Source organism: Heterodontus francisci, unplaced genomic scaffold, assembly GCF_036365525.1.
Source record: "Heterodontus francisci isolate sHetFra1 unplaced genomic scaffold, sHetFra1.hap1 HAP1_SCAFFOLD_97, whole genome shotgun sequence".
NCBI lineage: Eukaryota > Metazoa > Chordata > Chondrichthyes > Heterodontiformes > Heterodontidae > Heterodontus > Heterodontus francisci.
Window position 1 is genome coordinate 2796101 of NW_027140606.1, and position 72089 is coordinate 2868189.

The following is a 72089-nucleotide window of genomic DNA, read 5'->3' on the forward strand; positions in this document are numbered from 1 at the left end:
TTCTGAAGCCATCTTCCAATGTCATCTACATGTAAGCAGGATTTTAAAGGATAAGATGTAGTTTTTAAAAGTCACTTCAATCTTGCTCAAGAGTCTTTACAAAGAAGCCAAGTAAATCTTGATAAAAAGTCATATACATTTCGAGATCTTTTAAAAGCACTTCAATCTTTTTAATAAAAAGTCTGATGTAAATTTAAGAACTCTGATGAGGCCATGCTAAAAACTTACATCCAATTAAGAAATAAAATACAACATTTAAAATGTCCGAACTCCTTTCTGAAAGTTGACCCCTGCTGCTGCCGGTGTCTTCCTGGAATAGTGGAGCTGTTGTGTCAACAGAAAAGTCCTTGCCGAGCAGCCCTGAGCCTGTTCGTACCGGCTTTACTCCAACCCAGGTAAAAATCAGGGTACATTGTGGGCAATGAGCCCAAATTGCTGAACTGCAGGTCCCTGTCACTTTAAAGAGTGGGCTGGTGTGATTATGATCAGAGGCTCCTTCGAAGCACATTTCTCACCACGACAACTTCCAGATGCTGTTGTTAGTGTGTGCATGTACCGGCAGTTGCAGTGCTGTTCAGACCCTCAATAGCAGTGAAAGTCTCAGAGTTCACCGCTATTGGGGCTGTAAAATCCAGGCCAATATCTCACAGTCCTGTTAGATTTGCTCTCCCTCTGTACAAAATCAAACTCTACACATTGTCTTTCACTCACTCCTGTTTCCAGCCCTGATGGTGCAGAAATCCCCTCTCAAAGGTACACAATCCAGTTGATTTCTGATCAAATACCTCCTTCCTCATTCAATAGAGGAAACAGAGACATGAACAGGAGTCAGGTGCAAGAAAGTTTCACCAACAGAGCAAAGAAAGGCACCAACAAAAGTCACACCTACTTTCCAAATCATTTCACTGGAATATTCTTTCACTTGTTTTGTCGGATGACTGCAATAAATATGAAAATGAGCACCATGAGGTTTGTGTTCACTAGTCACTTGTTCTCCTGTGTTTGTCTGTCAGGATTGTAATTCAATTTGTATTGGATATTGAAGAGAATCTCTTTTCAAGATGATTGCACATCGTACTGTGTTTAAAGCAACCAACTTGAAAAATGGCAGAAAATGAATGTTTCAATACCTGTGTGACCAGATTCTTCCAATGCTTTTCAACAGCTAGATTGATGATGCTTGTAATCTGTATCCTATGGAGAATGGGAGAGGAGAATAAAAACATGGTGCATGAACAGGACAGACTGTGTAAAATGGGAGCACAGAAATACTGCCACCTCATTGAAAGTTAATGAGATTTATTCGAAGTCAGATACCTGTCCACAATGAACAAGTGAATACATTAATTGTCCACTTTCAATCCAAATGGGACTGAGGTTCCAACAGAGAAGTTTTCTGGAAAATACCTGCTGCAGTTTTAAAATTGATGAACTGGAACATCTTATACTAACTTTCAAATAACTGGAGTGATTGTATAGTTCTCATAGTGGAGAGAAGGAGTTGTTTATAAATAGAAGCAGAAAGACACATTTGTGGATTGGTGAATGAGCTTTAACTTTCTGAAATGTATTTGCCCATTGGTTGCAGGTCTCTGGAAATTCTTTTTTACATTTCAATTGTAGCAGCAGCAGTTAGCAGCAAAATGTCTGATTAATCAGAGTAGTGGGTCTGGGAAACACTTAAACAGCCGAGACCCAGTAAAACCGAACTCCAAGTAATAGTTTAAATAAGGCACTGAACTGACAGAGCGGTAAAGGCCTGCTCAGGTCAGGAAAAAAAACCCGACCCGAACCCAACAGAACCACATTGGACCCGAGCCCGACCCGGCCCGAGTATCTCCATTTATTCCCACGCCCAAACTAACCCGAGCCTTACCCGACCACCAGAATGTTCACTTTACCTACCTCCCTATTCCGAATCTGCAGGAAGCTGCAGCATGAGCGCAATGACATCATCGAGATGCTCCCTTGCTCACTGAGCAGACTCAGAGTTTCCCTCCTTGATGACCCGGACTCCCAGCTTAGGTTAGCTTTTCAACTTTTGACACTTATTAAACTCAACTTCCCAGCAGAGTTAAATGTAATACTCGAACCTGGCCCGACCTGACCCGAGCCCAAAAGCCAGACCCGGAAGAGCGATCCGACACGACCCGAACCCGACACAGGTCGTCGGGTCCCGTCGGGTTCAGGTCGGGTGGCAGGCCTTTGCAGAGCGGAGGTCAGATGAGGATTGAATTAATTTCAATCACTGAGTCTAAACAAGAAGTAAATCTGCCAGGGATGGAAGACTTTGCTTTCCCTGCGAGCTTGTGGCGCAACGGTAGCGCGTCTGACTCCTGATCAGAAGGTTGTGTGTTCAAATCACAGCAGGCTCAGTTATGTTTTACAGCAGCTCAAGTTCCTGGATTTTATTTCAGAAGAGAGTTCGTTCTCTTGGAATGTTCGTGCATAGTAGAATTTCAAGATCAACTTTAATAGATTAAAGTCCTGATTTCTGGTTCCGTTCCATTTCCATGCTCAGTTCTTATTTCACACTGTTTTATATCAGAACAATGTTTCAGGGATGTGATGTGTCCATTGTTTGTCCAATCGCTGTGTCACCCAGTGTGAGAAATAAAACACAAACCGCACAGCATGCGGCTCAAACCCATACCTCGCTCTGTCTATAGGCCGCTTAGTTCAGTTGGTCAGGAGGCAGTGTTGATAACAACAAGGCTGTGGATTTGATCCCCATGTGCGCTGTCACATGGTCAGTCATTAATTTGACACATTTTTGTAACACTTAAAATCCAGCTTTCAGATGCAAACAAGTTTACATAAAATGTCAAATGGAATTTATTTTGAATAACATCCATTGCATCTTTGTCACTGGTCTGGAGTAACACAGAATTCTTTCCAATTATCTTCCATTTGCTGATAAACATTGAACTCGTGGCCTGTTCTCGTTAATGGTCAAGAGCAGCAAAAACAGACAGAGCGAGTCTGACCGCCCAGAGATGTGGAAAAGGCTTCAGTATGGGACATATGCAGTAAATCAAATGTTCACCCGGCCCCGAAAGATTCAAAAACTGGGGAAAAGGACACAAGGAGATAGAGAATAAGCTAAAGCTGACAATGTAAATATTTCCCATCCTTGATATCTCTCTATTCCAATCCAACCTTCAGAGTTCGGTAAATAATTTCAGTGTAAATTGTGCAGCTCAGGAGTCAAAACCAAAGGGCGATGCAGAATAAAGGAGAACTGCCAAAACCCCAGATTGAACCAGGGATCTTCAGTCTAACACACTCCCAACTGAGCTATTTCAGTCTCACAAGCTGGGAAGAAAAGTGGCAAGTAACATTCGCACCACACAAGTGCCAGGCAATGACCATCTCCAACAAGAGAGAATCTAACTATCTCCCCTTGACATTCAATAGCATTACAATCACTGAATCCCTCACCATCAACATCATGGAGGTTACCATGGGTAGCCATACAAATAACGTGACTACAAGAGCAGGTCAGAGACTTGGAATCCTGAGGTGAGTAATTACAGTGCAGCTGTTGGCTCCACCCCAGGGGCTGTATTTGTTCTGTAAACCATGAAGCAGCTTCCTCTCAAATCCCAGGTTTATCAATAAATCCTCTTACAAAAGCCCCAAAGTGTGATATATTCCTCTCACTCATCCATGACTCCTGTCTCCCCAAAGCCTGTCCACCATCTGCAATTCACAAGTCAAGAGTGTGATGGAATACTCTCCACTTGCCTGGATGGGTGCAATTCCAACTCAAGAATTTCAACACCGTCCAGGACAAAGCAGCCCACTTGATTGGCACCCCATCTGCAAACATTCACTCCCTCCACCATCGGCACACAGTGGCAGCAGTGTGTACCGTCTACAAGATGCACTGCAACAATGCACCAAGACTCCTTAGACAGCACCTTCCAAACCCAGCGACGTTTACCACCGAGAAGGGCAAGGGCAGCAAATGCAGGGGATACCACCACCTGCAAGCTCCCCTCCAAGCCACACATCATCCTGACTTGGAACTATATCGCCGTTCCTTCACTGTCGCTGGGTCAAAATCCTGGAACTCCCTTCCTCACAGCACTGTGGGTGTACCTACCCCACATGGACTGCAGCGGTTCAAGAAAGCAGCTCACCACCACCTTCTCATGGGCAGTACATGCTGGCCTAGCCAGCGATGCCCACATCGCATGAATGAATGAATAAAAAAGTGAAGTATCCCTTGTGTCATTGTTTAGGTAGAAAATATAACCCTGGTGGAATTGTCCCTCCCAATCACACCTCACTTCATGGAACATAGAAAATCGAGAAAATTTATGGCACAGAATGAGACCATTTAGCAATCGTGTCTGTGCCAGCTGAAAAAGAGCGATCCAGCCCAATCCCACTTTCCAGGTCTTGGGAATGGGATCTGAACAGATCTCAGAGCTCACATTATGTGAATGTTCTGTTGAAGTATTGGTGAGCTGATATACCAGGGGAGATTCACACTGTTAGACACAGTGTGAAATACATTCAAGTACTTATAAAACATTACAACATGTGAGTAATAATCCCCATTGATTTCTCAGCACTGATGGATTGTGAAGTGGGAGACAGCCAGAAGTCCCAGTGATCCACACTGACCCTGAGCCGAGAATGAAATGAGAAAAAGTTCAATCTTCAGCAGTGAGATGCTGCAGAGAGGTAAGAGTCATTGAATCAAGGAGGGACTTACTCATACTGCTGTTGAATCTCATTTCAAACACTCATTGAACACTCTGCCGAGGAATTCAGAGCTGGATAACGCCTGTAAAATCAGCCTAAAAAGGAAATAGAAAACACCCACCGTGGGCTCAAACTCAAAAACTTGAGATTCAGAGTTTCATGCTTTCATCGACTGAGCTCACCAGGCCTGAGACAGTGTCCCCGTCCAGTCTGTTATTGGACGGTGCAGCTGTTGGCTCCACCCCAGGGGCTGAATTTGTTCTGTAAACCATGAACCAGCTTCCTCTCAAATCCCAGGTCCATCAATAAATCCTCTTCCAAAAGCCCCAAAGTGTGATATATTCCTCTTACTCATCCAGAATAAAAGTTACATCTTTTGCTCTTTTTACCTTCCAAACATTGACTTCTATTTTACTCAGCATTTATTTCTCTCTCCTTTTTATGTTGTGCATTTCCTAATAAACATTTCATTTCAATTATGTATGAGGGATGAAATGAACAGAAGAGATTTTCTGCAATGGTACCGGAGTGTGGGACAGAGCGAGTGGTTCGGATCTGGAATACACTGCCTGAGAGTGTGCTGGAGGCAGATTCAATCGTGGCTTTCAAAAGGGAACCGGATAAACACCTGAATAGAGAAAATTTGCAGGGTTGCAATGAAAGGGCAGAGGAGTGGAATTAGCTGATCTGCTCTTGCAAAGAGCTGTCATGGACATGATGGACTGAGTGGTCTCCTTCTGTACTGTAACCATTTGATTCCTTGATTCTAACTCTGTCAAAGTTGTTCTGAACTTGCTCTGCTCCAAGGAGCACAACCCCAGCTTTTCCAGTGTCTGCACATAACTGAAGTTATGAGGAACCATGGGGAACCCACTGTAAACCTTCCTCCAGACAGAAATACAACTGTTCACCACCACACTGTGACCCAGCTGTTCACATGATTTGGATGTGGGGACCAAATGTAGTATTTCCAAGTTTGCAGATGACACAAAACTAGGTGGGAATTTGTGTTGTGAGGAAGATGCAAAGCGGCTTCAGGGGAATTTGGATAGACTTAGTGAGTGGACAAGAAAGTGGCACATGAAATATAATGTGTAAAAATGTGAGGTTATCCACTTTGGTAGGAGAAACAGATGTGCAGATTATTTGTTAAATGGTAAGAGTGTGAATGTACAAAGGGGCCTGGGTGTCCTTGTCAATAAGTGACTGAAAGCTAACATGCAGGTGCAGCAAGCAATTAGGAAGGCTAATGATATGTTAGCCTCCATCACAAGAGGATTTGAGTACAGGAGTAGTGAAGTCTTGCTTCAATTGTATATAACCTTGGTTGGTCTGCAGTTTGGAATACTGTGTGAAGTTTTGTTCCCCTTACCTTAGGAAGGATATCATTGCCATCGAGGGAATGCAACGAAGGTTCACCAGACTTGTTCCCGGGATGGCGGGACTGTCAAATGAAGAGAGATTGGGGAAACTTGGCCTGTATTCTCTCGAGTTTTGAAGAATGAGAGGTGATCTCATTGAAACTTACAAAATATTGAAAGGGATAGACAGGTAGATGAAGCTCAGATGTTTCCCCCGGTTGAGGAGTCTAGAAAGAGGGGACACAATTTCAACGTCAGGGGAAAACCACTTTGGACAGCGATGAGGAGAAATTTCTTTACTCAGAGGGTTGTGAATCTTTGGAATTCTCTACCCCAGAGAGCTGTGGAAGCTCAGTCATTGAGTATGTTGAAAGCAGAGATTGACAGATTTCTAAATACAAATGACATAGGGCATATGGAGATAGTGTGGGAAAAAGACATTGAAGTGGATTATCAGTCATCATCATATTGAATGGCAGGGTGGGCTCGACGGGCTGAATGGCCTACTCCTGCTCCTATGTTCCTATCAGTCTGCAAACTTCATATGCATGCTGTCATTGTCCCTTTTATTCCATGGGCTTCAGTTTTACTGGCAGTCTAGTATGTGACATCATCAAGAAGGTTTTCAATAAGTTAAATAAGGAGAAATTGTTTCCAGTGGCAAAAGGGTCAGTAACCAGAGGATGTATTTTTCAGGTGATTGAGAAAAGAACCAGAGGCGAAATGAGGAATGATTTTTTACACAGTGATGTGTTGTGATCTGGAATGCACTGTCTGATCAGGACTTGAAAGCAGATTCAGTAGTAACTTTGAAAAGCAATTGGGATAAATACTGGAAGGAAAAATGTACAGATTACAGGAGATAGCACTGACACAATGGATCAAATGGCCTCCTTCTTTGGGTATCATTCTTTGGTTTTATGAACATAATGTTGATACAATTCGCTGAGTTGGAAGGGAAGTGAACCCAGATTCCGGGTATTCTAAATACCAGACCCAAACCAAATGAACAAGCCCGTTGTTTAATCTCTGTTTTTCACACCAGCTTCTCCTCGCTCTTTCTGTGTTTCCTGCCTGGTCTGTTCCTCTGACCTTCATTCCTGACACTCTATTGAGAATGGCCAACTCACTGCGCCTCTCACTCACACCGTCACTCCACCCCTTCACCCACTTCCAAACCTCTCTGTTCAACAGTACCTCACATCTGCTCCTCTGCTCCATTAATATAACAGGAAAACATTTTCAAACAGACATTTCCAGACAGTGGACGTTCCAGTAAGACAGGGAAAAGATCAGATTCATTCACTTTAAACACAGAGAGTGCAGCTCTCCCTGTTCAGTCGAAGGAGCAGATGTAGTTTCTCTCCCATTAGTCTTAGAGACATGGGCCAGAATTTTAAGGGACCGTTGGAGACGGGAATGGAGGCCGGGGAGGGGGAGGGGGGGTGTATAAAATAGGGATGGAAGACGTTGGACCGGATTTTTCTGTCGGCGGCTGACGTGGAGGGCAGACTTCGCACATCCACACGGCAAGAAGGCATTTAAAGTATTTATGAGTCCAATTGTCAGCAATTTTATTCACTGGGTCCAATTGAACTAATAGTGCACGGGAACCACGGGGCTTCAGAGCCTCGCCTGGTTGAAGGAGGCAACTGGGAGGTGGGAGCTGAGTGTTGGCTTCACTGGGAAGCTATCGGGTGAGGCAGCGTCACTTGGCAGCAATGGTGGAGGGGGAAAGGGCATCGGGAAACACTGTCAGGAGTGGGGGCCAACGTGCCAGCTCTGCAGGGTTAGCCACACCAGGGTGTCATTGTGGCAGTGCCACTTCATTGAGGGTGACAAGTGAGGTAAATGTGGCTGGGTGTTGTTTACTGTGAAGGCCTTGCACTCAGGGAAGGGCAACCTGTCATGGGACTCATTCGAGGCTCTCATTGGATTCGAGGCTCCCATTGAGGAGGAGGAGGAGGAGGAGTAGAAGGAATGGACGGAGGCGCAGGCACCAGCAGGGGCACCACAGCAGCTTGGGGGCCCACAGGAAGGCCAGCCTCGAACAGGAGGCTGGAGAAGGAGGCAGAGGAACACGTCAGCCGAGTTTCAACTACCTGCAGATGTCCGAGTGACAGTGTCTCCGCAGACTGCGCCTCTCCACGGAGGTCGTCACTGATCTCTCTGCCATGATGTAGCTGTGCCCCATGCGACTTGGTGGGCACCTGATGCCAGTGTCACTGAAGGTCACCGTGCCACTGAACTTCTTCACCACCAGATCATTGCGGGGAACAACTGGAGATATGTGTGGAATCTCATTGTCTGCAGTGAATCAGTGCATCAAGGAGGTCACCAATGTCCTGTTCAGGAGGGCCGGTGACTATCTGCACATTAATCCAAACAGTCAAGCTGAGAGAGCTATCGGATTCGGGGCCATCGCTGGATTCCACCAGGTGGAGGGTGTCATTGACTGCAGCCATGTGACCATCAAGGCTCCTGCAGACCAGCCAGCAGCCTTCAACAGGAAGGGCTTCCACTTGCTTAGTGTGCAATTGGTCTGCGACCACTGCAAATGGATCCCATAGGTGTGTGCACAAATCCTGGGAAGCAGCCACAACGCCTGAATGCCAACGCACTCCCAGGTGCCAGAACCTTTCCGCGGCCCCATCCGCTTTCAGAGATGGATCCTTGGAGACAAGGGCTTCCCACTGAGGACATGATTACTGACGTCTGTGAGGAACCCACGCACGGATGCAGAGGAGAGGTACAACACCTGCTGCGGGTCAACCCGAGCGACCATCAAGGAGGCCATTGGTCTCCTGAAGATGAGATTCAGGTGCCTAGATCGATCCAGTGGAGCCCTTAAGTATGTCCCGGCGAGGGGCTCGCATATCGTGGTGGTTTGCTGTGCACAGCACAATCTGGCATTACAGAGGGGTGAGGTGTTGACTGGTGAGGATATTGTGGAGTGTGATGTCTCCTCTGATGATGAGGATGTGGAGGAGGATGCTGCCCAAGCAGTGCCAGATGAAGAACCTCAGGCACAGCAGGAAAAGGGCCATGAGAAACACACAAGGGAGACATGAGACACCCTTATACATTCAAGTTTCCTTTGAGCCTTACCACCTTCTGGAACCACAGCAATAAAGTCTTAGCTTGAAGCAGCCCTGTTGTCGCCTCCTTCCTTCTGCACTGCAGCGTCCAGGTACACATCGCACAGTGACAAGGCCGAAGCTTTGTGAACTCAGGGCTTGGTCAGTCACTTCCAGCCCCTTGGGAGGAAGGGTTTAAATGAAGTCCCAAAAGGCATCAACAATAGGAAGGAGACATAGTGAGAGGACATCATTTCTTTCTTCCGTGTGACAGCAAACACAACCCTATTCATCTGGAATGTACATTCACCCGTGAACCCAAGTGAATCTAGGTGCTCTTCTTAAATCTTTTCCGGGTGCTCCGACGTGGTGCTCCCCCTACTCTGGCAGCTGAGATGGAGACAGGCTGCTGACCTTGCTGCCCCATGGCTTGGGATGACATTGGTGGTGGTCCTCTTGCTGCCTGAGGCCTGGAGGGACCCGGCACACTGAGGGCCTCCTGCACAGGTACAGGGACCCCACTCTGTCATCGAGGGTGATGGAGGCAGGCACTGGCATCACTGGTGTCACTGGCAGAGGGGCTTTAGAGCTACTGTCCACACCAGGAGCACCCAGAGAGGAGACCCCAGATGTAGCAGCCAGCTGCTCCTCCCCAGTTGTAAGACACACTTGTACCTCCCTGCTGACCTGAGAGGGACGTGGACCTGGTGGAGAGTTCAGGTGCCTCGTCCCCCCTCTCGCCTTGTCACCACTGGATGGAGCTCATGGACAAAGTGATGGAGTGCAAGTCTGCGCACATCTCCGGCAGCCACTGATTGGTCGGCTGGATCTGGCTCTCCATCAGAGTCACCAATCTCTCAAGGAAGGAAGCCAGACACACCCCCATAGGAGACAGTACAGCATGCAAGGCCTGGATGGACTCCTCCATCATCCGAGCTTGGTTACACATAACCTCCGGCAACTCTGCCAGATGTTGCCTGACCTCTTGCTACAGCTGCAGCATTTCCCATGTTGCCGGTGACACCAGAGGCACGTCATCAGCCTGGGACTCAGCATGGGCCTGGCTCCCACAGACTCCCAACTGCCAGTGGCCTCGGCTGTCACAGCCTCCGTCAGCTGCCCGGGCCTGTCTGTGACGTGCTCACCAGCTTGTGTGCCCAAATCTAACAGCGAGTGGATACCCACCGAGTGAGGGTTTCTGTGCTGGTGGAGGGTGCAGGGGAATGATGTGACGGTGCACCCTCTGAGGCTCCCACCTCCTCCTCAGGTGTCCAGCTGTCCCCCAGTCTCTCCATCTCTTCACGCTTGTCGTTCATCCCAGCCTGTATGAGCAAACAGGGACATTGAAGTGTTAGGGTCTGCCCATCATGACATTCCAACCACCTCTACTGTGCAGCTCCATTGATGCAGTGGTAAACAGATGTGCAGTGTGGTTCCTTTGCAGCGGATGCTCCCTTGTGCCCCAGGAGATGTTCAGTCACTCTCTTGGGTAGGTGTCCCTGTCTCTCCATCAGCTATGGAGCAGCTGCCTTGCTGCCCGGCCTGTTCCATGGCCTCCTCCTCCATTGGGATGAGGACGCGGAGATAAGGCACTCCACCGCCAGTCTTGACACGCTCTTTCCGATTGTGGGCTGTCTTCTCCTGCAGCCACTATGATGAACAAAGTTAGTCTCCCAGCGGGGACAAGCCCAACATCTCTGATGGTGATAGTCCAGCAGTCCATGATGGGGACACGCGTATTCCTCTTGCATGTGGCCCCCTCTCGAGGGACTGTGTGAGTTTATACAATGACTGACGTGCAACCCCCACCGAGATGCAGCCAAGCCTCAGGCGGCATGTCCTGCTGCCCTTCCCCAATGCACATGACTGGGTGGTCACTCCCTTTCCACCAAACACTCCCTCTCACTCTGCCACACGCAATGTCCAAAGTGTCCAAAGTGTTTGGAGTTCTCACCTGAGCAGCCTGGATCAGGTCATTGACCCGCTTCCTGCACTGGATCCATGTCCTGCGGGTGAACCCACAGCTGCTGACTTCACCTACTATCTCCAGCCATCTTTACTTGGTCAGGTGGGCAGGTCTTCACCTCACATCCCTGGGAAAGAGGATCTTCCACCTTTCTCTTGCCACCTGGAGGCGAACCTGCAGGAAGGCATCGCTAAACTGTGGGACCATGGTCACTGCAGGCTCGAATTCAGCTCCTTACCTATCAGGCTGCAGATGCAGCAGAACGGATCCTGGGGCATCAGAGGCAGCAGAACGGATCCTGGGGCAGCAGAATGGGTCCTGGGGCAGCAGAACGGATCCTGGGGCAGCAGAGGCAGCAGAACGGATCCTGGGGCAGCAGAATGGGTCCTGGGACAGCAGAACGGATCCTGGGGCAGCAGAGGCAGCAGAACGGATCCTGGGGCAGCAGAATGTGCCCTGGGACAGCAGAACGCGTCCTGGGGCAGGAGAGGCAGCAGAACGGGTCCTGGGGCAGCAGAACGGGTCCTGGGGCAGCAGAGGCAGCAGAACGGGTCCTGGGACCGCAGAGGGCTCTCAGGAAGACACTCCTTTAAACCAGGCAGCAGTGAATGCAGGCCTGGCAGCCCTTTTAATATGGTGCCAGCACCTGCCGTTGTGTCAGATGCCGGTGCCATCGGTGCCTCGTTCCCTGCCTCTGGTCCTTGTTTACATGGGCCCCACGCCTCCCCTTCATTAATTGGTCAGCTGCTCCTTGATCGGGGTCGGCCGGCCACATTTTACTTGTGTGGTGATGACACCCGCTTCCGGTGTCTCTGCCGAGAGCCGCAGCGTTAGTTTAAACTTCAGCCCATGGGGTCAAGAGTGGAAAATCTCCCCTCTGATTCTCTCTACTTAAACTGATGTAGACACCAAATTAGAACTGATGAAACCAGGGATTGTATCCTGGTTCTTCAATCTAGTGTTCTCCCAACTGAGCTATTCCATCCTCACTGTGAACTCATCTTCATTGGAGACAAATATAACTCCAGGTGGAATTTTCCCACCCGTTCATTCCTCACTTCAGGGGAATGGGACCCGACCAGATCGCGGAACTCAGATTATGTTAATGTTCTGCTCTTGATATCTTCATATTATCTTGCGTTTGAGCCACTTTTAATCAGGTTCACGGACAAATTCTTCCATCATCCCTTCTCCCACATTCTCTCTCTCATTCATTCATTCTTTATTCCTCACAGTCCAGAAAGAGTTAGGAATCAGAGCTCACTCCCAAACCCTCTGCACACAGACCTCTGTCTGTTACCCTGTTTGATCCAAGAGACCAGTCAATAATTTACACTCTTTAGAAACACAGAAAGCTGCCTCAGAGTGTTGGACAGAGTTAAATACACTGAAGTCTTCTGAAAAAAGTTCATCTTACGGGTTGTTACTGAGCCCACAGAGCAGGACGGGCCCAGGCTCCAGCCCCAGCCCCAGCCTGTGCTGTGTTAGCTGATTCCACCTGGTGTGATACTGAGCCACATGGAGCAGGAAAGTGCCTGGTTGTATTCATGGCCTGTGTTGAGTTAACTGATCCCACTCAGTGTGGTAGGAGCCACACAGAACAGAATGGGCCCAGGCTCCTTCCTCAGCCTGAGGAATGATAGTTCTTCTCACACGTTGTTGTACAGAGCCCCACACAGAACAGGAAAATCTCAGGCTCCATCCCCGGCCTGTGGTATTTTACTTCATCGCACCTGGTATGGTATGGAGTCCCCAGAGCAGGAAAGATCCAGCTTCCATCTCCGGCCTGTGCTGAATTAGCTGATCTGACCTGGTTGGCACTGAACCGCAATCAGGGAAGGATGGGCCGAGGCTCCATGGCCTGTGGTGTGTTAGTTATTCTCATTTGGTGAGGTACTGAGCACCATATAGAGCAGGAAGGGCCTGTGCTCAGTGAGCTGATCTCACCTTGTGTTGTCCTGAGACCCACTCACAAAGCAGGACGGGCCTAGGCCTCATCCCCGGCCTGTGCTCAATTAGCAGATCTCAGCCAAAAGATTTTGATAAGGTTCCACACAAGAGGCTTCTCTATCGGATTAAAGTCCCTGGTATCAGTGGTAATATATTGATCTGGATTGGGAACTGCCTGGCAGGACGTAGGCAGAAAGTTGTTCCAGATGGATCTGGATCTGTTTGGAGACCAGTTACCAGTGGTATCTCGCAGGGATCGGTGTTGGGACTGTTGCTCTTTACTATTTTTATTAATGATCTGGATGTAGGTGTAGGGGGCACCATCTGTAAATTTACAGATGATTTGAAGATCTGTGCGAGTGTTCAGACTGTAGACGATACTCGACTGTTTCAGGCTGATCTTAATGTGTTGGGAGATTGGGTTCATGACTGGTAAATGATGTTTAATTTGGGTAAGTGCAGTGTTATTCATGTGGACAGGGCGAATGCTCAACATTCATACACCCTTCAGGGAAAAACATTAAAGTAAGTGGAAAAAAGAAAATAATTTTGAGCAGAGATCTGGATGTTCTAGTGCACAGATCTCTAAAGGTACAGCAGTAATGCTGTGAAGTGATAGTTGGAGCAAATAGGGGGTTGGGCTGCATTCAGAGGACAATTGAGTATAAAATGAGGCATATTCTTTCATGGGATGTGAGCTACACTGGCAAGGCCAGAATTTGTTACCCATCCCTAATTGTCCTTGACAAGGTGGTGGTGAGCTGCCTTCTTGAATTGCTGCACTCCATGTGGTGTAGGTACACCCACAGTGCTGTTAGGAAGGGAGATCCAGGATTTTGACCCAGCATCAGTGAAGGAACAGCGATATATTTGCAGATCAGATGGTGTGTGACTTGGAGGGGAGCTTGCACATGGTGGTGTTTCCATGCATCTGCAGCCCTTGTCCTTCAAGGTGGTGGAGGTCTTCGGTTTGGAAGGAGCTGTCTGCGGAGCCTTCGTGAGTTGCAGCAGTGCATCTGGTAGATGGTACACACGATTGCCACTGTGCGTCAGTGGTGAAGGGAGTGAATGTTCAAGGTGGTGAATGGGGTGACAAGCAAGACGGCTGCTTTGTCCTGAACAGTGTCGAGTTTCTACTGTATTCTTGGTGCTGCATTTATCCTGGTTTGTGCCTTGTAGATGGTTAACAAGTTTTGGAGAGTCAAAAATCACAATATTATTACAGTGCAGAAGGAGGCCATTCGTTCCATTGTGTCAGCATAGAATCATAGAACATAGAAAGTTTACAGCACAGGCAGGCCAAAAAACGAGCCACCCAGCTGAATCCCATTGTCCAGCATTTGGACCGTAGCCCTGCAGGTTCAGGTACTTGAGGTGCACATCCAGACTCCTTTTAAATGAGTTGAGGGTTTCTGCCTCAGCTACCCTTGCAGGCAGTGAGTTCCAGACTCCCACAGCCCTTTGGGTGAAAAAACCTTTCCTCATCTCCCCTCTAATTGTTCAACACATCACTTTAAATCTATGCCCCCTAGTCACTGACCTCCCTACTAAGGTAAATAGACCCTTCCCATCCATTCTAACCAGACCCCTCACAATTTTGTACATTTCAATCAAATCTCCCCTCAGCCTCTTCTATTCCAAGGAGAACAACCCAAGTCTATCCAATCTTTCCTCATAGCTGCATTTTTCCAGTCCTGGCAACATCCTCGTAAATCTCCTCTGTAACCTCTCCAGTGCAATTACATCCTTTCTGGAATGAGGTGACCAGAACTGCACACAGAACTCAAGTTGTGGCCTAACTAATGATTTATACAGTTCCAGCATAACCTCCCTGCTCTTATATTCCATACATCGGCTAATAAAGAAAAGGGTTCCATAAGCCTTCTGATCCAACTTATCAACCTGTCCTGCTACTTTCAGGGATCTGTGGACATTCGCTTCAATGTCCCTCACTTCATCGACACCTCTCAGCATTCACCCATTAATTGTGTATTCCTTTGCTGTGTTTGACCTCACCAAAGGCATCACCTCACACTTCTCCAAGTTGAATTCCATTTGCCACTTTTCTGCCCACCTGACCAGTCCATTTCTCCAGCTCTCCTAATGAGCAGTTGACCTAGTGCCTTGAGCTGAGTTACTCATCACAGAATTCCCACTATCTGATTTACCCTTGTCGCCAGAGTATGTATATGAATGGTCCAGTTGTCAATGGTAACCCCCAGGATGTTGATGGTGGGGGGATTCAGCGATGGTAATGCTGTTGATCGTCAAAGGGAGATGGTTACATTCTCTCTTGTTGGAGATGGTCATTGCCTGGTACTTATGTGGTGTGAATGTTACTTGCCACTTAGCAGCCCAAGTCTGAATGTTGTCCAGGTCTTGCTGCTTCTGGACACGGACTCCTTCGGTATCTGAGATGTCCCGAATTTGTCCTTTTATGAAACCTTGGTCAGGACTCACTTGGAATATTGCATCCAGTCTTGGTCTCCTCACATGATGGGTGATATTGAGGCTTTGGAAAGGGTACAGAGGAGAGACATTCGACGAATTCCCTGTATAAGACATCTTGGTTATCAAGTTAGACTAAAAGAGTTGGGACCCTACACCTTAGAGAAACCTAGACTGAGGGGTGATCCGATTGAGGTTCATAAATAATGAAGGGTCCAATTTAGCATGGGAGAGGAGTCAGAACTTTCTCTTGTGAAAGGCCAGATGGCACCCGGATCACATTAAATTTCATTTTCAGTGGTGGGTCAATGTGCCAGGATGGCCGAGTGGTTAAGGCGTTGTATTTATGATCCAATAGACATGTGCCTGCGGGGGTTCAAACCCCCCACTACTGGTATCTGTGCTTACAAAAGGTTGCTTATTTTTTCCCTTACTTTTGCCTTGCACCATCATCTCTTCTGTCATTTGATCACTCTTGCCTTCCAACTGATCACAGCTTCCTCTGATTTGATCTGCCCCAGCACCGTTCACTGGCTCTGCGCTTGCTTATAAACTGGTAAATCTTTAACTTAATCTCCTCTGGACCCTGACAATGACCTTCTCATCCTTCCTGGATTGTGGTTTCTCACAGGATCCGCTGCCTCTCCGACTCCCCTCCAGGTAACTGAAGGCCCTGAGCCTTGGTCTCGCTTTATACGCCAGCTGGTAGTTGATTCTTTGCAGGTCTGCCACCGCTCAGGAGAAGCTCAAGACCCAGATCAAGCAAAGTATCAAGAGGAATGTGAGCAAAGGCTCCCTGGTGCAGAGCAAGGGACTGGGAGCCTCCGGCTCCTTCAAAATCAGCAAGAAGGAAAACCCAGGGAAAAGTGGGAAAGAAGGTGAAGAAACCAGTAGACAATAAATCTTCAGTGAAGAAACCAGCAGACAAGAAATCTTTAGTGAAGAAACCAGCAGACAAGAAAGTGACAACAAAGAAAGTCACAGCCAAGAAAACGAGCAGCAAGGCGGCGGCAACGCCAAATAAAGCGGTGAAGAAAGCAACGCTTCAGAAAAAGTCTCCTGCGAAGAAGGTCAAAAAAGGCAAGAGTGCGGCGGGCGGAAAGGCGCTGAAGAAAGTGCAGACATGGAAGAGCAAGGTCAAGCCGAAAGCAGCGAAGGCTCAGAAAGCAGGGTCTGGAAAGAAGTGAAAGAGCGCGGGAAACTTGTAAACATCTGAACACAAAGGCTCTTCTCAGAGACACCCACATCTCTCAGGAAAGAGCTGATCCCCTGATCAAATGATCCCTGTTCCGGCCCCGCCTGCAGATTCCACATGGAAATGATTTGCAGTAAATCCAGGATCCCTGGTGACTCGCTGACATCCCCTCCACCCAGCCCTTTCCCCACTCTCTGTAATAAAACAGAGGGATATCCGGCCCTCACTCTAACTGGGGATGTGTTCGGTGCAGTCTCAGTTCACAAATTCAGGGGGAGAGTTTGTAAGACAGTAACACTGGTGGAGAAAACCCACCTCACAACTCAAACCCCAACACATGAGTTTCTCCAGTGTAGCTGGAGTCGGGTGACAACAGGAGCTGGGATAGGCTGTGATTGGGAATGTTAGGAATGGATTTGTTCATGGAGAAATGTACCTGGAATCTCAGAATATTCTCGTTCCTTATTTCCCCAGATGACACATTCTGCAGTGAGAGTGAAAAGTCTCTTCACTGCTTCACATTTACTCATTGTTTGGTTCTGGATGAATAATGAGTCAGAGAGTAATGACAGGATCTGAAACTTCTTTTTTTTATTTTCCAAAATATACTTTATTCATAAAAATCTGTAAATATTACATTGCCAAACAGTTTCCAAACAGCACCAAAAAAGACAAACATTGCAAGGGAGATCAGTTTCCTTCAATACTGTCATGAGTTTCTTCCCAACCCTTCCGTTTCACAATTGTCATGTCAATTACAGTTTTACATTTACAGCAACTGAGAATATTAACGATACAGTTCGAGGAGTTTCCCATAGGTCCAGCCCCTCAGTCCAGCTTGGTGGGGGAACCTTACACTGTGGTCTTTCCCCATTGAGCCTTTGCTGCGGCTGCCCCAAGCTTTAGTGCTTCCCTCAGCACGTAGTCCTGGACCTTGGAATGTGCCAGTCTGCAACATTCGGTGGTGGACAACTCTTTGCGCTGGAAGACCAGCAAGTTTCGGGCAGACCAAAGGGCGTCTTTCACCGAATTGATAGTCCTCCAGCAGCAGTTGATGTCTGTCTCGGTGTGCGTCCCTGGGAACAGCCCGCAGAGCACAGACTCCTGTGTTACAGAGCTGCTTGGGATGAACCTTGACAAAAACCACTGCATCTATTTCCGCACCTGCTTTGCAATGGCACATTCCAGGAGGAGGTGGGCGACCGTCTCTTCCCCACCACAGCCAACGCGGGGGCACTGGGCGGATGGGGCGAGACTTCTTGTGTGCATGAAGGATCTGACGGGGAGGGCCCTTCTCACCACCAGCCGAGCTACGTCTTGGTGCTTGTTTGAAAGTTCTGGTGATGAGGCATTCCGCCAAATGACTTTGACGGTCTGCTCGGGAAACCATCTGACAGGATCCACCGTTTCCTTTCCCGCAGGGCCTTGAGGACATTCCGTGCAGACCACTGCCTGATGGACCAGTGGTCAAAGGTGTTTTCCCGCAGAAACTACTCCACGAAGGATCGGTGGGACGGCACCGCCCAACTGCATGGATCGTTCCGCGGCAATGTGACCAGGCCCATCCTTCGCAACACCGGGGACAGATAGAACCTCAGCACGTAGTGACACTTGGAGTTTGCGTACTGGGGATCTACACACAGCTTGATGCAGCCGCACACGAAGGTGGTCATCAGGATGAGGGCCACGTTGGGTACATTTTTCCCGCCCTTGTCCAGAGATTTGAACATCGTGTCCCTCCGGACCCGGTCCATTTTAGATCCCCAGACGAAGCGGAAAATGGCTTGGGTGACTGCCACGGCGCAGGAGTGGGGTATGGGCCAGACTTGCGCCACGTAGAGCAACAACGAGAGCGCCTCGCACCTGATGACCAGGTTCTTACCCACAATGGAGAGAGATCGCTGCCCCCACATGCCCAACATTTGTCGTACCTTGGCTACTCACTCCTCCCATGTTTTGCTGCACGCCCCGGCCCTTCCAAACCATATCCCCAGCACCTTCAGGTAATCTGACCTGACGGTGAAGGGGACAAAGGATCGGTCAGCCCAGTTGCCAAATAATATGGCCTCGCTCTTGCCGTGGTTAACTTTGACTCCCGACGCCAGTTCGAACTGGTCGCAGATGCTCATCAGTCTGCGCACGGACAGCGGATCGAGCAGAAGACGGCGACGTCATCCATGTACAGGGAGGTTTTGACCTGAGTGCCTCCGCTGCCTGGGATTGTCACCCCTCTTATGCTCGCATCCTTCCGAATAGACTCAGCAAAGGGTTCAATACAGCAAACAAACAAGACCGGGGAGATAGGACAGCCCTGTCTGACTCCAGATTTAATCGGGAAACTTTCAGATTCCCACCCGTTGATTGAGACTGCGCTACTGATGTTTGTGTAGAGCAGTTGGATCCAATTGCAGATTCCCTCCCCAACCCCATTTTGGAAAGCACGTCCATCATGTTGGTGTGCGATATCCTGTCAAAAGCCTTCTCCTGGTCCAGGCTGATGAGGCAGGTGTCCACCCTCCTGTCCCGTACGTAGGCGATCGTATCCCTGAGTAGCGCCAGACTATCAGAGATCTTCCTGCCGGGTACAGTACAGGTCTGAACGGGGTGAATCACCAACTCCAGAGCAGACTTGACTCGACTGGCTATGACTTTGGACAGAATCTTGTGATCAACATTAAGCAGTGAGATGGGCCGCCAATTTCTGATTTCTGCCCTCTCCCCCTTCTGCTTGTAAATGAGGGTGATGATGCCTTTTCTCATGGATTCTGACATGCTGCCAGCCAGGAGCATACTCTCGTATACTTCCAGCAGGTCCTGGCCGGCCCAGTCCCACAGGGCCGAGTACAACTCGACCGGTAAGCCGTCGCTCCTGGAAGTTTTACTCGTCTCGAAAGACTCGACGGCCTTTGTCAGCTCGTCCAGAGTTAGCGGCTTGTCCAGTCCCTCCCTCCTGCTGTCATCTGAGACATCTGTGATAGATGACAAGAAGGACTGGGAGGCTCTGCTGTCTGTGGGCTTCGCGTCAGACAGCCCAGCATAAAAGGATTTGCTGATCCTTAGTATGTCGGACTGCGAAGACGTTACCGAGCCATCTTCTTCCTTCAGGCTGCTGATAACTGAGCTCTCTGTGTGTACCTTTTGGAAGAAGTAACGCGAGCACGTCTCATCCTGCTCGATGGAGCGGACTCTGGACCGGAAGATGATCTTGGAGGCCTCCTTGGCAAAGAGCGAGGCCTGCTGGCTCTTCACCTCTTGGAGGTCCTCCTTGACCTCGACCCCCATTGACTGCAACCGGAGTAGATTTTGCATAATTTTCTGGAGTCGGGACAGTTCCCTCTGTCTCTCTCTCGCCTTCTGAACACCTTTGCGGATGAAGAACCTCTTGATGTCCTCCTTAATCGCTTCCCACCAGTGAACTGGAGACTCAAAGAGGGGTTTCACGGTCCTCCAACCTTTGTAATCCATTTTGAGTTCCTCAACGTTCTCTGGGGTCAGCAGTGTTGCATTGAGCTTCCACGTCCCGCTGCCAACCCGCTGGTCGTCCTGTAAGTGACAGTCGGCCAGTAAGAGGCAGTGGTCGGAGAAGAACACCGGCTTGACGTCGGTGGATCCGACCGTGACAGCACGGGACACAAACAGGAAGTCAATCCTGGAACGGGCAGACCCGTCCGATCTTGACCATGTGTATCTGCGCTGCGCTCTGTCTGCAGGTTTGCTGAAGACGTCGTGCAGTTTGGCATCTTTAACTGTTTCTATTAGGAATCTGGACGTAGCGTCCAGTTTGCTCTCGTCACTGCCGGATCGTCCAGCCGCATCGATGATGCAGTTGAAGTCACCGCCTAGGATGACCGGCCTGGACGTCGCCAGCAGCAGTGGGAGCTGCTGGAAGACGGTCAGCCGCTCGCTGCGTTGTACCGGGGCGTACACGTTGATCAACCGGAGCGGAACGTTGTTGTACATCACGTCTGCTTCGAGGAGGCGACCGCCCACCACCTCACTAACTTCGGAGATGGTGAACTTACCTCCCCACAGCAGAATACCCAGGCCGGAGGAACGGCAGTCATTACCCCCCGACCAGATCGATGGCCCGTGGGACCACCATCGTGACCACTGCCTGTAGGTGCTGATGTGTGGTATTCCACACTCCTGCAGAAACAGTAGGTCAGCTTTGACCTTGGCAAGGTAATCCAAGGTTGAAACACATCGCGTAGTAGATTTAATGCTACACACATTAATGCAAGCAATTCTTACACCCATTTTTTCCTAAAAATTAGTTGTTGCTTCCCATACCATTTGTCCTCGCTACTTCCAGTCCTTCCCCTTCGGGATCTTCCTGCATACCCATCGTGTGCGCAAGCAGTTTCACGTTGGTTGGGCTCAGAAACCCCTCCTGATCTTTCATGCAGGGTTTGTGCCGCTCGGGTGACATCGGGGGGGGGGGTCTTGTAGGCAGAGAGGATTGGGTTGTCCTCCGCTGCTTCCATCTGTTCCTCCTCGAAAACATCACAGCTCCCGGTCTCCCGGAGCTCAGGTGCGCCAGACGTGTCTTTGCTCCCGGTGTCCCGGAGCTGAGATGCGTTGGCCACATCGTTACGTGTGCGGCATTGGGGTTGGGGCACGCCGGGCCCATCACAGCTTCCAGTGCCCGGGGGCTGGGATGCTTTATCATCCATCTCGGAGTTCTGCCACCTCTTTTGAAGGGGCTGTCGTTCCACCATTTCCCCGTCCAGTGAAGAGGAGTTGTTGCAGTCTGATTCAGAAGAGAGCCTCCTCTTGCCACTGGTTTGGGTGGTGGCTTTGGGATGTTTTTTCTTTGTGGTTTTCCTCTGGACCACTTGCCATTGACCTGTTTGTCCAACTGCTGCCTCCTCCTCCATTGAATCTGTCTGTGGTGGAGGGGTTTCCGGGCGCTGGGTAGGTGCTGGGTCGTTGGTTTCAGCCACCTCCCCTTCCTTCTCAGGTTGAAGTTCCTCACTGCGGAGAACGTTGCTGGTCTCCTTTCGAACAGCGGACGCCTTCGTCGAACCTTCTCCCCTCCTTTCCTTGGACCTTGCCGCCTGAGCATAGCTGAGGCAACGTTTGGGGCAGGTCTTGTAGAGATGGCCTGCCGCACCGCACAAGTTGCAACACTTAGTCTGCTTACAGTCTAACAGACTGCTTAGTCTGATGGCCTTCCTCCTTGCAGTCTTGCAAACAACCATGCTGCAGTTGGCTGCCATGTGACCAGATTTGCCACAGGTGCAGCAAACTCTGGGCTGCCCAGCGTAGACCAAGAAGCCTCGACTTCCCCCGATAGTGAAGCTGGAGGGAGGGTGGATGATGGCTCCACTGGGATCTACCTTCAAGGTCACCTTGACCTGCCGCTTGCTGGTCCAAATCCCAAATGCGTCCTTGACATCAGTGCTGCTGCCGGCCACCTCGACGTACCTGGCGAGAATGGTGAGTACATCCAAAACCGGAACATGGGGGTTGCAGAGGTGAATCGTCACCACCCGGTCCCGTTGTGACGGAAGCGTGAAGAGCGGCTCCGCTGTGAGGATCGAAAGTGGCGCCCGATCCCCTTTCTCCTTGAACGCCTTCAGGAACTTGATGCATCCCGCCACGTTCCGGAACGTCACGTCGAAGTATCCACTGCTGGGGAAATCCTGCAGGCAGAAGACGTCCGTCGCTTGAAATCCTTCTCTCACACCAGCCCTTGAATGACTCAGTGTGAAGTGTCCAATGTGTGAAGCCACTGCCAGGGTTTGTCAATCTGGACAGTTTCAGCTCAGTTACTGGGGGCCTGGAATCCCCGCAGTTTGACTCTGTCTCTTATTGGTCACCCGCTTCTCAATCCAATTATTAACCAATAGGAGAATCGCATAGAAGTAAATAGTAGTTCTCATTGCCTTAGATTTTCCAATTGGAAAAAGCCCGGCAATTCCAGAGCAGGAAGGAATTGAAGTGATGGAAAATTTCAATTTTCAGGCAACAATTTTAAAATCTCTCATTTTATGTTCTGTTTTACTGTATTTACCGTCACAAAATCCTGACGCGATTTTAGGAATCGTTTTCATTTGTCAATCTGTTAACTGTGAGCGGCGGGAGGAAGGTCCGGTTCAGCAATTTAAAACGGGACAAATATCAGCTTCCTCTCTGTAAAAGGAACAAATTAGCGACTAACCGCTTCTCACAGGCTTCTCGGGGACAGACAGAAACGAGCGGTTTCTGATCTTTTCTCCTGAAAGAGGCGGATGATGCTGCAGGGAGCAATGAACCGCCCTTCACTTTCTGGCTGCTAATACACCCCTGACTTCAAATAGTTCAGACAGCGACTGATGCTTCTGCCGGAAAATGAGCAGATTCACCAGAATGATCCAGGTCCATCATGGCCAAAGACATCCAGCTGGCCGGCCGCATCCGCGGGGAATGCACCGAAAACCCAGCTTCAGTAACAAGTGTAACAAGGGCTCTTTTCAGAGCCACCAAATCAGCAAAGGAAAGAGCTGCCATCTCTGTTCATCATCAAACCCATTAGATTGGAGGGGCGGCCACATGGTTTCTGTTTTGTCACATCACTTTCCCGAAAGGTCTGTGGGACTGAGAGCTGATCTGGAATTTAGAAAGCAGCATTACGGGAGACTCATTGCTGCTCAGCACAATCTCAACCCCGCTCCTGGGATCCGTTAGCTGGCATTTGGGGAAAAGAAATGGATCCCAGTTTTATTTGGAAGGCATTAATGGAGCCGGGTCCGTTCACATGAGGGTTATTTACAAACATTACCCAATGAGTTCACGAATATTTGAATCCGTTGGAGATCAGTACACAGGATATGTAAGGCAGCTCGGTCACTCTGACTGAAACCGCCAGTTCCCCGGGGCTGCAGACCCTGACACTGCGGGGACAGAATCTCCGACTCTATCCCGCCGCCGGGGGGAACAGACAGCTCTGTGTCCGGAGAATAGGGAGGGCCGGGGGGAAGGCACATATTAAAGCGCTGCAATGGACTCAGCTCCTGTGTGTGCACAACTCTCGCTGATTCCGTGCTCTGGGAACAGTGTGGTCGAAACAGATCAGGTTAGGAGAGAAACACACAGCCCGAGAATGGCCTCTTCCTTCCTGCATTTACTCTGTTCCGGGAGCAGATTCTCATTGAGAAGCGGTGCTCAGATCACCGGAGAGAAATAAAAAACACAATTCAAACTGTCCAAATAAAAATCAAAGAATTAACCTGGACACTTCCATTATTAAATTAATTCATCAGCTCCGAACCAGTTCCCGTTGATGGACCGGGATGGTCTCGGGATTCATCAAATCGAAGGCAGCGGGATTGATTAAATTGTTGATTCTGGCACCCTGTAGTTCACTTCTTCACTTAACCAGAGGGGCAGATGTGTGAGCAGAGAAACAGAGCGAAATCCAGAGAGGGAACTGAAAAGACAACTGGACAGATGTGAAACAGGTCAATCCACTGTTCCAATAACTCCATCTCTGATTCCCTCCTGACAGTAACCAGCCCTTCACAGAGACTGTGGGTGGCTCTGAAAAGAGCCTTTGGTTTATTAGATGACATTTTGGCCGCTTTACTTTTTCTGGGAGCTCTGAGCGCTGGTTTTCTTGGGCAGCAGCACGGCCTGGATATTAGGCAGCACCCCGCCCTGAGCGATGGTTACCCCTCCCAGAAGCTTGATGAGCTCCTCGTCGTTGCGGACGGCCAGCTGCAGGAGTCTGGGGAAGATGCTGCTCTTCTTGTTGTACCGGGCCGCGCTCATGGCCAGCTCGAGGATTTCAGCGGTCAGATACTCGAGCACAGCAGCCAGATAGACCGGGACTCTGGCACCCACACGCTGAGCATAGTTACCCTTTCTCAGGAGTCGGTGAACCCGGCCCACCGGGATCTGCAGTCCTGCCCGGGAGGAGTGAGACTTGGCCTTGGCCCGAGCTTTCCCGCCAGTCTTTCCTCTTCCAGACATTTCCAAATTCTCACAAATACTTTCACAAAGAATGAATAATTTCCTTAGCATTGATAGCGTTCTGCAGGTAGTCAGGATGGCCGAGCGGTCTAAGGCGCTGCGTTCAGGTCGCAGTCTCCATTGGAGACGTGGGTTCGAATGCCACTTTTCACAAGTTGTGTTTTTAACTGCACTGGAGGCGTTTGGGAGCAGCGGTGAAGAGCAAAGAGAAAGCAGGAAAGAACATGGACAAGCAAAATAACAATGGACCCAAAGATGTTGCAACAAAACATTGGCGGACGAGGCAACGAAGCAAACAGCAGGGCACACAAAAGATCAAAAATGTAACCTTTGTATCGGGGTGGAAGATGTTGCCATATATCCTTAATGAATACTTTGCTGTTTTCCCGAATGAAAGTGTGATGCAGATATTGTTATTAAGGAGGAGGAGTGTGAAGTATTGGACGTGATAACTTAACGAGAGAGGAAGTCTTAATGGGATGAGCATCCTTGAATGTGGATAAATCATCAGGACCAGATGAAATGTCCCCCAGGCTGTTGAAAGAAGCCAGGGAAGAAATAGTGGAAGGTCTGACCATCATTTTCCAATCCCTCACTGGATACAGGTTTGGTGCCAGAGGATTGGAGGTCTTGTAACGTTGCAATAAAAGCAAAATACGAGGCAGATCAAGCATGGCTGATCCTTTCGAGTAGAGAAACAGGGCTGAATTCCCTGAACCAGTGCTACAGCTTTCAGAATAGAAGGAGCCTATACAAACCTGATGGGTTCCACTTAAACAAAAGAGCTGGAGGTGTTGACAGTCAGAACAGGTAAAATGTGGAGGACTGTTTGAAGCAGATGCTGTGTGGTTACTGTAGTTGTACTATGGAGTTATTTCAAGGAGGTGATTCTGAATGTAATGGATCAACGTGGACCCATCCAAGGCAAAGGTTCTAAGCTTCCCTGTGGTCCAGCCTGGTTGAATGGAACTGAAGCAAACAAATCATCCAGAAGAGGAAATGATATGTAAGGCCATGAAAGCACAGAATTCAGCTGGATGCAACACCAGATGGTATGGCAAGAGTGTAAAACAGCACCAGACTGGTGAATAAAACTTTCCCATTGAATGAGACAAGAGAAAAGTAGGGTAATAATAGTGTCAGGTGAGTTGTGACACTATTCACATTCCACCTTGATCTGAATAGGACTGTTGAAGGGAGTGATTGAGAAGAATAGAGGAGAAATGAAAAGAAAGGAGAAATAAACAAAAGGTCTTTTGATTTTAGAATGCTTGTTTTTGGAAATGACAGACTGTAAAGTGTGTGTGTCAGAAGATATAGAGCGAAGTTGGGTATGACAAGATCACAGGAAAGTTGTGCCCTGAGACAAGGTGCGTGTTGACAGGAAAGCTGCTTTCTTTTGCACAAAATGTAATTTATTCATATAATTTGTGCAATTACATTGCAAAGCAGTTCAAATTTAATATTACATAAGGTACAATGCAGATCAGTTTCCTTAAATAATGTACATGATGTATGTCACTATCCCTGCCTGCACAGGTTATATTTACAGTATTTACATTACACATCTAACATTCTCTGGTGCAAACAGCCCGATGGGTTTTACACAGGTTCCAGCCCCTCACTGCACTATGGCCGACTAGGGCCTCAGACTGCAGCCTTTCCCCATTGAGTCTCCCTGGTGGCTTCCCCAAGCTTTAATGCCGTCCCACAGCACATAGTCTTGGACGTTGCAATGTGCCAGTCTGCAACACTCGGTCATGGACAGCTCTTTGCACTGGAATACCTGTCCCACGGCCGGGCTCGTTCTCAATAGAGATCATTTCAAATGAACATTTCCTAAATCCGTGCTTTCTCTCTCGCAATAAAGAGAACAGGATGTCTAGCAGATTCAGTGTGAGACAATAACACTGCCGGGTAAAGGCCGCTTTCCAACTCCAATCTTAACACAGGAGATTCCCCAAACAGCTGCAGTAAGGTGCTGTAAACTGCTGGAAGCGGATGTGTGTGGAAATGTTGATATTACTGAGGAGGTTTCTTGTTATGGAATGGACTGTGTTTTGGTGGGAATATTACTGAGTGTTAGTTGCATCGGGACCATATTTAAAAGCTCCGGCTTTCTGGAAAGCCTTGACTATGAAGGCCGAGTCTGGAAGGGTTTGTGTGGAGAGCTGGGTTTCGGTTCTACTGTTGATAAAGGGTTTGAAATTGGCAGCCCGGAGGAAACTGGAGGTGGAGCTGAAAGATGAGGGCCGTTCTCTCTCTGTCTGTCACTCTGGGTGTCTCCTCCATCTAGCTCTCTGTTTAATCTTCACTCTTGTCTCCTCCCCTCCCTGCTCTCACTCTTCCTTTCTCAGCCAGGTCCGGGTGGCCTGCATAAAAAGGAGCCTGACGGAATCAGTCTCTTTTATTGTGAACTGATTTGAGGCAAGAATCAACATGTCTGGCAGTAAACAAGAGTATGCTCCAGGCTGGCAGCATGTGAGAATCCATGAGGAAAGGCATCATCACCCTCATCGACAAGCGGAAGGGGGAGAGGACAGAAATCAGAAATTGGTGGCCCAATTTCTGCTTAATGCTGTCTGCAAGATTCTGTCAAAAGTCATAGCCAGTCGATTCAAGTCTGCTCTGGAGTTGGTGATTCACCCTGATCAGACCGATACTATACCAGGCAGGACAATCTCTGATAGCTTTGCGCTACTCAGGGATATGATCACCGATGTCCGGGACAGGAGGGTGGATACCTGCCTCATCAGCCTGGACCAGGAGAAGGCTTTTGACAGGATATCGCACACTTACATGATGGATGTGCATTCCAAAATGGGGTTTGGGGAGGGAATCTGCAATTGGATCAAACTACTCAACACAAACATCAGCAGTGCACTCTATCAACGGGTGGGAATCAGAAAGTTTCCCGATCCAATCTGGAGTCAGGCAGGGCTGTCTTCTCTCCCCTGTCTTGTTTGTTTGCAGTATTGAACCCTTTGCTGAGTCTATTGGGAAGAATGGGAGCATCAGAGGGGTGACAATCCCAGGCAGCGGAGGCACTCAGGTTAAAACCTCCCTGTACATGGATGACGTCGCCGTTTTATGCTCGGATCCACTGTCTGTGCACAGACTGATGAGCACCTGCGACCAGCTCGAACTGGCCTTGGGAGCCAATGTTAAACACGACAAGAGCGAGGCCATGTTCTTTGGGAACTCGGCTGACCGATCCTTTGGCCCCTTCACCGTTAGGTCAGACTACCTGAAGGTGCTGGGGATATGGTTTGGAAGGGCTGGGACGTGCACCAAAACCTGGAAGGAACGAGTAGCCAGGGTACAACATAAGCTGAGCAGCGATCTCTCTCCATTATGGGTAAGAACCTGGTCATCAGGTGCGAGGCGCTCACATTGCTGTATGTGGTGCAGGTCTGGCCCATACCGCATTCCTGCGCTGTGGCGATCACCTGAGCCATTTTCCGCTTTATCTGGGGATCCAAAATGGTCCGAGTCCAGAGGGACACGATGTTCAAACCTCTGGATAAGGGCGGGAAAAATGTACCCAACGTCGCCCTCATCCTTATGGCTACCTTTGTGTGCGGCTGCATCAAGCTGTGTGTAGATCCCCAGTTTGCAAACTTCAAGTGTCACTTCGTGCTGAGGTTCTATCTGTCCCCGGTGTTGCAAAGGATGGGACTGGTCATATTGCTGCGGAATGCTCCATCCAGTTGGACTGTGCCATCCTACCTATCCTTCATGGAAAAGTTTCTGTGGAAAAACACCTTTGACCACCAATCCATCAGGCAGTGGTCTGCACGGAATATCCTCAAGGCACGACGGGAAAAGGAGATGGTGGATCCTGTCGGATGGTCCCCTGAGCAGAAGTCCAAAGTCATTTGGCAGAATGCCTCATCACCAGAACTTTCAAACAAGCACCAAGATGTAGCCTGGCTGATGATGAGAAGAGCCCTCCCCGTCAGATCCTTCCTGCACACCTGAAGTCTCACCCCATCCACACGCGGCCATCGAGGTGGCTGTGGTGGAAAAGAGATGTTGCCCACCTCTCTCTTGAATGTGTCTTTGCAAAGCACGTGTGGAAAGAGATGCAGTGGTTCTTGTCGAGGTTCATCCCAAGCAGCTCTGTAACACAGGAGTCTGTGCTCGATGGGCTGTTCCCAGGGCTGCACACCGAGATAAACTATCAATTCGTTGAAAGACGCTCTTTGGTCTTCCCGGAACTTGCTGGTCTTCCAGTGCAAAGAGTTGTGCATGACCGAATGTTGCAGACTGACACATTCCAAGGTCTAGGACTACGTGCTGAGGGACGCACTAAAACTTGGGGCAGCCGCAGCAAAAGTTCAATGGGGAAAGACCTCTGTGTAAGGTCCCCTCACCAAGCTGAACTGAGGAGCTGGATCCATGGGAAACCACTCGAACTGTAGCCAGAAAATATTTGTTTGCTGTAAAATGTACATGGCATGACAATGAAATGGAAGGGTTGTGAGGCAACTCACTCCTGTATTGAAGGAAACTGATCTCCTTTGCACTCTTTGTATTGTTTGCCTTGGTGCTTTTTGGAACTGTTTTGTAATGTATTTTTTTTCTTTACAGATTTTTATGAATAAAGTATATTTTGGAAGTTAATAAAAGAAAGTCTGGCAGAGGTAAAGGAGGGAAAGGACTGGGCAAAGGCGGAGCAAAGCGGCACCGCAAAGTGCTCACTGATCATATCCAGGGCATCACCAAACCAGCAGTCCGCCGCCTGGCTCACCGTGGCGGGGTCAAGCGGATCTCGGGTTTGATCTATGAGGAGACTCGCGGGGTGTTGAAGGTTTTCCTGGTGAATGTGATCAGGGATGCGGTCACCTGCACTGAACACGCCAAGCGCAAGAAGGTCACTGCCATGGATGTGGTGTACGCTCTGAAACGGCAGGGCCGCACTCTCTACGACTTCAGCGGCTGAACAATTCGAACCTTTCCAGCAAACAAACAAAGGCTCTTCGAAGAGCCACCCACCGCCTCAGAGAGAGAGCAGTGACCTGGAAACGGGAGCTGGGATCGGCTGTTTAGAACTGTCTGGAATAAATCTGTGCTGTGTTCGACATACAAAACTAGAATCCCCAAATTTGACATTTCAGTTGCAGCAAGGATGTGCAGTGGATTTGATTTTCTAAACGGGCTGTGGAAACAGTGCCCGAGGCTCTGCAGTTCGTTATGTCCCCCGTCGACACATGCCATCAGTGAAAAGCCACATCACTCATGCGGCACAGTGGCGCAGTGGTTGGCACCGCAGCCTCACCGCTTCAGCAACGTGGGTTCATTTCTAGGTACTGCCTGTGTCGAATTTACAAGTTCTCCCTGTGTCTGCGTGGGTTTCTTCCGGGTGCTCCGGTTGCCTCCCACATGCCAAAGAGTTTGCAGGTTGATTGGTAAATTTGCCGTTAGAAATTGCCCCTAGTATAGGTAGGTGGCAGGGAAAAAATGAAGGGACAGGTGGAGATGTGGTAGGAATATAGAATTAGTGTAGGATTAGTATAAAATGGGTGGTTGATTGTCGGCACAGAGTTGGTGGGTCAAAGGGCCTGTTTCAGTGCTGTATCTCTGAACTAAAACTAAACTCCTCCAGAATCACTCATTGTTTTCGTAGAATTTCAAAATGATTTCGCTGAAATGAGGGAATCCGGGAGTTTTGCAGTAGCCATCACTGGAACCAGACCCACTTGTGATGTTATTTCTCCCGAGACGGTGTTTCCTGCACTGTAACTGACAGGGTTTGTGAAACTGATCCGTTTCAGCTCAATCATTCAGGGACCTGGAATTCCCGCAGTTTGAGCCCGCGCTCACTTCTGATTGGTCACCCTCTTCCCATTCGCATGTCTTAACCAATTGCTGAGCCTCGAATTAGAAAATACAGCAAATCATTGGCTTAATTGTCGTCCTGGCAGAAAGTTTGAATTCAAAAAAGCCGCCAATTTCAGTGTTGGGCAGAATCGAATGACTCAACGAATCTCAATAACGAATTGGCAGCACATTTTACACTTACCCCGATTTTCCTTTCCATCGATTGGTGTGCTAATTCACTCGAGTGCATTTGCTAATACTAACTGTAATCCTCAGATCCATTTAACATTTCAGTAATCCTATTAAATACAAAAGGAATTTTATGATTGAATTTCCATTGGAAGATAGTGAATTAGCACCCCGATCGATGGAAAGGAAAATCGGGCAGAGGATAAAATGTGCTGCCAATTCGTTATTGTGATTAATTTATATAACTGACCAGGACTGACTTCACCCGAACGCAGCTACTAGCTCCCACCCCACTGACCGCTCTCGCCCCTCTGCAACTCGCTTTCTCCCCCTCCTCCCGACTGGCGAAATTCCGCACTCTGGCTGTTCGCTCTCTGCTCCCCCACCCCGCCACCCTGTCCCAGCCCAGCCCACAGCTGCTAGCTCTGGCCGTGACACTCGCTCCCAAATTTCTTCACCAGGCGCCACCTGTAGAAGCAGGAGGTCCGCAAGGGGTAACGGGGCGACGCAGGAGTGAGTGGCTGAGAGGAGGGAAGCGGCCCGGCCTGGAGCGAGTGGCCAGAGACTGGGGTGGTGCGAAGCGAGGAACAACTGGCCAGGGGAGTGGGGGGGTGGGGAAGCATCGAGGTCTGCAGCGAGCGGCTGAGGGGGGGATTCGTCGAGGCCTGGAGTGAGTTGCCGAGGGGGGAAAGCTACAGCTTCAAAATCTCCCATTCAGCCACTTCCTCCAGCCAAGTGGTGGGGGGATGGGGTGGTTAGATACCCAATGACGCTTTATCAAGCATGCAGGAAGATGGATTTGTTGTGGAAATGTGATGACGTTGGCGCTGCAAAATGACATCATCCCGTGCACGTGCCACTCAGTCCTGGCAAGATGTCAAAAATCACTGTGATTTTTTGGTCTTTTCAGTGCACTCCTCTTTCTTTCGTTGCCTCTTGCTCTAATGTATTGAAGAAACATCTTTGGGTCCATCTTCATTTTACTTGCCAATATTCTTCCATGTTCTCCCTTCACCGCTGCTCCCAAATCCCTCCAGTTCAGTCAAAACACAACTTGGCAGAAGTGGGATTTGAACACACGCTTCCAGAAAACACTACGACCTGAACACAGCCCCTTCGATCAATCGGCCATACTAACTGCTTCATTCTTCAGACAAAAGCTGAGAAATTATCCATTCTTTGTGAAAGTATTTGTGCGATTGTGGAAATGTCTGGAAGAGGAAAGACCGGCAGGAAAGCTCGGTCCAAGGCCAAGTCTCGCTCATCCCGGGCTGGACTGCAGTTCCTGGTGGGCCATGATCACAGGCTCCTGAGAAAGGACAACTATGCTGAGCGTGTGGGTGCTGGAGCCCCGGTCTATCTGGCTGCTGTGCTCGAGTATCTGAACGCTGAAATCCTCGAGCTGGCCGGTAATGCGGCCCGGGACAACAAGAAGACCCGCATCATTCCCAGACACCTGCAGCTGGCCGTCCGCAACAACGATAAGCTCATCAAGCTGCTGGGAGACGTGACCATCGCTCTGGGCGGGGTGCTGCCTCATATCCAGGCCTTGCTGCTGCCCAAGAAAACCAGCGCTCAGAGCTCCCAGAAAAAGTAAAGCGGCCGAAATGACATCTAATAAACCAAAGGCTCTTTTCAGAGCCACCCACAGTCTCTGTGAAAGGGCTGGTTACTGTCAGGAGGGAGTCAGTGATGGAGTTATTGTAACAGTGGATTGACCTGTTGCACATCTGTCCAGCTGTGTTTTTTAATTTGCTCTGTTTTTCTGCTCACACATCTCCCCCTCTAGTTAAGTGAAGAACTGAACTGCAGGGTGTAGAATCAACAATTCCCAGGAGCGGGGGGTGAGATTGTGCTGAGCAGCAATGAGCCTCCAGTAATGCTGCTTTCTAAATTCCAGATCAGCTCTCAGTCCAACAGGCCTTTTGCATTTTAAATATCACAACAGAGCTGAGCGGGGGCGAGCGCAGTCTCAGCTGCACCGAGTCTCAGGGGCTCTGAGGACCCCAATCAGAGCCGCCAGGCCTGGCGGGCGTGCAGCAAGGACCCGGGGGAGGGAGGGTGCACCGTTAAAGTGATGGTGCAGCACCTCCCCCATCTTCGCCGCCACCTCCCGGTTTCTTCTCCGATTTATCTCAACATTAAGAAGACTCTTTTGCTCAGGACTACACTGGTTTTAAAGTAAGACCCAACTTTGTCTCTGAAAGTGATGAATAGCAGCAACAACAGCAGAATCCAACCCCTGCAGTTACATGTGAACTTGCTGATGTTGCAGCAGATTGGATGACTGAGTGAATCCCTTCCCACACACATGGCAGGGGAACGGCCTCTCCCCAGAGTGAGTGTGTTGGTGTTTCAGCAGATCATTACTGCTTTTAAAGCTCTTCTCACAGTCAGGACATTGAAAAGGTCTCTGATCAGTGTGAACAAGTTGATGTTCAGTGAGGTTGGATGACTGAGTGAATCCCTTCCCACACACGGAGCAGGTGAATGATCTCTCCCCAGTGTAAACTCACTGGTGTTTCAGCAGGTTGACTCTGGCTGGGTTCAGTTCTACACTCACTGGTTCCTCTCTCTCTCTTCCCCTGAAGGTGCTGATTCTGACTGTATGTACGTGCTCTCTCCCCCTCCGACCCTCCCTGTCCAATGTAGTATCTCCCAGTTTTGGTGATGTGCTCTCCCTGACCTGTCTCCATTTCTCCTTCTTCTGCAGACTTGCCCTGACTGTCACTATTTCATAGAATCATACAGCACACAAGGAGGCCAATCGGTCTTTTGTGCCTGTGCTGAATCTGTGAAAAAAATGATGCAATTAGTCCAACCCCCTGTCTATTTCCCCATAGTCCTGGAGAAATTCACTTTGAAATATTTGTCCAATTCCTTTATGAAAGTTATAATTGAATCTGTTTCCAGCACCCTGTCAGACAATTCATTCCAAATCCGAATCAGTTACTGGGCAAAAAGATCTCTCCTCACCTCCCCTTGACATTTTTGGCCAACAATCCCAGCTTCACCACAATGTCCAGAGAACTGAAACCCCTCATCTCTGGTATCATTCTCGTAAATTTCCTCCGAACTGTCTCAAAAGCTTTGATGTCCTTTGTGAAACCTGGTGCCCAGAACTGGACACATTACTGCAGCTGAGATCGAGCCAGCGACGCCCACATCCCACGAACGGATAAAAAAACGCTCCCTGCCAAATCCCCAATTCTTATCCATTTACAGACGCCCCTTGCCCAGTCCCCAAATCTTATTCATTTAGAGACGCTCCCTGCCCAATCCCCAATTCCTATCCATTTACAGACGCTCTCTGACCAATTGACCTTGCTGGCGGGCAGTTTCGGGAAGCCTCACAGGGAAAAGCTTCACCGCCACCCGCAGGGACACAAACGGGATTGTTCCATCCTATTGTGGCCTTGACGCCCTGCTCCAGCTGTGTGCACCCGCTCCGGGCGCGGTCTCCCTGCACTTTGTGAATAGACCGCTCCAGATGGAGCTCAGCCACTACCGCGCCTGCTCCTGATCAGAGACAAGGCAAATTCTGGAGCTCAGAGTATTCTGGGCACCACAACTGTCATTAATGCCAATCTCTGACATGATAATCAGGTTTTATTTCCTACATTTCATTTCCTGGTATGTTAGTGCGTGTTTTCTTTTGTACCTGTCAGTGCCTGGGAGGAGAGAGTCAGCTTCACTTTGTAGCCGTGAATTTCTGGTGTGAGAATGTGGGTTTTTACTCTGTATGTTTCAGTTTTTGGTTTGTGACTGTTTCTGCTATTGCTATGTGAGTTAACTTTGTGGAAAGAGATGCAATGATTTTTGTCGATGTTCATCCCAAGCAGCTCTGTAACACAGGAGTCTGTGCTCTACGGGCTATTCCCAGGGATGCACACGGAGAAAAACATCAACTGCTGCTGGAGGACTATCAATTCGGTGAAAGACGCCCTTTGGTCTGCCCGAAACTGGCTGGTCTTCCAGCGAAAAGAGTTGTCCACCACCGAATGTTGCAGACTGGCACATTCCAAGGTCCAGGACTACATGCTGAGGGACGCACCAAAGCTTGGAGCAGCCGCAGCAAAGGCTCAATGGGAAAGACCACAGTGTAAGGTCCCCCCACCAAGCTGAACTGAGGGGCTGGATCCATGGGAAATCCCTCGAACTGTATCGGAGAAAATTTGTGTGCTGTAAATGTAAAAATGTGTATGGCATGACAATGAAATGGAAGGGTTGTGAGGCAACTCATGATTGTACAGAAGGTAACTGATCACCTTTGCACTGTTTGTATTTTTTGACTTGATGCTGTTTTAAACTGTTTGGGAATGTAATTTTTTCAGATTTTTATGAATAAAGTATATTTTGGAAATTAAAAAAAAGTGAGTTTCACCACATATCTTTCAACAACTTGTATGTGAACACCAGCTTTTGTCCAGATCTATCAGTTTCTGATATGGAGCCATAGAGTTATACAGCACAGAAACAGGCCCTTCAGCCCATTGTGTCTGTGAAGGCCATCAAGCACCTAACTATTCTAATCCCATTTTCCAGTATTTGGCCTGTAGCCTTGTATGCTATAGCATTTCAAGTGCTCATCTAAATACTTCTTAAATGTTGTGAGGGTTCCGGCCTCTACCACCTCTTCAGGGAGTGCGTTCCAGATTCCAACCACCCTCTGGGTAATTTTTGTTTCCTCAAATCCCATATAAACCTCCTGCCCATTACCTTAAATCTATGCCACCTGGTTATTGACCCCTGCGCTAAGGTAAAATGTTTCTTCCCATCGAACCCATAAATGCCCCTCATAATGTTGTAAACCTCAATCTTATCTCCCCTCAGCCTTCTCTGCTCTAAGGAAAACAACGCTAGCCTTTTCAGTCTCTCTTCAGAGCTGAAATGCTCCAGCCCAGGCAACATCCTGGTGAATCTCTTCTGCACCCTCTCCAGTGCAATCACATCCTTCCTATATTGTGGTGCCCAGAACAGTACACAGTACTCCAGCTGTGGCCTAACTAGCATTTTATACAGCTCCGTCATAATCTCCCTGCTCTTATATTCTCTGCCTCGGACGATCTATATTGGCCTGTAATCGAAGGCTTTCCTCCTCACTATTTATGACACCACTAATTTTCGTGTCATGTGTGAGAAAGGGTTTGATTCTATCCCTATCAGTAACCGTTACATGCATGTGTTTTTAATCTGCACCCCCTCTGTTTTATTCTCTGTACTTGTCAGCCTCTTGTAGGTGAGTCTGTGTTTTGCTCTTTATCTCTCAGTCTTCGAAGTATGAGCCTGGGTTTGTACCTAATTTTCTTTGTACCTTGCAGGATGGATATTGAAGAGAGGTTTTTACACATTAACTGCCAAATCCTGATAAGTGATTTTTGGGTTTCACACAGTATCTGTCAGTTTCTTGTCCAGGACTGTTGGTTTTACTCTGTCCCTGGCATTTGCTGGTTTGTTGGTGTGGGGTTTACACTGCACCTGTCAGTTTCTCATACGTGAGTGTTGGTTTCACTTTGTATAGAATCATAGATCACAGAATACTTACAGCACAAAAGGAGGTGTTCAGCTCATCGTGCTTGTGCTGCCTCTCTGCACAAGCAACTCAGCTCATGCCACATCCTCATGTATTCCATGAAAACCTGATTTTTTTTTCCCTTCAGATAATTATCATATATCCTTTTGAAAGCTATGGTTGATTCTTCCTCCGTCACACTCTCAGGCAGTACATATCAGATCTTAACCATTTGCTGCATAAAAAAGGTTTTTCCTCATGTTGCCTTTGGTTATTTTCCCATTCGCCTGAAATCGGTGTCCTCTGCTTACTCAGCCATGAGTAACATTTCCCATTGATTTCTCAGCACTGATGGATTGTGAGGTGGGAGACAGCCAGAAGTCCCACTGAGCCGCACTGACTCCCAGCTGAAAAAAAAAATGAGATAAAGTTCAATCTTTCACAGCGAGATGCTGCAGAGAGTTAAGAGTCCCGAATGAAAGAGAGCGTTTCTCATACTGTTGTTGAATTTCATTTCAAACACTCCTTGTACTCTCTGCTAATGAAGCCTAAAAAATGGAAAAACTAAATGGCGCTCAAACTCACAACCCTGAGATTAAAAGTCCCATGATCGACAGACTGAAGTGAATATGCCACTTCTACTGTACCTCTGTTTGGATGGATGCAACTGTATGCTCCAATGCAAGGGCAGCTTTCAAATCCTCCCATGGGTCCACACGTCAGACTAAGTTCCATGTTGTAAACTAAAGCAAAGGAAATCTGCTCACTTCCAAAACTAACAGCAAATTGAAGCTGATTACGATCAACATCATCAGAGGTCAGAACTACCTGGTGAAAGAAGACACCCTGAAGAAGATTCCACAATTATTCAAAGGCATCGACAAAGTGAAAAACAAGAAAATCGATGAGTCAATCCAAGCTAAACAGAAACACTGAAGAATTCCATTCCAGACCAGAACACAATTAGAGGCATTTTTTGTATTCAAAGCTGGGCATTAGTATTTAATAGTTGATATATAATTTTGAATATATTTGAATTTCTTGATTCATTTGGCACTGCTGAACATGAAGCGGTCTTAAATCATTTAATTTTTTTTTGTAAAATCTGACTTACCAGATTAAAATATGAGATCAAGGGAGAAATTTCAAAGATTACTGGACCAGTAATCCAGAGGCCTGGACTCAAGATCCAGTGACAGCCAGGACGTCAAGGTGGGAAACACTCTGCACTAGTCTGCAGTGAGCGTTTCCATCGAAGGTAGAGCACAATCTCTTTAATATAAGAATGTATATTTTATAATAATTAATCACTCAAGAACTTCCTGGTCTCTGCATCTCAGCTGCTCTCTGGATAAACTTGCAGAAAGTATTTCAACCTGAAAAGCAGGAGTCTAGGGAATGTAAAATGATATTTTCTCCCCTTCGGGCAATATTTTAATCAGTGCAGTGTGGGACAACCTGACTGGGCACAACTCCATGACTTTCTCTTCAACCAGTGACCTAACAATCACTAACTTCTATGGTAACAATCTTCAGCTCATCACTTCCGGTACGTAGCTCTAATCTTAATGTCCATTTGAACAACCTTTCAAGTCCAGTTACAGTTTTTGTTGCCTTACCTGCACAAGCTTAAAAAGTGAAAAACGGAAGCAAGTTTAACTGAACATTCTGGTGGTCAGTTCGGGCACGGGAAAAAAATGAAAGGACTCGGACCAGGTCGGATGTGGTGCTGTCAGGCTTGGGTCGGGTTTCATTTGCCGACCCGAGCAGACCTTTAGTTACTGTTGCAACCTTATATTCCCACTTGACAATCTGTATATTTTGTTCATTTCAATTTTGTCGACAAGCTCTTTGAATCCAGTTCCCCGGTCCTCAAGCAGGCTCAGTTTGGAAATCGATTCCGCTTTCTGGAAGGCTGAAAGCAATCGATGACCAAAACTAAAAATGGCAACAGAGAAGGGCTAATCTGGGCTTTGAACCCAGGACCTCTCACATATTAATCACTTATGCACCCAAAGCGAGAATCATTCCCCTAGACCAACAAGCCGCCGTTGGCAAGGCTTTTATTCGCTCCTGTGGAATTTCACTGGCACCCACAGCCGATCATGCATTTTTTTCAGATCAAAACAATATCCTACAAAGCTGAAATAAAAACAGAAAGTGCTGGAAATACTCAGCAACTCTGACAGCATCTGTGGAGAGAGAAACAGAGTTAACATTTCAGGGTTTTCACCTTTTGTTTGAGCCATCTTTTCAGACTGCTTCTGTCCATCCAATCTCACTTTTTACTCGATCCACATTCTAAGGGTGGTGCAGTGGTGAGCACTGTCGACTTCACAACTTCAATGACCCCGATTCAGTTCTGTATACCGCCTGTGTGGAGTTTGCAAGTTGTTTATGTGGGCTTCCACCAGGTCCTCTGGTTTCCTCCCACAATGAAAGACTTGCGGATTGATAGATAAATTGACTGTTGTAAATTGGCCCAAGGGTAGGTGATCGGAGAAATGTGGGGATGTGGTAGGGAATTCTAGGTTAACATAGGATTAGTATAAATGGGTGTTTGATGGTCAGTGCAGACTCAGTGGGCCAAAGGGCCTATATAAGTGCTGTATATCTCTGTTCCCATTCTCTAAGCAAATGCATTTTTCATGAATTCCTCATTTCTTTTATTAACGACAATTTTATATTTCCGGCCCTTGCTTCATACGATACCACAAGTGGAATCATGTTTCCATCAACCCGATCAAACCCCTTCACTCTTTCCTCATATTGCAATGTTTCTTGAACCCTGACAGACTGTGGAGTTTCTGCTGCTTGATTGCAGTTCTTGCTTCCCGCCAGTAGATGTCACCTCACTCCAATATCGTGAAGTTTACAAATTTGAGAGAGACACAACAGGAAAGAATTGTTCACATTATAGTGAATGTGTGGGATTTAGAAATACTAGGAGTGGAGACGAGTTATTATTGAATTTGTCAAACCAAACATATGTTATAATGTTGTGTTAAATCTGTCACTCTGTTGTCTTGATTCTGAGAGTGACATAGACTCATCGAGTCATTGGGTCATTTGTGGGATAGAAGGAGGCCATTTGCCCCATCGAGTACAGGCCAGCTCTCCATGGAGCGATCCAGTCAGTCCCACTCGTCGGCTCGATCCCCCTAGCCCTATAAATTTATTTCCTTCAAATGCCCATCGAAATTCCTTTTGTAACCAACGATTGTCTCCACTTCCTCCGCCCTCGGGGGCAGCGAGTAACAGACCATTACCAACCACTGTGTAAAAAAGTTCTTCCGCACATTCCCCCTGCATCTCTTGTCCAAAACCTTCAATCTAAATCCCCTAGTCCTTGCACCAATAGTTAATGGGAACAATTTTTCCTTGCCAACTTATCTAAAACTGTCATAGCCTTCGACACCTCTATCAATTCTCCCCTCAATCTCCTTTGATACAGGCAGAATAAAACCCTGTTTTTCTAACCTAACCTTGAAACTAAAACCCTCCATCCCTGGAACTATTCTGGTAAATCTCCTCTGCATCCTCTTAAGAATCCGCACATCCTTTCTAAAGATTGGTGAGCAGAACTGGACGCAACACTCCAGTTGGGGCCAAACCAGAGTTCAGCATAACAACCCTGCTTTTGGACTCAATGTCTCTATTTACAAAGCCCAAGAACCCACATGCTTTGCTAATCACTCTCGCAAAATGTCTTGCCAACTTCAAAGAATGATGGACATGTACTCCAGGTCCCTCTATTCCAGCACACTCTTCAGAACTGTGCTATTAAGTATATATTGCCTCTTCCTATTCCTTCTGCTAAAATGCATCACCTCACACTTGTCACTATTAAATTCCATCTGCCACCTGTCTGCCCATCCTACTAGCTGATAACTATCCTGTTTCAGGCAGTTCATTTTCCAAGATCCAAGTCATTAATCTGCATTAAAAAAAGCAGTGGTTCTCGCACTGACCCTTGGGGAACACCACTGTCGACTATCCTCCGGTCTGACCAAGAAACATTTAATATGACTCGCTGTTTTCTGTCCTTAAACCAATTTACCATCCAAATGGACACTGACCCTCCTAATCCATGAACCACCCTTTTATGTGGTACTTTATAAAATGCCTTCGTAAAATCCATATAAACAACATCCACTGCATTCCCTTCATCAACGTTCTCAGATAGTTTATCAAAAAATGCAGTTAGATTCATCAAGCATGAACTTCCATTGATAAATCCATGCCCACTCTCCTTAATTAACTCAAACCTCTCCAAATGACTTGATTTTTTCCCTGACCTGTTGGTCTCGTGCTGACAGCAAGCTCACCACAGAGCATGTATTTGGCAATGTGACTGTCATTCATTTGGCCCAGTCAACAGAGCCGCCTCTGACTCAAGAGGGCAAACATGCTGCGGATCCCTGCACGCTGGTGTACTTCCTCATTCAGCACTCTGTCCTGCCAGGAGATGCCCAATATCCATCTGAGGCAGTGGAGGTGGAAGCTGTTCAGCTGCTTTTCTTGGCTTGTATAAGTTGTTGATGCTTCTCTACTATAAAGGAGGGTGCTGAGAACACAAGCCTGGTACACGCGGAGCTTTGTATTTTCGGTCAGTTTGCTGTCGGTTCAAACCCGTCTTCTCAACTTTGACATGACAGCTGCAGCATTGGCAATCCTGGTGCTGATTTCAGTATCAAGCGACAGATTGCTGGTGATTGTTGATCCAAGGTATGTGAAGCTGTTGACAACCTCCAAAGTGATGTTGTCAATGTTGATGGAAAGTGGAGTCTCTACGTCCAAGACTCGACGTCCAAGTGGAGTTTTGCCAAGATGAACTGCTTGTCGTCAGCTCTGATTTACAGATGAACACCCCCATCTGAGTCACTGAAAGTGTTCAATAGCAGCATGGAGAAGAATGCACCAATTTTAAAGGATGTGATAGCTAGACAGTTAGAAAATAATGATATGATTTGGCAGAGTCAACATGGATTTATTAAAAGTAAACAGGTTTGAAAAAACCTGTTGAGTTTTTTGAGGATGTTACCTGTCGAACAGATAAAGGAGAACCAGTGGATGCTTTGGTAATGTCCCACACAGGAGGTGAGTAAACAAAATTAGAGCACATAGGATTGGGGATAATATACTGGGATGGATTGAGAATTGTTTAACAGACCGAAAACAGAGAGCAGGAATAACGGGTCCTCCTCAGGATGGCAGGCTGTTACTATTGGGGTATTGCAAGGATCAGTGTTGGAGCCACAGCTGTTAACAACCGAAATAAATTATTTGGATGTAGGGATTAAATGTAATATTTCCAAGTTTACAGATGACACAAAGCTCGGTGAAGTGTGAGCTGTGAGAAGGATGCAGAGAGGCTTCCAGGGAACCTGGAGAGGCTAAGTGAATGGGAAAGAACATGGCAGATGGAAAAAAATGTGAATAAGTGTGAAGTTATCCACTTTGGTGGAATAAACAGAAAGGCAGAGTATTTCTTAAATGGTGAGAGTTTGGGAAGTGTTGGTGTCCAAAGGGACCTGGGTGTCCTTGTTCCTGAGACACTAAAAGCTCTTGTGCAGGTGCAGCAATCAATTAGGAAGGCAAATAGTATGTTGGCCTTCACACGATGGTCGAGGGGTCTTGAGTACGGGAGTAAAGATGTCTTGTTGCAATTGTATAGAGCCTTGGTGAAACCGCGCTGGAGTATTGTGTATAGTTTGGTCTCCTCATCTAATCAAGTGTTGGAGAAAATCCAGATTGTGCCCAATTGTTGAACAAATTCTCCGGACTCAGACGTTGAGAACAAACACTTTATTGCATGATTTCAAGGGAAATAACACCTTACCTAAATGCGGTCCAGCACTACTCCCAAAGAGCTACAGATCGCCGTGGACTTATATAGTATAAAAAAGTTGGAGCTAACAATTTCACAATAAGATAAGCACCCACTAGACTGCCTACGTAACGGTGCACCATGCAGGGTCCGAGGTCAGCGAAACATCAGTTTCAACAATAACAAGCTAGTTCCTTAATTCAATGCCCACTCCAGACACCGTATCTGACCGTAACGTCTGATTGTGGTTAGCTGCTCTGTCTACAATTTATGACCATTGGTTGTGGTTAGATTAGCTACAAGCTGTCTCCTGCTTTTCTGCTTCTGCAAAGTAAGTAATAATTAGCAAAGCTAAGAAAATTTCTCCAACAGGAAGGATATGCTTGCCATAGAGAGAGTGAAACAGAGGGTCAGCAGACTAATCCATGGGATGGTGGGATTGTCTTATGAGGAAACTGGGCCTATATTCCTTAAAGTTTCGAAGAATGAGAGGTGATCTCATTGAAACTGATAAAATTCTTACAGGGCGTGACAGTGTGGACGTAGATAGGATGTTTGCCCTGGTTGGTGAGTCTAATGTCAGGGGACCAAGTCTCAGAATAAGGAGTAGGCCATTTAAAACTGAGATAGAGTTGAATTTCTACACTCAGACGGTGGTGAATCATTGGAATTCTCTACCCCAGAGAGCTGTGGCAGTTCAATCATTGAGCATGTTCAAGACAGAAATTGTTAGAAATCTTGATACTCATGACATCAAGGGATATGGGGATAGCACGGGAAAGGGGCGTTGAGGCAGATGACCAGCCATGATCGAATTGAATGGCAGAACAGGTTCGACGGGCTGAATGGCCTTCTCCGATGTTCCTCTGTTCCTAAGAGAGGTGACGCCAGCGTGCAGCCCTGCTTTACCCCACTGCTGATCTTGAAAGTGTCTGATGTTGCTCCATTGGAACGGATGGAACTGTGCATGTTCTCGTGGAAAGAAGAGATGATGCCCAAGAGTTAAGGAGGGTAGCCGAGTTTCCATCGCAGTTTGAAGAGTCCGTCTCTGCTGACAAGATCAAAGGCCTTGGTGATGTTCATGGACGTCTGTGTGGCTCTGTGGCGCAATGGATAGCGTGTTGGAATTCTAAATAATGATAAAATGAAGCATTCAAAGGTTGTGGGCTCAAATCCCACCTGAGTCAGGATTTTGGACCAGAGACAGAAGAGCATGACGGAACAGAGAGTAAACAAGTGTGTCAAAAGCACCGACTCAGAGACAGAGCAAGAGAGAGAGGAGCACAGCAGGAGTGACATCACAATGGAGAGTGAGAGCAGGGAAACAGAGAGCCGCTGGGGTGAGTTGACAGGATTTGGTTCTTGCTTCGGTGCAGTGGAAGGAGCTGTTTGGTGAGGATCTGGTAAGCTATGACATCACAGGCAAGCAGGTAGTTGATTGGTTTGGAAGAAGCTGCATGTTTGATGAGAATCTGGCAAGTGATTAAGGTCCATTTTCGTCCGAATGTTTAAAATAGTAAACAAACTAGTCGTAAGCTTAATAAAATAAACAACTGAACAAAATAATTAAGTAGTTAATTGAAACACGTTCAGGATGACAGGACAGGTGATGTGTCACAGTTGCAGCATGTGGGAGCTCCTGGATGCCAGTGTGATCCAGGGCAAGCACATCTGCAGTAAGTGTTATTCTCAATTGCTGCAAATGTAAAACTGTAATTGACATGACAATGGTGAAACGGAAGGGTTGGGAAGAAACTCATGACAGTATTGAAGGAAACTGATCTCCCTTGCGATGTTTGTATTTTTTGGTGCTGTTTGGAAACTATTTGGCAATGTAATTTTTACAGATTTTTATGAATAAAGTATATTTTGGAAATAAAAAAAGTGTTTAAGGCTCAAAGAGCCTGCATGAAAAAATCAGGAAGGGGTTTCTGAGCCCAACTAACGTGAAACTGCTTGCGCACACGATGTGTATGCAGGAACATCCCGAAGGACTGGGACGAGCGAGGACAAATGGTATGGGAAGCAACAACTAATTTTTAGAAAAAAATGGGTGTAAGAATTGCATCCATTAATGTGCGGAGCATTAAATCCACTACGCGATGTGTTTCAACCTTGGATTACCTTGCCAAGGTCAAAGCTGACCGACTGTTTCTGCTGGAGTGTGGAATACCACACCTCAGCACCTACAGGCAGTGGTCGCGATGGTGGTCCCACGGGCCATCGATCTGGTCGGGGGGTAATGACTGCCGTTCCGCCGGCCTGGGTATTCTGCTGCGGGGAGGTAACTTCACAATCTCCGAAGTTAAGGAGGTGGTGGGCGGTCGCCTCATCGTAGCAGACGTGATGTACAACAACGCTCCGCTCCGGTTGATCAACGTGTACGCACCGGTACAACGCAGCGAGCGGCTGACCGTTTTCCAGCAGCTCCCACTGCTGCTGGCGACGTCCAGGCCGGTCATCCTAGGCGCTGACTTCAACTGCATCATCGATGCGGCTGGACGATCCGACAGTGACGACAGCAAACTGGACGCTACGTCCAGATTCCTAATAGAAACACTTAAAGATGCCAAACTGCACGACGTCTTCAGTAAGCCTGCAGACGGAGCGCAGCGCAGATACACATGGTCAAGATCGGACGGGTCTGCCCGTTCCAGGATTGACTTCCTGTTTGTGTCCCGTGCTGTCACAGTGGGATCCACCGACGTCAAGCCGTCCTCTTACTGGCCGACTGTCACTGACAGGACGACCAGCGGGTTGGCAGAGGGACGTGGAAGCTCAATGCTACACTGCTGACCCCAGAGAACGTTGAGGAACTCGAAAGGGATTACAAAGGTTGGAGGACCGTGCAACCCCTCTTTGAGTCTCCAGTTCACTGGTGGGAAGCGATCAAGGAGAACATCAAGAGGTTCTTCATCCACAAAGGTGTTCAGAGGGCGAGAGAGAGACAGAGGGAAATGTCCCGACTCCAGAAAATTATGCAAAATCTACTCCTTTTGCAGTCAATGGGGCTCGAGGTCAAAGAGGACTTCCAAGAGGTGAAGAGCCAGCTGGCCTCGCTCTTTGCCAAGGAGGCTTCCAAGATCATCTTCCGGTCCAGAGTCCGCTCCATCGAGCAGGATGAGACGTGCTCGCGTTACTTCTTCCAAAAGGTACACAGAAAGAGCTCTGTTATCAGCAGCCTGAAGGAAGAAGATGGCTCGGTAACGTCTTCGCAGTCCGACATACTAAGGATCAGCAAATCCTTTTCTGCTGGGCTGTATGACGCGAAGCAAACAGACAGCAGAAGATCCCAGTCCTTCCTGTCATCTATCACAGAGGTCTTAGATGACAGCAGGAGGGAGAGATTGGACAAGCCGCTAACTCTGGACGAGCTGACAAAGGCCGTCGAGTCCTTCGAGACGAGTAAAACACCCGGGAGCGACGGCTTCCCGGTCGAGTTGTACTCGGCCCTGTGGGACTGGGTCGGCCCGGACCAGCTGGAAGTATACGAGACTATGCTCCTGGCCGGCAGCATGTCAGAATCCATGAGGAAAGGCATCATCACCCTCATTTACAAGCAGAAGGGGGAGAGGGCAGAAATCAGAAATTGGCGGCCCATCTCACTGCTTAATGTTGATCACAAGATTCTGTCCAAAGTCATAGCCAGACGAGTCAAGTCTGCTCTGGAGTTGGTGATTCACCCCGATCAGACCTGTACTGTACCCGGCAGGAAGATCTCTGATAGTCTCGCGCTACTCAGTGATTCGATCGCCTGCGCACGGGACAGGAGGGTGGACACCTGCCTCATCAGCCTGGACCAGGAGAAGGCTTTTGACAGGATATCGCACACCTACATGATGGACGTGCTTTCCAAAATGGGGTTTTGGGAGTGAATCTGCAATTGGATCCAACTACTCTGCACAAACATCAGTAGCGCAGTTTCTATCAACGGGTGGCAATCGGAAAGTTTCCCGATCAAATCTGGAGTCAGACAGGGCTGTCCTCTCTCCCCGGTCTTGTTTGTCTGCTGTATTGAACCCTTTGCTGAGTCTATTAGGAAGGATGCGAGCATCGGAGGGGTGACAATCTCAGGCAGCGGAGGCACTCAGGTTAAAACCTCCCTGTACATGGATGACGTCGCCGTCTTCTGCTCGAATCCGCTGTGGTGCGCAGACTGATGAGCATCTGCGACCAGTTCGAACTGACCTCGGGAGCCAAAGTTAACCACGGCAAGAGCGAGGCCATGTTCTTTGGGAACTGGGCTGTCCGATCCTTTGTCCCCTTCATCGTCAGGTCAGATTACCTGAAGGTGCTGGGGATATGGTTCGGAAGGGCCGGGGCGTGCACCAAAACATGGGAGGAGCGAGTAGCCAAGGTACGACAAAAGTTGGGCATGTGGGGGCAGCGATCTCTCTCCATTGTGGGTAAGAACCTGGTCATCAGGTGCGAGGCGCTCACGTTGTTGCTGTACGTGGCGCAGGTCAGGCCCATACCCCACTCCTGCGCCGTGGCAGTCATCCGAGCCATTTTCCGCTTCATCTGGGGATCTAAAATGGACAGGGTCCGGAGGGACACGATGTTCAAATCTCTGGACAAGGGCGGGAAAAATGTACCCAACGTGGCCCTCATCCTGAAGACCACCTTCGTGTGCGGCTGCATCAAGCTGTGTGTAGACCTCCAGTACGCAAACTCCAAGTGTCACTACGTGCTGAGGTTCTATCTGTCCCCGGTGTTGCGAAGGATGGGCTTGGCCACATTGCCGCGGAACGCTTCATGCAGTTGGGCCATGCCGTACCACCTATCCTTCGTGGAGCAGTTTCTGCAGGAAAACACCTTTGACCACTGGTCCGTCAGGCAGTGGTCTGCACGGAATGTCCTCAAGGCCCTACGGGAAAAGGAGATGGTGGATGCTGTCAGATGGTTCCCCGAGCAGACCCTCAAAGTCATTTGGCGGAATGCCTCATCAGCAGAACTTTCAAACAAGCACCAAGATGTAGCTTGGCTTGTGGTGAGAAGGGCCCTTCCCGTCAGATCCTTCATGCACACCCGAAGTCTCGCCCCCTCCGCACAGTGCCCCCACGTTGGCTGTGGTGGGGAAGAAACGGTCGCCCACCTCCTCCTGGAATGTGTCTTTGCAAAGCAGGTGTGGAAAGAGATGCAGTGGTTTTTGTCAAGGTTCATCCCAAGCAGCTCTGTAACACAGGAGTCTGTGCTCTACGGGCAGTTCCCAGGGACGCACACCGAGACAAACATCAACTGCTGCTGGAGGACTATCAATTCGGCGAAAGACGCCCTTTGGTCTGCCCGAAACGTGCTGGTCGTCCAGTGCAAAGACTTGTCCACCACTGAATGTTGCAGACTGGCACATTCCAAGGTCCAGGACTCCGTGCTGAGGCACGCACTAAAGCTTGGGGCAGCCGCAGCAAAGGCTCAATGGGGAAAGACGACAGTGTAAGGTCCCCCCACCAAGCTGAACTGAGGGGCTGGATCCATGGGAAACCCCTCGAACTGTATCGTTGATATTTTCATTTGCTGTAAATATGAAACTGTAATTGGCATTACAAGAGTGAAATGGAAGGGTTGTGAAGAAACTCATGATCGTATTGAAGGAAACTGATCTCCCTTGCAATGTTTGTATTTTTTGGTGCTGTTTGAAACTGTCTGGCAATGTAAATTTTGCAGATTTTTATGAATAAAGTATATTTTGGAAATAAAAATAAAAGATATCTGTTCTTATCAGTTTAATATCTGATGCGTCCCCTATCTGGGGATCAAATATTAAATTGATTTTTGGGACAGGGAAATGGAACAGGGGCTTGCCCCGTCCACTACATGCATCCACCTGGTAAAAAAAAAATTAACAAAAAAGTTTGCGGCTCAAAGAGTGAGATAAAAGGAATGTAGTGGTAGTAGGAGACAGCATAGTAAGGTGGATTGACTCTGTTCTCTGCAGCAAAGAGCAAGAGTCCAGACGGCTGTGTTGCCTGCCGGTGCCAGGATTCAGGACGTCTGCTCAGGGCTGGAGAGAAACATACAATGGGAGGGGGAGGAGCCAGTTGTCGTGGTCCATGTCGGTACCAACGACATAGGCAGGACAAGGATAGAGGTTCTGCATAGTCAGTATGAGGAACGAGGCAGCAAATTAAGTAGGAGAACCTCAAAGGTCATCATCTCTGGATTATTACCTGAGCCATGTGCAAATTGGCATCGGACAAATAAGATTAGAAAAATTAATGCGTGGCTCAAAGACTGGTGTGGTAGTAGTGGGTTCTGGTTCGTGGGGCATTGGCACCAGTACTGGGGAAAGAGATGGCTGTACCATTGGGACGGTCTGCACCTGAACCGTGCTGGGACCGGTGTTCCAGCGAGCCACATAACTAGGGAAGTAGAGAAAGTTTGAAACTGAATAGTGGGGGCAAGGGATCAAAATTGGGTAGATCTGGTGAATCAAGGAGGAGAGACAAGGCAAGAGAGAAAGGTATAAATATGGGAAATGATAAACAGACTGTGACAGGAAGGGACAGAGCATACAAATCAAAGAGTAAATCAACAGATAAGGCTCGAGGTTACAAAAAGAATAAAAGGACAAAACTAAATGTTCCGTATCTGAATGCATGGAGCATTCGAAACAAAATAGATGAACTGAGAGCACAAATAGAATCAATAAGTACGATCTGATAGTCATTACAGAGACATGGCTGCAGGGCGACATAGATTGGGATGTGAATATTGGAGGTTACATGGGATTTAGGAAGGACAGGAAGCTTGGAAAAGGTGGCGGGGTAGCTCTGTTAATTAATGATGGTATTAGCGCAATAGAGAGGGATGACCTGAGTTCTGGAGATCAGGATGTAGAAGCAGTTTGGGTTGAGATGAGAAATAATACAGGCAAGAAGTCACTTGTGGGAATGGTGTACAGGCCACCTATCATTAATCACACTGTAGGATGGGGTATAAAAAAAGAAATAATGGTAGCCTGTCAGAAAGGTACAGCAATAATTATGGGGGATTTTGATCTCCATATAGACTGGAAAATTCTGATGGGCAGAGGTAGCCTGGATGAGGAGTACAGAGAATGTTTTTGGGATAATTTCTTGGAAAAATAAGTTCTGGAGCCAACCAGAGAGCAGGCTCTACTAGACCTGGCATTGTGCAACGAGATAGGATTAATTAATGACCTCATAGTGAAGGTGCCCCAAAGTAGTAGCGATCATAATATGATTGAATTTTACATTCAGTTTGAGGGAGAGGAGAGTGGGTCCCAGACTGGTATTTTAAACTTAAATAAGGGTAATGAAAGGGACATGAAAGCAGAGCTTGCTAAAGTGAACTGGCAAATTAGGTTAAGGGATAAGTCAATAGAGATTCAGTGGCAGACATTTAAGGAAAATTTCAGAATACACAGAATAGATACATTTCAACGAGAAAAAAAAATTCCAAAGGTGGGACTCACCATCCGTGGTGAACAAAAACAGTTAAAGATACTATCAAACTTAAAGAAAAAGCCTATAATTGTGCAAAGATGGGAGGCAGGTCAGAAGACTGGACAGAACATAAAATACAGCAAAGAATGACTAAAAGATTGATAAGGAAAGTAAAATTAGAGTACGAGAGAAAGCGAGCGCGCAATAGAACGACAGCTAGTAAGAGTTTCGATAGATATTTTAAAAAGAAAAGAGTTAACAAAGTGAGTGTTGGTCCTATGGACAGTGTGTCTGGGGAATTAATAATGCATAATTAAGAGATGGCAGATGAATTGAACAGATACTTTGGATTGGTCTTCACTATTGAGGATACAAATAACATCCCAGTATTCGCTGTAAGTCAGGAAATGGAAGGGAGGGAGGAACTCAAGAAAATTACAATCACCAGGGAAGTGGTACTAAACAAATTGTTGGAGCTGCGGGCTGACAAGTCGCCAGGTCCTGAAGTGGCTAGTGAGATAGTTGATGCGCTGGCTTTAATTTTCCAAAATTCCCTCGCTTCGGGAAGGTTCTGTTAGATTGGAAAGTAGCGAATGTAATTCATTTATTCAAAAAGGGAGGGAGACAGAAAGGAGGAAACGACAGGCCAGTTAGCTTTACATCTGTCTTCGGGAAAATGTTAGGAGCGATTAATGAAGATGTTATAGCAGGGCATTTAGAAAAAATTAAGGTAACCAGGCAGAGGCACATGGTTTTGTGAAAGGGAAACCATGTTTAACCAATTTATTGGAGTTCTTTGAGGGAGTTATATGTGCTGTGGATAAAGGGGTACCGGTGGATGTATTGTACTTCGATTTCCAGAAGAATAAGGTGCCATATCAAAGGTTATTGCAGAAAATAAAAGCTCATGGTGTCGGGGGTAACATATTGGCATGGATAGAAGATTGGCTAGCTGACAGAAACAGAGAGTCAACATAAATGGGTCATTTTCTGGTTGGCAAGAAGTAACGAGTGGTGTGTCACAAGGATCTGTGCTGGGGCCTCAACATTCTACAATTCTCGAAATGACTTTGATGAAGGGACCAAAAGTATGGTTGCTAAATTTTCTGATGACAAAGATAGGGAGGAAAGTAGGTTGTGAAGAGGACATAAGGGGGCTACAAAGGGATATAGATAGGTTAAGTGAATGGGCAAAGACCTGGCAAATGGAGTATAATGTGGGAAAGTGGGAAATTGTCCACTATGGCAGGAAGAATAAAAAAGCATATTATCTAAATGGTGAGAGATTGCAGAGATCTGAGATGCAGAGTGATCTGGGTGTCCTAGTGCACGAATCGCAAAAGATTAGTCTGCAGGTACAGCACGTAATTAGGAAAGCCAGTAGAATGTTATCATTTATCGCCAGGGGAATTGAATACAATAGTAGGGAGGTTATGCTTCAGCTATACAGGACATTGGTGAGACCACTTCTGCAGTACTGAGTACAGTACTGGTCTCCTTATTTATGGAAGGATGTAAATACATTGAGGTAGTACAGAGAAGGTTTACTAGACTAATACATGGAATGGGCGGGCTGTCTTACGAGGAAAGATTGGACAGGCTAGGTTTGTATCCACTAGAGTTTAGAAGAGAAAGAGGCGACATGATTGAAACATACAAGATCCTGAGGGGTTTTGACAGGGTGGATGTGGAAAGGATGTTTCCCCTTGTGGGAGAATCTAGAGCTAGGGGGTCACTGTTTAAAAATAAGGGGTCACCCATTTAAGACAGAGATGAGGAGCAATTTTCCCCCTCAGAGGGTCGTGAGTCTTTGGAATTTTCTTCCTCAAAAGGCGGTGGAAGCAGAGTCTTTGAATATTTTTAAGGGAGAGATGGATAGATTCTTTATCTGCAAGGGGGTGAAAGGTTATCGGAGGGAGATGGAAATGTGAAGTAATCAGTTCAGCCATGAGCTTATTGAATGGTGAAGCAGGCTCGAAGGGACGAGCGGCCCACTCCTCCTCCTAATTCGTATGTTCATATGTAAAGACAATGTAGAGTGGTCTGTACTGTTCACAGTACTTCTCCTGTAACTGCCGAAGTGAGCAAATCATGTCGACTGTCGATCTACCAGATCTGAAGCTGCACTGAGACTCAGGATAGATGTGTGATGCCAGGGTCTGCAATCTGGTCAGAGCAATGTGAGCAAAGACCTTCCCCACAATACTTAGCAAGGAGATGCCTCGGTAATTGCTGCAGTCACTGCGATTCCCCCTTATTGTTGTACAAGGTGACAATGTTTGCATCACGCATGTTTTGAGGTGCAGATCTTTCCTTCCAACAGAGACACAGAAGTTCATGGTGATGCTGCAGCAGAGCCGCTTTTCCACTTTTGATGATTCCAGGTGGAATAACATCATTTCCCGGGGCTTTACCACTGGCAAGACGGTCAATGGCCTTATTGAGCTCTCCTATGGTGGGGTCATTGTCCAGCTCCTCCATGACAGGGAAGTCTGGAATGGCGCTGAGAGTCACTTCAATGACAATATTCTCTGTTATGTAGAGTTTAAGGTAATGCTCTACTCACCTTTCCATCTGCTTGATAACAGATGATTCCACTTTGACATTGCACTGAGGCCTTGAGCATTGTTGTCTGAAAGAGCCTGATTGAGGATGTTGAGGAACTCCTGGGTCCTTTCTGGATCAGTGGTTCGGCAAGTGTTGATCAGAAGACGAGCTTTCTTCATGGATGGATGAAGCTTCCTTGGCTGAAGCCTGACCTTGTTACACACCAGGGAGTGGTCAGTGTCACAGTCAGCGCTGTAATAGCTGCGAGTGATGAGGACACTGCTGAGGGTGGTATGTCTGGTGATGATAAGGTCTAGCTGGTGCCAGTGGCGAGATCTTGGATGGCTCCAGGACACCCTGTGGCACAGCTTGACCTGGAAGTAGCTGTTCATCACACAGAGTCCATGGTGACAGCATAGCTCCAGCAACCTCTGTCCATTTTCATTCATCTTGGAAATCCCCTTGTGCCCTATGCTCGTTAGCCAAGCTGTAGTCAGTACCCAAGCTTGCGTTGAAGTCTCCAAGAAGGTACAGTCCCTCAGTGCTGGGAATTCTACTGATGGCAGTGTCAAGAGTCACATAGAATTGATCATTGACATCTGGGGTGGAGGTGAGTGTCAGGACATAGATGCACATGAGATTAACTGGGCCCACGCTTATTGACAAGTGAAGAGTAAGAAGTCTCTCTGAGCCTACTGTGGGTGGTTCACTCATCTCAAGTGGCGTGTATTTTCCTGTGAAACACACTCCATGCTCACGAGTTGCCTCTTGGGCTTTCCCCTGCCAGAAGAAGGTGTAGTGTTTCTCTTTGAGGGATCCACTTTGAACGAGTCTAGTTTCTTGCAGCACAGCAATGTCCACATTGAGCCTTGTGAGTTATTTGTCTATCACAGCTGTCTTGTGTGTGTCATCAACCTGCAGAAGGGTGTCAGTAAGGCGAATGACACATGGTCCTTACATTCCAGCTTGTGATGCGAAGGACTGGTGTCTTCTTTGTTGAGTTTGTTTTTCTTGGTGCATTGATTATCGATCCGCCTGTTGAGAGATGACTCTCTAAGCTCCAAGCACCCATTGAAGCAAGCAGGTCGTGGCAGGACAGCACCTAACTGATTGGTGGATGCCCAGCTTGGAGTGGGTGGTAGCTATCCAATGAGATGCCATGTTATCTTCCACTGTCAGAAGTAACCCCTGGTGCTCATATTCTGCACCAATTGAGTGAGAGCTTATGATCGGTAACCGTTTCTTCCCGCGTTGTGTTAATGTTTAAGCACAAATAGTGTCCTCTGCACGGCACATTAGTACTGAACACAAAATGGCTCCTTTGGTCATGTGTTAATTATAAAATAGCTTTCTTCACCTTGTTAGTCATTACAATGGATTGAAAGATTGTGGTTCGAGTCTCTGATATTTCCACCCTTACTTCCCTCAGCAACCCAGGATGCAGCCCATTCAAACTGGGTGACTTTTCTACTGTGAGTGCTGCCAACCTTGTAATTGTCTCCTCTTTATCTATTTTCATCCTGTCCAATTTCTTCACTTCCTCCTCCTTTACTGTGACATTTGCAGCATCCGCTTATTTTGTGATACTTAATTAGTATCTCAGCCACACCCTCTGCCTCCACAGGATCTCCTAAATGACCCACCCTTTCATTGACTGTCCATATGTTGGGAAAATAATTCAGAGTTCCCAGTTATGTGACTCGCTAATCTTTTCTCATACATACATTTGACTCGCCAACTTTAAGGGCATTTAAGTGGTCATTGGATAGACATATGGATGTAAATGGAATAGTGTAGGTCAGATGATCGGCGCAACATCGAGGGCCGAAGGGCCTGTACTGCGCTGTAATATTCTAATTCTAATTCTAATTCTCTTGCTGATCTCATTTCCTTTTTCAGCTCTCCTCTGTACTTTCTTTATTCTGCTTGTTTCTCTACTGCATATAAATCCTCACATGATTTCGATATTAATGATTTTTGAACTATTTTGTTGAAGGATTGAGTTTTGCAAATTTCTCCCCAGCTCCCCTCATGGTCAGGCAGAAAGTTTACCTGCTGTGTTTTCAAACAACAACAGCTTTATTTGAAAAGACATTTTGACAGGCTTCCGGGTTTTAATCCAGTCACAAATCTGGTTCTGATGTCTTGTGGCTCCAGCTGTCACATGAACTGTCAGAGGATGACCTCATAATTGACCCAGTCATGGAGCTGTGGGTTGATGTTTAAATTGTTTCAAAATAATTTTCCAGAAGGACAATTAAAATGAATCGATATATAAAAGGTAGATTTTGTGCATTTGTGCTCCCAGTGGAAATTCCTGCAAGTCTGCTGGTTTTCAGAACCCCAATTCCCACGGGAAGCTCTGTGTCGGAATATATATTCATTATATCAATATTATACAGAATCATTTCATGGGAGACCCCAGTGTGAATTGTAGACAGGTGGGTCAGTTTTAACTTTCAAATTAACACAGAAGCAAAATACTGCAGATGCTGGAAATCTGAAGTAAAAACAGAAAATGCTGGAAATACTCAGCAGGTCTGGCAGCATCTGTGGAGAGAGAAACAGAGTTAACGTTTTAGATCTGTGACCTTTCATCAGAACAGGGCTGAAATTGTTTGTGGAACAGGCACGATGGGCCAAGTGGCCTCTTTCTGTGCCTTAAACTTTCTATGAGTCTAAGATTCTATGAGATTCTGGAATCAATTTCAGGGTCGACGACATTACACTCTGTAAGGATAGGAAGATGGAGATTATTAACTACAGTGCAAGAATATAGATGCTTTTACATTATTTTAATCGAAATTGATTTAAATTTTGTGTTCACGAATCCGATCTTTTGATCACAATGACACTGATAACAATGGAAAAAGCAAGACTTGCATTTCACGACCACAGGACGTTGCAAAGCCTTTTACAGCCAATGAAGGACTTTCCAAGTGTAGTCACTGGAGTCATGTAGGAAACATGGTGGCCAATGTGTGCACAGCAAGCTCCCAGAAACAACAATGTGATAAAAACCAGATAATCTGTTTTTAAGTGATGTTGATTCAGGGTTAAACAATGACCAGCATCCCAGAAATAATTCCCCTTATATTCTCTGAAATAGTGCCATGGTACCTTTAACATCCAACTGAGAGGGCAGACGGATCCTCAGTTTTCTGTCTCACCTGAAAACAGCATTTCTGATAGTGCAGCACTGCCTTCGTACTGGACTGGAGTGTCAGCCATTTTTAAAGGCTGTTAGTCCCACTGGAAAATATTTAAAGGAAGATTAAATGAAATGAAATAAATACATTGCTTTTGCGTCTCTCCCATCCCCCCAATAACAGTTAAATTAATTATTTGCCCTTTCCCTCCCAAAACCTACCTTTAGCATCTGACCTTCCGCCCAAAACTGCACAAACTGTAAACTATAACCCTTCCCACCATCCCCTACACCCATGACATTAATTTGACTCCGTCCCCCCACCCCCACACTGAGAAATTTAACTTCTCCCCCCTCCCCACCAGTGTTGCACCTAATTTCCCCGGATGGGGCTCCGAAGGCACGGCAGTGCCGGCCACTGGGCTGAAGATCGCAGATGGATATCAGGAAGTGATGGGATAATAATTAAAGCAGGTTTGTGGTCCCGTTGACGAGCGGTGGGGTGTCCCCCACAAGGCCTCGCCGTCGTCGGCAATATCGAGCCAGGCCCTGCCGACGTTGATGTCCGTGGCGGGCCTCATCCGGGGCCATCTTCAGGCGGCTCCCACCCCACCCCCACCACAGATCTCGACGTCGAGGGCTCTATAGAATCCAGCCCATTGTTTCTGTCAATCTCAACTCCACAAGGATTTGCCTGTTAATTGTAGAAAAATTAAAGCTCTATAACCTTTTGATAAAAGGGGGTTCAAATCCATTTCCAAACAAATGATCGTTCTCATTGTATCGAGAACATGTTTTCTTACATGCAAACATACCAATTAGGAGCAGGAGTAGACCACTTGGCCCCTCGAGCCTGCTCCACCATTCAATAGTATCATGGCTGATCTGATTGTAACCTCAACTCCACATTCCCACCGGCCCCCGATAACCTTTCATCCCCTTGTTTATCAAGAATCTATCTACCAAAGCCTTAAAATATTTCAGAATTTCTGCCGTCCAGCAACTCTCACTTTATTTCCTGGATTTCACCTAAAAAATGTATTTCCACACTTTAGATATCCTGTACTTCATTAATGTTTTTGCTCTCTGGGGATTTCCCTTCAATTATATTCAGCGCTGGTATTTTACTGCCACACACTGACTGAAAGTGTCCCATCTTTCTGCAGGAAAAACACTCAGCTTCTTTGGCGAGGCAGTTTTCCCACTTGTGTCTCTCTCGGCCACACCTACTGCAATTGGTTGCAGCGACCACGAGATGCTCTTCCCGTCTTTCTTGTCTTTTACCCCTAATATTTCCTTTTGTTTTCTGAACAAATTCAATTGAGTCTGCAACTCTCGAGATCAGACTCTCCCTGTCCCCTCGAACAACGGATTGGTTAAACTTTCTAACCTCTGTTTGTCTGCTCAATTGAAACTCTTTCGTTAATGTGAGATCAGCCCTGGACTGCAGATGATCTGAAAGGGTGTTGTCTAATGCCCCGAACACAATCCTGTCTCCATTCAGCTCTTCCCTTAAGTTGCGCTATTCACAATCCTCCGTGAGATTGTACAAGTCATTGATAAATGAATGAATACTCTCCCCTTTCTGTTTTGTACGCTTATTAAATTCAAAGTGATCCCTGACAATGCAGCAGCCAGCCGACGTCATCAGAGCGCTCCAAGCTGCGCACATGCACAAACAGTCTCCTGCGCTCTGAGATGCTGCGCATGCTCAGCCTACGTCTTCCAGGACGAAGTGGCGCATGCGCGGGAAAACTCTCTACGCCCTCTCAGCCACTCACTCCAGGCCGCTCACTGCCCGCTCCTCGCTACCCCGCTCCCCCGCCCTCCGGCCGCTTGCTACCCCCCCACCCCCGCACTGCCCTCTCTCCGTCCACTCACGCCCCGCTTCCCCCCCACGTCCCTCCAGACACTAGCTCTAAGCCATGCTGCTTCCCTCCTCTCGGCCTCTCGCTCCAACATTCGATCATTCTTCACCGCACCACCCGATAAAGCAAGGCGAGCCTTGAGGGGTGATGGGGCAATGTTGGAGCGAGTGGCCGAGAGGAGGGAAGCGGCAGAGCCCATGGCCTGGAGTGTGAGCGGCCAGAGAGCAGGATGGGGGTGGTGGTGGGCGAAGCGGGGAGTGAGCAGTCAGAGAGTGGGATGGGGGGAAGCGGGGAATGATCGACCGGAGAATGGGATGGCGCTGTTTAGAGGGGATTTGAGGAAAAAATGTTTCATCTCGAGGGTGGTTGGAATCTGGAACACATTGCCTGAAGGAGTGGGAGAGGCAGGAACCCTCACAACATTTAAGAAGTATCTCGATGAGCACTCAAAACGCCACAAAATACAAGGCTACGGCCACGTGCTGGAAAATGGAATTAGAATAGATAGGTACTTGATGGCTGGCACGGACCTGATGGCCGAAGGGCCTGTTTCTGTACTGTATAACTCTGTGACTCTATGAAACCTCACTGAATTACAGAGGGTGTGCAGCACTGTCGGAGGTGCTGTCCTTCTGATGAGACTTCAAACAGTGCAACGTTCTCCGAGTATCAACCAAAACATGTCCATTGTGTAGATATGTGCCATATTTGCTTTTGAAATGACAATCACTGCTCCGAAAGTAATTCACTTTAGGTGAATTAAGATGACTTGGTACTATATAACTGGTGAATGCACAAGAAGGAGCGGGGGACTGTTGGGGGTGGGACGGAGGCGGCGATGGCAACCTTTGAGGGGATTTTTGGGTCGAAGTTGATTTCTGTGAGAAATTGAGTAGCTCCATATTTAATCCTGGCAGCTGCCTGAATGTCACAGACAGTGACATTTCAGTGGAAGAGGCTGCATTTGCGCATGTGCTAGTACAGCGTCACCTGGTGGTTGCGTTGTCAGCAAACGCAGCGTTTTAACTTTGGCTCCACGATGACATATTTTTCAATAGGTCTTGAGTGCCTTAATAACTTCTTCACACTTAGCCTTCTGTTCTTCATGAGGATGTTGCATACACACTCCTTCCATTGCAGACAACAGTGTACTGACCTGCTCCATGTCTGGCTTCTGCACGAGACCCGATGCAGTAGATACCTTGCAAACCTCTGGAACCATCTGGGCCACTCCTCGGCTTGGTTCAGTCCAGTGACCTTTTCAAAGGTACAGGCAAAGATTTCTCCATCTTCACTTTGGTTTACTGTGGCCCCCATATAATATTCTGATATCTGTCAACAATTTATAAGAGTCTGACGGTTAAAATAACCTGAGTTTACTCTGCACACCTTGCATTGAATGTTTCATCCACAACTCTCCATGAGGTGCCGTCCAGATTATATTAAGTCACTTCCTGTGATGATGCACATAGTCTATTTATATAATCTGCCCAGTTACAACCCAATGTCCACTCTTATATGATTGTACAGATGTGAGAAAAGCTGAGGATGGGAATGGAACGTCTGAATGAAGATTTCATGATGCTGATGATGTAAATGAGGCTGATCTGTTACCCATTCCACAATACCTCTTCATTTCTGTGCATGTTTCTCGATGTTGTTTCAACCAAATTGAAAAAGAATCACAAATCCTCCTCTGGAGCCTCAGATATTCATTAACAAAAGGCATGGTGGCCAAGTGGTAAGACGTCAGTCTCGTAAACTGAAGATCACTGGTTCAATCCCTGCTCATGCCTTATGATTAGTTTCTCACTTTAAATGTGATGTTTTCCTGAAGGATGCCCATTGCGTTTGCTTTCCCCTGATTGTTTTGAACATCTGGAAATCCGTGTCATGTCGCACTTCATCCTGGACACTGGGAAGAACATGAGGAGTAGCCACATGGTCCCTCGAACCTTCTCTGCCAGTTCACAATGCTTCCAATTTTTGTATCATCCATAAACTTTGAAATTCTGCCCTGAACACCAAGGTATTAATATACATCAGGAAAGGCAAGCGTCCCAACACTGACTCCTGGGGAACTCCACTACAAACCTTCCTCTGGCCCGAAGAACATCCATTGCTCACTACTCTTTGTTTCCTGTCACTCAGCCAATTCCATATCCATGTTACGACTGTCCTTTTTATTCCAGGAGTTATAGCTTTGCTCACAAGTCTGTTGTGTTGCATTGTATCAAACTCCTTTTGAAAGTCAATAAAAGCAAAATACTGCAGATGCTATAAATCTGAAATATAAATAAAAAGTGCTGGAAATACTCAGCAGATCTGGCAGCATCTGTGGAGAGAGAAACAGAGTTAATGATTCAGGTCAGTGAACTTTCAGATGCTGCCAGACCTTTTGAAAGTCCATGTACACCACATCAACAGCATTGCCCTCATCATCCCTCTCTGTTACCTCATCCAAAAACTCCAGCAGGACAGTTAAACATGATTTTCCCTTAAGAAATCCATGCTGGCTTTCTTGAATTAACCCACATTTATCCATGGGACTATTAATTTTGTCCCGAATTATTCTTTCGAGAAGTTTTCCCACCTCCGAAATTGAACTGACTGGGGAGTGAGACGAGGTGAGTTGCTCTAACAGAGAGCCAGCACGTGTTCGACAGGCCGAATGGCCTCCTTCTGTGCTGTAGCCATTCTATGATTGTATGATTCTAGCAACAACTGTTGGTGGAGAGGCAGTGATGCAGGAATGGGTTGACAGAAAGGGGAAAGTCTGGGCTGGTGTGTGTTCGGGTTTGTGAATAAAGGTGATTTGGAAGCTGTGTTCCAAATTGAAGTGTTCATTGGAAGCAAGACGTTGATGTAAAAAATAAAGAGTAAAACGTGTCAAGATGAAGCGTGGTGTGATTGAGGATAGCAGTAAATATTGTGTTGGTGAATTATTTGTGTTAATAAACTTCCACTGCGCCCTTTGCTGCAGGCTGCTGTTTATATCCAGCTGTGTATTAATGCCTTGTATTAGCGAGAAAATGTTTGTTTCAACGCTGTTTATAAAACAATAGCATTGCACTCAAACCGTCCCAGACATAGCAACACACGTACAAAAGCAAAATACTGCAGATGCTGGAAATCTGAAACATAAACAGAAAATGCTTGAAATAGTCAGCAGGTCTGGCGGCATCTGTGGAGAAAGAAACAAAGTTAATGTGAGCTAACGAAACAGACCTGAACTGTTAACTGTTTCTTTCTCCACAGATGCTGCCAGACCAACTGAGCATTTCCAGCATTTTCTGTTTTTATTACAGCAACACATGTGTTGGGAGGCTCAGCCTGGCTACACAATGTTACAAGGACGCTGAGTAACACCATCGACAACGGGACAGAGAGAAAAACACACAGGAAACCAACAGACTGTGAGGAAGCAAAAGTGAGGGACAGATAGAGAGAGATAGACAACGAGACTGAGATGGAGAAACAAGGCATTTGTATGATTGTATTCTCCCTGTTGTCTAAAGGTATTTCCTGTTGTGTAAATATGTTTTCTGTTGTGTAAAGATGTACCCTGTTGTTGTGTAAAGGTTTCCCCTGTTATTGTTTTATTTTCTGTTCCTGACCGTCTCCTCACTGTGACCATTTGTCCTGGTTTTATTGTGGCCAACATCACCATCTGGTGGTGGAAAGGAGGCTCTGCAGGAAGGGGTTGACAAAGTGGGAGAGACTCAGCTGGTCCGTGTTTGCAGCTTGTGTTCGTGTGAGCAAAAGTGATTTGTTACTGATTGATGTGTTCACTGGAAGGAAAAAGCTCATCGCAATCGAGTGCCTTTGGAAGCATCTTGTTATTATGGGTAAACACTTGATGTTTTGAAAGTGAACAGTTTGTATTATTACCAAACATAAATAGCAGAGAATGGTTTCCATCCATCGACATCTGGGTTATGGGCCCAGCACACTTCTGCTGCGCCACTCTGCGAACTGCTGTTTTAGATTTTAGCTGCCCATTAGTGAAATATGTTCATTTCCCCAATGTTTTGATAAAAATAGGATTGTAGTCGGATTTCTCTAGAATCCCGGACTCAGCAACACACGTGCTGACGGACTCACCCTCACTGCACAATGACACAAGGACACTGAGTAACAGCACCGACAATGAGGCAGGCAGAGAAAGACACACAGAAAATCAGGAAGATATTATCAGGATGCAAAAAGGAACAGACAGAGAAAGGTACTGAGCAAACCAGCAAGAGACAGCGAAAGACCAATGATTTATGTAATCATGTTCTCTGTTGTGTAAAGATGTCCCCTGTGTTCTTTTAAATATATTTCCTGCTGTGTAAAATGTGCTGACGGACACACCCTCACCGCGCAATGACACAATCTTTGGCCTCCTTGTCTCGAGAGACAATGGGAAAGCGCCTGGAGGTGGTCAGTGGTTTGTGAAGCAGCACCTGGAGTGGCGATAAAGGCCAATTCTAGAGTGACAGACTCTTCCACAGGTGCTGCAGATATAATTCGTTGTCGGGGCTGTTACACAGTTGGCTCTCTCCTTGCGCTTCTGTCTTTTTTCCTCCCAACTGCTAAGTCTCTTCGATTCACCACACTTTAGCCCCGCCTTTCTGGTCGCCCGCCAGCTCTGGCGATCGCTGGCAACTGACTCCCACGACTTGTGATCAATGTCACAGGACTTCATGTCGTGTTTGCAGACGTCTTCAAAGCGGAGCCATGGACGGCCGGTGGGTCTGGTACCAGTGACGAGCTCGCTGGACAATGTGTCCTTGGGGATCCTGCCATCTTCCACGCGGCTCACATGGTCAAGGCATCTCAGGCGCCGCTGGCTTAGTAGTGTGTGTATGCTGGGGATGTTGGCCGCCTCGAGGACTTCCGTGTTGGAGATACGGTCCTGCCACCTGATGACACACAAGGACACTGAGTAACAGCACCGAAAATGAGGCAGGCAGAGAAAGACACACAGAAAACCAGGCAGAGATCATTAGGACCCAGAAAGGAACAGACGGAGAAAGACACACAGAAAACCAGGAAGAGGTTATCAGGATCCAGAAAGGAACAGGCAGAGAAAGGTACTGAGCAAACCAGCAAGAGACAGCGCAAGACCAATGATTTATGGAATCATGTTCTCTGTTGTGTAAAGATGTCCCCTGTGTTCTTTTAAAGATATTTCCTGCTGTGTAATATGTTCTCTGTTGTGTAACTATATTCGCTGTTGTGTAAAGATGTTCTCTGTTATTGTGTAAAATGGTTCCCTGTTGTGTAAAGATCTTCTCAGTTGTGTAAATATGATCCGTCTTGTGTAAAAGTGTTCCGGGTTGTTTAAATATGTTCCCTGCTCTGTAATGTAGAGCTGAGTCTGCACTAATGGAATTGCTACAGTATCTTCCAGGCTGATACTGGATGAGGGCTGGAATGTGATCCAAAGCACAGTCTATACAAATTAAATTGCTATTGTATCTTTCAGTTTCACAATCCGGGGGAGTTTTAAACTGAATTCTCAGTTTGTATCTCAGGTTATACTATCTTTCAGATTCTCTCAATCTGATATCGCACTTGAAATTTAGGTTTAAGAAAGGACATACTGGCATTGGAGGCAACTCAAAAGAGATTCACTCAGCTGATTCCTGGGATGAAGGGGTTGACTTATCAAGAACGGCTAAACAGGTTATTCATTACAGTTTAGAAAAATGAGGGGTGATCTTATTGAAACGTACAAGATTCTGAGGGGGCTTAACAGGGTGAAGAAGGGTCTCTGACCTGAAACATTAACTCTGCTTCTCTCTTCACAGATACTGCCAGACCTGCTGAGTATTTCCAGCATTTCTTGTTTTTATTAACAGGGTAGATGTTGAGAAGATGTTTCCACTAGTGGGGGAATCTCAAACGAGGCGACATAGTTACAGAATAAGGGGACAGGCATTTAAAACTGAGATGCAAAGGAATTTATTCTCTAGAGGGTCGTGAATGTCTGGAATTATCTACCCCAGACAGTTGTGGAGACTAGATCACTGAAAGTATTTAAAGAGGAAGTAGATAGATTTTTGAAATATTGGAGAGTTGAGGGCTATGAAGAGCTGGCATGAAAGAGGAGTTGAGGTCTGGGATAGATCAGCCATGATCTTACTGAATGACGGGGCAGGCTTGAGGGACCGAATGGCCTACTCCTGCTCCTATTTCTTATGTTATGTTATATCTAATGTATATGTCAGGATGCACTATGGGAATTAATACTGAAACTTATAAACTCATAACGTGTGTAAATATTGGGCTGATATTTCACTTGAATCTCAGAGTACATTATTGTGGTTAATTCTCTAACTTTGAAATCGGAACTATGTGCTATAATGAAAGCAAGAAATGCTGGAAATACTCAGCAGGTCTGGCAGCATCTGTGTAGAGAGAAGCAGAGTTAACTTTTCAGGTCAGTGACCTTTCATCAGATGAGAAACTGATCAATCCACTGTTACAATAACTCCATCTCTGACTCCCTCCTGACAGTAACTAATCCTTTCACAGAGACTGTGGGTGGTTCTGAAAAGAGCCTTTGGGTTATGAAATGACATTTTTCCACTTTACTTTTTCTGGGAGTTCTGAGCGCTGAGAATGATTCTCAATGACATGTACAGGGCAACAGACCGACTGATTTGGCATAACGGTGGAACTAATGTTTGGGCTAACTCATGGCATCAGGTCAAACATGGGCAAGGAAACCTCCTGCTGATTACCACCTACCACCCTGCCACCTCCCCCGCCACCCGCCCCCCCAGCCCCTCAGCTGATGAGTCAGTACTCCTCGATGTTGAACACCACTTGGAGGGAGCACTGAGGTGGAACAGGGGACAGAATGTAATCTGGCTGGGGGATTTCAATGTCCATCACCATGAGTGGCTCGGTAGCACCACTACTGACCATGCTGGCCGAGTCCTAAAGGACATAGCTGCTCGACTGGGTCTGCATTAGGTGGTGAGGGAACTAACAAGAGGGAAAATATACTTGACCTCATCCTCACCAATCTGCCTGCCGCAGATGCATCTGTCCATGACAGTATTGGTAGGAGTAACCACTGCACAGTCCTTGTGGAGATGAAGTCCCGTCTTCACATTGAGGATACCCTGCATTGTGTTGTGTGCCACCACCACTGTGCTGAATGGGATAGATTTTGAACAGATCTAGCAATGCGTATCTGGGCATCTCTGAAGCATTGTGGACCATCAGCAGCGGCAGAATTGTACTCAACCACAATATGTAACCTCATGGCCCGGCATATTTCCCCACTCTAACATTACCAACAAGCTGGGGACCAACCCTAATTCAATGAAGATTGCAGGAGTGCATGCCAGGAGCAGCACCAGGCATACCTTGAAATGAGGCGTCAGCCTGATGAAGCTGCAGCCCAGGACTACTTTCATGCCAAACAGCAGAAGCAGCATGTAATAGACAGGGCTAAGTGATCCCACAACCAACGGATCAGATCTACACGCTGCCACATCCAATGATGAATGGTGGTGGACAATTAAACAACGAACAGGAGAAGGTTTCTCCACAAATATCCCCATCCTCAATGATGGGGGAGCCCAGCACATCAGTGCAAAAGACAAGGATGAAGAATTTGAAACAATCTTCAGCCAGAAGTGCCGAGTGGATTATCCACCTCGGCCTCCTTCTGAAGTCCCCAGCATCACAGATGCCAGTCTTCAACCAATTCAATTCACTCCAGGTGATATCAAGAAATGAATGAAGGCATTGGATACAGCAAAGGCTACGGGTCCTGGCAATATTCTGGCAATGGTACTGAAGACCTGTGCTCCAGAACTTGCTGCACCCCCAGCCAAGCTGTTCCAGTACAGCTACAACACTGGCATCTACTCGGCAATGTGGAAAATTGCCCAGGTATGTCCTGTACACAAACAGCAGGACAATTCCAACCCAGCCAATTTCTGCCTCATCAGTCCACTCTCAATCATCAGTATAGTGATGGAAGATGTCATCGACGGGGCACTTGCTTTGCAATAACCTGTTCAGTGACGCTCAGTTGGGTTCCGCCAGGGCCATTCAGCTCCTGACGTCATTACAGCCTTGGTTCAAACAAGGACAAAAGAGCTGAACTCAAGAGGTGAGGTGAGAGTGTCTGCCGTTGACATCAAGGTAGCATTTGACTGAGTATGGCATCGAGGAGCCAGAGCAAAACTGGAGTCAATGGGAATCAGGAGGAAAACTCTCCACTGGTTGGAATCGTACCTAGCACAAAGGAAGATGGTTGTGATTGTTGGAGGTCAATCATCTGAGCTCCAGGACATCACTGCTGGGGTTCCTCAGGGGAGTATCCTCGGCCCAACCTTCTTCAGCTACTTCATCAGTGACCTTGCTTCAGTCATAAAATCAGAAGTGGGGATGTTCACTGATGATTGCACAATGTTCAGCACCATTCGCAACTCCTCAGATACTGAAGAAGTTTGTGCAGAAATGCAGCAAGACCTGGACAATATCCAGGCTTGGGCTGATAAGTGGCAAGTAACATTCGCGCCACACAAGTGCCAGGCAATGACCATCTCGAACAAGAGAGAATCTAACCATCTCCCATTGACATTCAACGGCATTACGATCGCTGAATCCCCCACTATCAACTTCCTGGGGGTTCCCATTGACCAGAAACTGAACGGGAGTAGCCTTATAAATAGTGTGACTACAAGAACTGGTCAGAGGGTAGGAATCATGCGGTGAGTAGCTCACCTCCTGACTCCCCAAGCCTGCCCACCATTTCCAAGGCACAAGTCTGGAGTGTGATGGAATACTATCCACTTGCCCGGATGGGTGCAGCTCTAACAGCATTCAAGAAGCTCGATACCATCCAGGACAAAGCAACACGCTTGATTGGCCACCCAGTCCATAACATTCACTCCCGCCACCACTGACGTACAGTAGCAGCAGTGTGCACCATCTACAAGATGCACTGCAACAATGCACCAAGGCTACTCAGGCAGCACCTTCCAAACCTGCATCCTCTACCGCCGAGAAGGATAAGGGCAGCAGATGCATGGGAACACCACCACCTGTAAGTTCTCCTCCAAGCTACACATCATCCTGACTTGGAAATATATCGCCATTCCTTCACTGGCGCTGGGTCAAAATCCTGGAACTCCCTTCCTAATAGCACTGTCGGTGTACCTACCCCACATGGACTGCAATGGTTCAAGAAGGAAGCTCATCACCACCTTCTCATGGGCAATTAGAGATGGGCAATAAATGCTGGCCTGGCTGGCGACGTCCACATCCCATGAAACAAATAATTAAATACAATAACAGCTCATCTCAATTCCTAGTATTTCTAAATCCCACCAGACCAACATAAGCTGAACAATTATTGCATGTTGTGATTGACGGTCTGGTCTGTAAACTGCACTGTATCACAGATCGCTGACATTTGCTAACTGGAAGTGAGAACTGCAAAATCGGGACAGTAGTTCACATAGTCTGTCAGTGTGAAAGAATCAGGCAATGTGAGGTAATAAAATTTGTCTGTAAATGTTACACTCATATTGCTTTATATTTTTATATTGAAAATAAAAGTAATCATTTCATGAAAATAGTGACATGTTGTCCAAACTTTGGTAGCCAGTTGTTTTCCTCTTGCACTCAGTAGGGCAATCCACAAGAATACCAATATAAGGGAAAACAACAACTTTCTTCTGTATGAGAAGAGAGTGCTGATTGGTTGGCAAGTGAACTCTGATTGGTAGAGGCATTGCCCTGAGGAATGAGCCAGTGAATGGCTTTCACTTATTTTGTTTAGCTGAAACTGGCACAATGTGTGTGCATGTTCTTTCTGTCTGCAAAGAACAGGGCCCTGTGTTTTAATATATGTAGCTTACAGTACACCCCAGTGCACCACACTGCGAGCCCTACTGACAGTCTTAAATTGGTTGTCTGTAATTCTTAGCACACTGAGAATTATTGAGCAAATGTTGTCCTATTGTGGAATCACATCTCATGTTGGATACTGTGTTTTGAGTTTTGCAAGCACGGGTTGGTTGGGTAGGGCCCATTGCGAACAGCGGAAGGGACATGTTATTTGATACAATCCGCCAGTTTTGGGATGTACGGTCTAGAAACCTAGCATCACACTGGTATTGAAATTCATATATCACGTTACTTATTTGTGTGATAGGCAGGACGTCTCTTTTGCTTGACAGCAGCATCCTGTTAGTGGCGAACACCACACTTGTTGCCCCTGCATAGTGACAGCAGGAAACAGCTCGCTTCACCTGTTACTCAAATACTGGGGATATATTACCTTTCCAGGGTAATTTGAGGGAGACTGGGCACTTTTCAGGGCTCAAAATGACGTCCTTCAGCCCTTTTATAGGTTTGTGTGATATACAGTGAGAAATGATCTGATCAGTGTAGCCATTGTAATGCAGGAAGTCTTTGATTCGTCCTATTTCAGCATCAAGCTTGCATGGTGAGCAAATGGCTCAGCCCTATTTATGAGGTTGTCGATAAGACCAATCTTATAGCGCGTGGAACTGTAATAATCCCAACGCGTGTATTGACCAGTGAAGGTAGGTTTGCGGTCGACCGTGGTAGAAAACCCCTTAGCAGATTTCTCAACTAGTACGTCAAGGAAAGGGAGCTCTTTGACTGCTCCATTCCAAAGGTGAATTTGAGTGCAGGATGGAGCCCATGAAGTTGTGCAAGGAAATTATTTCATGCAGCTGCGGATTCAAATATAGCAAATGTATCATCTACATATTGGAAATATGCAAGAGGTAGGAGGTTAGATGTCGTTCCATTAAAAACAGTTTTGTCATGGAATCCAACAAAGATGTTTGTGAGAGCAGGGCCGAGAGGGGATCCCATGGCAACACCAGCGATACATGGTGTCAATAAAACTGAACTCAACTGTGCAAGTTGCCGAGTTCATAAGTTCAATGAACACGGATTTACACAATGGTGACGGGTCTAGATCACCATGATATATCACTGCAGTGCAAATATCGATGGCTTCCTGAAGTGGTACATTGGTGAATAGGCTAGCAATGTCAAATGACACATGGACACGGCATTGCTATCGATATGCAAGTCCTGTATGGTCTTCACAAATGTGAAGTAATCCTTCACCGTGTATGTGGAGAACTTGCTCAAAAACTGGTTGTAACAATTCGCCCAACCATTTGGCAAATTCATTTCAGGATACTATTTGCATTACTTCAAATAAAGAAAACACAACGACACAAAGAATTGAACACAACGCTGAAAGTTTCACAGCAAATAGTCAAATGGGAAAAGGATGAAATACAGAAAGAAAAAGCCTAAAATACTGAAAACACTCAGCCAGTCCGGAAACAATTGTGGAGAAGAGAAGCTCGGGTTAGTGGTCCAGTTCTGTGACCCTTCAATAGACCTGAAACATTGCTCCTACCTTCCTCTCTCCACAGATACTGCTGGAACTGCTGAGTGTTTCCAGAATCTTCTGTTGTTATTTAGATTTCCAGTGTGTGCAGTATTTCTCTTTTTGAAAATAAAATATTCCCTGAGAGGAATGGAACTTAACATAAAAAAGTAGGAGCAGGCCATTCGGCCCATCGAAATAGCTCTGCCATTCAATAAGATCACAGCTGATCTCCTGCATCAACTCCATCTTACCACACCAGCACAGATCCCTTGATTCCCTTCGTATCCAAAAACCTATCGATCACTCTCTTGGATATACCCAATGATTGAGCATCCACAGCTCTAGAGTCATAGAGAGATACAGCACTGAAACAGGCCCTTCAGCCCACCGAGTCTGTGCCGACCAACAATCACCCATTTATACTAATGCTACATTCATCCCATATTCCCTACCACATCCCCACCATTCTCCTACCACCTGTCTACACTCGGGGCAATTTACAATGGCCAATTTACCTATCAACCTGCAAGTCTTTGGCTGTGGGAGGAAACCGGAGCACCCGGCGGAAACCCACGCGGTCACAGAGAGAACTTGCAAACTCCGCACAGGCAATACCCTGAACGGAACCGAGGTCACTGGAGCTGTGAGGCTGCGGTGATAAAAACTGCGCGCAGAGAATATCCAAAGATTCACAATGCTTTGAGTGAAAAAAAAAATTCTCCTCTTCTCAGTCCGAAATGATTGAGCCATTTATACTGAGACTGTGATCCCTAGTTCTAGATTCCCCAGCCAGAGGAAACATCCTCCCAGCATTTACCCTGTTAAATCCCTTAAGATTTTTAGGTGCCAGTAAGATTACCTCTCAGTCTTCTAAATTCTGAGGAATATTTTTTTTTTATTTCCAAAATATACTTTATTCATAAAAATCTGTAAAAATTACATTGCCAAACAGTTTCAAAACAGCACCAAAAAATACAAACATTGCAAGGGAGATCAGTTTCCTTCTATACTATCATGAGTTTCTTCACAACCCTTCCGTTTCACAACTGTCATGCCAATTACAGTTTTACATTTACAGCAATTGAAAATATTAACGATGCAGTTCGAGGGGTTTCCCATGGATCCAGCCTCTCAGTTCAACTTGGTGGGGGAGACCTTACACTGTGGTCTTTCCCCATTGAGCCTTTGCTGCGGCTGCCCTAAGCTTTAGTGCGTCCCTAAGCACGTAGTCCTGGACCTTGGAATGTGCCAGTCTGCAACATTCGGTGGTGGACAACTCTTTGCGCTGGAAGACCAGCAAGTTTCGGGCAGAACAAAGGGCGTCTTTCACCGAATTGATAGTCCTCCAGCAGCAGTTGATGTTTGTCTCGGTGTGCGTCCCTGGGAACAGCCCGTAGAGCACAGACTCCTGTGTTACAGAGCTGCTTGGGATGAACCTCGACAAAAACCACTGCATCCCTTTCCACACCTGCTTTGCGAAAACACATTCCAGGAGGAGGTGGGCGACCGTATCTTCCCCACCAAAGCCACCGCGGGGGCACTGTGCGGGTGTGCATGAACGATCTGATGGGGAGGGCCCTTCTCACCACCAGCCAAGCTACATCTTGGTGCTTATTTGAAAGTTCTGGTGATGAGGCATTCCGCCAAATGACTTTGACGGTCTGCTCGGGGACCCATCCGACAGGATCCACCGTCTCCTTTTCCCGTAGGGCCTTGAGGACATTCCGTGCAGACCAGTGCCTGATGGACCAGTGGTCAATGGTGTTTTCCGGCAGAAACTGCTCTACGAATGATAGGTGGTACGGCACGGTCCAACTGCATGGAGCGTTCCGCGGCAATGTGGCCAAGCCCATCCTTCGCAACACCGGGGACAGATAGAACCTCAGCACGTAGTGACACTTGGAGTTTGCGTACTGGAGGTCGACACACAGCTTGATGCAGCAGCACATGGAGGTGGTCATCAGGATGAGGGCCACGTTGGGAACATTTTTCCCGCCCTTGTCCAGAGATTTGAACATCGTGTCCATCCGGACCCGGTCCATTTTAGATCCCCAGATGAAGCAGGAAATGGCTCGGGTGACTGCCACAGCGCAGGAGTGGTGTATGGGCCAGACCTGCGCCACGCAGAGCAACAACGCGAGCGCCTCGCACCTGATGACCAGGTTCTTACCCACAATGGAGAGAGATCGCAGCCCCCATATGCCCAACTTTTTTCGTACCTTGGCTACCCACTCCTCCCATGTTTTGGTGCACGCCCCGGCATTTCCGAACCATATCCCCAGCACCTTCAGGTAGTCTGACCTGACGGTGAAGGGGACAAAGGATCGGTCAGCCCAGTTCCCAAAGAACATGGCCTCGCTCTTGCCGTGGTTAACTTTGGCTCCCGAGGCCAGTTCGAGCTGGTCGCAGATGCTCATCAGTCTGTGCACAGACAGCGGATCCGAGCAGCAGACGGCGACGTCATCCATGTGCAGGGAGGTTTTATCCTGAGTGCCTCCGCTACCTGGGATTGTCACCCCTCTTATGCTCGCATCCTTCCTAATAGACTCAGCAAAGGGTTCAATACAACAAACACTCATTCCCACCCGTTGATTGAGACTGCGCTGCTGATGTTTGTGTAGAGCAGTTGGTTCCAATTGCAGATTCCCTCCCCAAACCCCATTTTGGAAAGCACGTCCATCATGTTGGTGTGCGATATCCTGTCAAAAGCCTTCTCCTGGTCCAGGCTGATGAGGCAGGTGTCCACCCTCCTGTCCCGTACGTAGGCGATTGTATCCCTGAGTAGCACGAGACTATCAGAGATCTTCCTGCCAGGTACAGTACAGGTCTGGTCAGGGTGAATCACCAACTCCAGAGCAGACTTGACTCGACTGGCTATGACTTTGGACAGAATCTTGTAGTCAACATTAAGCAGTGAGATGGGCGCCAATTTCTGATTTCTGCCCTCTACCCCTTTCGCTTGTCGATGAGGGTGATGATGCCTTTCCTCATGGATTCTGACATGCTGCCGGCCAGGAGCGTACTCTCGTATACTTCCAGCAGGTCCGGGCCGACCCAGTCCCACAGGGCCGAGTACGAGGAATATCGGCCTTGTCGACTCAATCTCTTCTCATGGGACAATTCCCTCATCCCATGAAGCAATCGAGTGACACTTTGTTACACTTCCTTTAAGGCAAGAATGTCCTTCGTTAGGTCAGGGGAACCAAAACTGTCCACAGTGCTCCAGGTGTGATCTCACCAAGGCTCTGTCTAATTGTAGTCAAACTTCTTTGTTCTTATAAAATCTCTTCACAATGTTGAACACAACTATTAACTGCCTCATTAACATCTCCGCTCTAAGAAGAAGGACCCCAGCTTCACACACCCCAGACCCCTATTCTTTCCATATTAGCTGAATTCCTGCATCTCTGATACCATTCCAGTAAATCTCCTCTGCACCCTCTCTGAGCCCTTGACATTCCTGCTAAAGTGTGGAACATGGAATTAGACACAATGCTCTAGCTGAGGCCTATAACCAGTGAGATTTATAAAGGTTCAGCCTCAATTCCTTGCCTGTGTCCCGTACTCCCATTTCTGGTTTCTGACTCAATGTCGGCTCTGAGCTGTTGAAACTTCCTGAATAAATAGTTCCACCCAACAAAGCGCTCGGAATGTGAGAAGGGACAAAGTGAGTGACCAAGTACATCAACTCCAAGTAAA

General features: G+C 47.3%; 1 protein-coding gene, 3 non-coding genes and 1 pseudogene across 4 annotated transcripts; 4 read left to right on the forward strand and 1 right to left on the reverse strand.

The window, feature by feature from the left end:
- Nucleotides 1-2303: 2303 nt before the first annotated feature.
- Nucleotides 2304-2375, forward strand: trnar-ccu (transfer RNA arginine (anticodon CCU)). The gene has a single exon. It is a non-coding gene; the product is annotated as a tRNA-Arg (tRNA).
- Nucleotides 2376-24276: 21901 nt separating this feature from the next.
- On the reverse strand, nucleotides 24277-24666 carry LOC137360212 (histone H2AX-like). The gene has a single exon (XM_068025750.1). It carries the CDS (start codon nucleotides 24664-24666, stop codon nucleotides 24277-24279), a length of 390 nt encoding a protein of 129 aa, XP_067881851.1.
- A 70-nt stretch (nucleotides 24667-24736) lies between these two features.
- Nucleotides 24737-24819, forward strand: trnal-cag (transfer RNA leucine (anticodon CAG)). The gene has a single exon. It is a non-coding gene; the product is annotated as a tRNA-Leu (tRNA).
- Nucleotides 24820-47701: 22882 nt separating this feature from the next.
- LOC137360213 (U2 spliceosomal RNA) lies at nucleotides 47702-47845 on the forward strand (annotated as a pseudogene).
- Nucleotides 47846-58713: 10868 nt separating this feature from the next.
- trnat-cgu (transfer RNA threonine (anticodon CGU)) lies at nucleotides 58714-58785 on the forward strand. Its single transcript has one exon. It is a non-coding gene; the product is annotated as a tRNA-Thr (tRNA).
- The last annotated feature ends 13304 nt before the right edge of the window (nucleotides 58786-72089 follow it).

What these genes read in the sequence shown, in the direction of transcription:
- LOC137360212 (XM_068025750.1), bottom strand. Translation starts at nt 24,666, where the DNA reads ATGTCTGGAAGAGGAAAGACTGGCGGGAAAGCTCGGGCCAAGGCCAAG.